Here is a 69,366-nt window from a genome sequence, read left to right as displayed (position 1 = left end):
AAGAAGACGACAGTATGCTAGGAGCACCTTCCCGCTGCTTCCACTGGTGGAGGGGGCCCAGATTCAAGTAGGATTGTCCTGGGGGCTTCTGGGGATTCCCTAAGAAGCTAAGGAAGTGCAGATTTCCCTCCTTTATAATTTATCACTAGACTCCTTTTAGTCTTCAATTCTTGGACTTTGCATCAGAAGCAAGAATCCAAGTTACACCATGGGCTGCTGCAAAGATATTTTTCCCCTCCTACCAGACAGAGTCCTGGAAAACAGAAGGCAGAGGGAGACAGGGAGGTTCCCCTCCTGTCTGAGCCCCACAGGGTGCATTATTAGCAAACTCTTGGCCTTGAAGTTAGGAGTCAAGTCCAGTATATCTAATTCAATTCCAATTTTCTGTTGGCATTGTAGAAATCCTAGACCTCAGCACATCCAGAACTATGAGCTAAACATTTAATTCCTCAGTATATTTAACTCATGTGGTTATGAATCATTGTTAATACGTTCAACAGATATTCCGGTTTCCAAGCTGCATATCCAAAGTAAGGGTTTTAATTGTTTTTCTTAGTGATTTACTCATGTCTGCATACCAGCAGTCAGGCTTGGCTGACCAAAGCCATCTTGAAATATTTAACTTAGAATTCAGTATAGGACTAAAATATGTCAAATATTTCTAAGATCTCTATCCAAAGACACAGATCACTCATCAAAGTTAAGTTCCAAACCAAGTTACAGTAGGAGGTAAAGTCAACTATGTATTTTCTACTTTAATATCATATATGGAATGAATGAAATTTTACATGTCATGTAGAATATTTTTGTGCATGTAGGAGCAAGCATTTTGTGTCTTACAAAATTGAAAAAAAGGAGCCATTTATCTGGTAAGCAATAATTTTGAAAATTCTAGAATAACGTTGAAGATAAAGAGATTCATAAAGCTGCCTATCTTCAATATGATGTATATCTTAAACTGTAATATGTAATATGTAAATTTGACATTTACCTGAAATGTCAAATTAAGTATGTAATAGAAGTTTGCAAAACAGGCTGTTCTTTCTTACCACTTTGAGCAATGACCCCCCACCCACAGTTTTGGAAGTGGATGGGGAATAGCACGTGTTCATTTTGAAATCAAACAGTACAGAAGTATAAATCAGAAAGTGAAAGGTTTCCCTATTATTAACCCTCACCATAATCTCACTCCTTTAAAAGAACTATTGTCCATAATTTGGTACATACGTTAATGGTCCTTGAACACACACACACACAACAGAATTTGAATATAAATTAAATGGAATCATTGTATACATACGTGATATTGTGATATAATAAGAAATATATTATTTAGTCTTTATCCCCATTTCTGGCACAGAGCTCCTAAAATCCTTGGAATTTCTGAATCTTGATATTCATAACAAGCCCCCTTCAACCACACCTGAGTTTATGTTAATAAGGTGAATTTTGGAAAGCACCTAAGGCTGAGGACCAGTGGCCAGGGGAACTGAACACATGATAAAAAGGGTTGGAACTTTTAGTCCCACCCCTCGACCTCTAAGGAGGGGAGAGAGCTTGGAGGTTGAATCAGTTGCCAACGGCCAATGACTACGTAATAAAGCCTCCATAAAACCCCCCAAAAAACAGAGTTTGGAGAGTTTGCAAGTTGGTGAACACGTGGAGATGCTGAAAAGTGCCTGTTCAGGGCGCATAGAAGCTTTTTGCCCTTTCCCCATATTTTCTCCTGTGTACTTCTTCATCTGGCTGTTCATCTGTATCCTTTATACCACCCTTTATAACAAATTGGTAAATGTAAGTAAATGTTTCTCTTACTGTTCTGCGAGCTGCTCTAACAAATTAACGGAACCTGAGGAGGTAGTTGTGGGACGTTCAATCTATAGCAGAGGGTCAGAAGCACTGGTGACAACCTGGACTAGCAATTGGCATCTAAAGTTGGGGGCAGTCGTCTGGGACTGAACCCTTAACCTGTGGGATCTCCAGGTAGTGTCAGAATTGAGTTAACTACTTGGTGGTGTTGAAAAAAACCACATTGGAACATATTATGCTATCACCTGCTTTTTCACTAACGATACGTCTTAGACATCCTTGCCACCCTTGCAGTCAAAGATCCCTGTATAACTTTTGACTTCCCAAAAAGTTAACTACTAATCGCCTACTGTTGACTGGAAGCCTTACCGATAACATAAACAAGTAATTAAAACATATTTCTTATGTTATATAGATTAGATACTGGATTCTTATAATAAAGTAAGCTAGAGAAAAGAAAATGTTATTAAGAAAACAAGGATGTGAAAATACATTCATAGTGCTGTACATATTTCTTTTTAAAAAATCCACAAACAAGTGGACCTGCGCAGTTCAAACTCACGTTATTCAAGGGTCAACTGTACTTGTAGATACTTCAGTTTCTGTTAAATGATGCTTCAGTTAATATAATTGAGTAACATTCTAGTATAATGCTAATCCCTATCTGAAATTATCTTGTTTTTATATGTAGTTACTTTCTCATTGTCTGACCATATGCCCCCACCCACCGGAATATCCTCGTCCCCCGATCCTCGTCCCTTGTTTCCCATTATATCCTTAGCACCTGGGACAGTACCTGACAGATAGTATCATTGGTTGCTATGACTGGGAGCACTTGGATAGTTCTAAATCCTTTCCATGATCCAAGGGCAACTTAGGGTGAGGTGGCTACTTCTGGCCCTCCTTCTGCCGAGTCCCCTCACTTAGCTATTTAGAACTCCCTCCTGCCTAAGATGAGCCCTTTTGGAGAGTCTGCTTCTCTAAAACCTTGAAATCTTCAAAGTTTGAAAATTAGGAACCATTTTGGGTCTCAGGAATTCCACCCCCACCTCAGCTCCTTTCCTCTTTGCAACTTATCTGGTTGTATGGGGTGGGTGGGGAACCAGGACACGTTGGGTCACTCGTATCCCTTGACCCCTTTGCTCATGATAGAATCTGATGGCTAATTTGCCATCTGTGTGTCTTCTTTGGTGAGGTGTCTGTTAAGGTCTTTGGTCCATTTTTTAATTGGTTTCGCTGGTGGTTTTCTTAACGTTGAGTTTTAAGAGTTATTTATATATTTTGGATAACAATTCTTTATCAGATGTATCTTTTGCCATTATTTTCTCCCTGTGACTTATCTTCTCATTTTCTTGACATTGTCTTTCACAGAGCAGAACTTTTTAATTTTAATGAAGTCCAGCTTATAAATTCTTTCCTTCATGGATCATGCCTTTGGTGTTATATCTAAAAAGTCATCATCAAACTCAAAGTCATGTAGTTTTTTTTCTAGAAATTGTATAGTTTTGTATTTTACATTCAGGTCTATGATCCATTTTGAGTTAATTTTTATGGAGGGTATAATGTCTGTGTCTAGATTTTTTTTTTGCATGTGAATGTCCAGTTGTTCCAGCACTGTTTGTTGAACTATGTGAGTATTTTCAATGTTTACTTTGACCCAGATTGTGATTAGTAACACAAGGCTGAGAAGAAAGCACCACCTGTCTTTTACTATTTGATTTACCAAAAATCTCTACAGCATGTGTCATGCAGGGTGTCATGCGGGGTCTCAGCTCCCACTCCCCACATAAGAATGCAGGACATGGCGAGGCCAAAAAGGAACACCCACAGAGCCACAGGCAGGGGAGCCACACCACCATACTCTCGCTGGCGGCCGGGTGGGAGACACAGGAACCAGGAGCAACACAATTCTCAACCCTCACTGCGCCGCTTGCAGGCTCAGCCACCATCTTCTTGCTAGCCCCCACTTTTTGATAGCCTAGCCACGGCAGTTATATTAGTGGCCAATGGCTCACTGGTTACAGCTGACGGCCAGCTAGCCACAGCTGATGGCCATTTGATCACAGTCGATGGCCATTTACTACCTGAGCCAGCACCTTTCTATGTGAGGCTGAGAGCCTGGAAACTGCTTTTTGGGGCTCTGTCCCCACAGCATGTCTGAGTAATTCCTCATTTCATTTTACCTCCCCTAAGTTTTGAGATTGTATTCTAATTTTTTTGTGTTTGAGGGTCCCTAATATATAATACATAAGCCTGAAAGCAATTGAGAGGTTGACACAAGAGTCAGGCAGATGAAGATAAAACTCCTACTTTGCCAATGTTACACCTGCTACCGGAGAGTGTGGCTTCTGGTGAGAGACAAATGGGCTTGCTCACGCTCCTTTCCTCTGAATCCTCCCAAATTTAGACCTTAGAACAGGTCGCAACCCAATGGCAAACTTGATTTTGCTGAACAGAGACAATTACCTGAGTGTGTGTGATGGAGCCTTGATGTGGGGTTTTCTTAGAAGTTCTAAGTGATGTTCCAAAAGCTTACACCCACTACCCTCCCTAAAACACGTTTCATATTTATCAATTTTAAAACCTAGAATTCCAAGTACACCCTTCAGTTAGCCTGAGTAAATAGGCCTTTATAACTAGGAAATGGCCCTATTTCCAAATCCAAAGCAATACAAAAGAGGTATCTAAGTAAAACATTTTAAAAAATCAAGGTCATATTGGTGTCATGGGCCCTTGTTCTTTGTATGAGACACATCATTTTAACTCCTTGGTATGTCTCAAGTTCCATCCCATGAGAACTTTGCCTGCAGCCTGAAGTACAGACAGTAGCTGACTTAATCACCTAACCCCCAAACCCCTGGAAAATCACTAGGAGGAACTGCAGCACATGAATCAGCTCACAGAAGCAACATAATCCAATCCGGACACCAGCCTCTAGTTCTGCAGAAACCATAAAATTGATCCAAAATACAAACAAAATACCTATTGAGAGTCACTGAGTTCAGTGTCTATAGTGTATACGTTATCTTGCTAAAATGTTAGATTTTCTTCTTGGCTGCCTTCTGGAGGTGAATGGCTGATCTGGCAGTAATAAAAGAATTGCTCTGGGACGTTCTGGTAGTCTCCCAGACCACAGCAGGGTCTTATCTTTGGCTGATGTATATAGTACTCTTATTGGAACATTTTGTCCTCTTGGTTAAAAATAATGAAACTTTGGTTTAAATGTCACATGGTTAAGAATGCTATTTTTGCTCTCAGCAAACATGTTAGGAGGAAAAGTAGACTCACCTGGTCTGGAGGGAAAGGACTAGGTTAATTTCTAAAATCAAGACCTAATCTCTTAGTAGTTTAGGCAGCAGGCAGGTACAGACATTCCCTTCAGAGTTCAGGCTAAATTTGAAACTACGTAGACAGTTGGGAGCTGCTGGTTAAAACTAGGTGGTCCCTGAGAACGCCTAGCCATGGATACTAAGACAGAGCCAACTATAAATACTCAACTTCTGCCTCAGATCCATGGGCCCCTATCCCTCGGTCTAGAACTCAGGAGCCTGGGCCAACTGCCCCACTCTAAGGGATGTGGATGAATACACTGGGGGTCTCCAGAGAAGAACAGGGGTCTGCCTTCTGCCCAAAAACCACGAATGCCTTTGTGGGGACAGAGTCCCAGAGAGCAGTTTCCCGGCTCTCGGCCTCACGTGGATAGGTGCTGGCTCGGTATTAGATAGCCATCAGCTGTAATCAGATGTGTAATCACAGTCATCTGCTGTGACTGGGTGGCCATCAGCTGTCACCGATTAGCCATTAGCCACTAATATAACTGCGTGGCTACGATAGTGGGATTGGTTTGTTGATTGGCTGGCTGGCAGGCTGGCAGGCAGGCAGGCAGGCAGGCAGGCAGGCAGGCAGGCAGGCAGGCAGGCAGAGAAACAGACAGCAGATTGCGGATAGCAAGTACAGTTAGCAAGTGGGTTACATTGAGGATCGTGTTGATCCTACTTCCTGTGTCTCACCGGCTGCCAGTGAGACTGGGGTGCAGGAAGACCCCTTGTTGGGGTACTGGAGAATGTTTGCTTTTGTGTCTTGACCAGCCGCCATCGAGAATATAGTGGTATGACTCCCCTATCTATGGTTCCATTGTTGTTCCTTTTTGGCCTCACCATATGCTGCGTTCTTGTTTGGGGAGCGGGAGCTGAGTCCCTGCATTACACCTTAGACCCTCTCTGACCTTCAGACCTCAGATTCTTGACTTCATTTTTGACCAGTTTCTCAACCTGAAGTTGATAAATATGGAAGCAGATTATAGTGATGAATTACCCACTGCTGGTGGCACTTAAGGTGTTGGTGGTCTGTGTGTGTATAGGGGAAGGTGGTTGGGGATGGTGATTAGAAAGAATTGGCCATCATGGGAGTTTTGCTGCCTTTGGTCTACCCAAAGTTTTTAATTTTAATGAAGTCTAGCTTATACGTTATTTCCTTCATGGATTGTACCTGTGGTGTGGTGTCTAAGAAGTCTCCCTTCCCTGTATCTTACCCTGGGGTGCTGGTCCTCTGGCTCCCCCCTCCATCTCTCAGTGCTGGGATCTAGTCAGCAGGTGGAGGTTTTATTTGTGGGGATGGGAGTACAGTCTGGGGAAGGGACCAAAGAGAAAGAAGTAGGCACAGATGTTCTCAGAACACATGTGGTGATTGCCAGCGAAAGATAAAGTGGTTTGGGGGCAGAGAGAAGCACAGTACGGAGGAACCAAAGGGAGTTTGAACTGGATGAACTGGCAGCCTTTCAGGATCTCAGCGGTGTGGGCTGCCCCGACCTGGCCTGCAGGTACGAGGCTCACATCACTGAAGCAGCAAATACATTGAGGCCCAGACCTTCTCAGGCAGATGTGGTTGGACCCACTCTGTCACCATTAGCTGGATACGTGCTTAGTAGATTTCCTTTTTAAAAAAATTAATTCTTAATTATGCCATGTGATATATTAATAGATCCTCCTTATAAAAATTTAAGCATTACAGGTCAGACGAAAGTCTGCTTTGATCATCACCTACAATGCTGATCCCCACCACAGAGATAACCCATGTTACCACATTTTCCAGAGCCTTTAACTGTGCATTTATATGCATATACATGTAATTACAGAAAATATACAGCATGATTCCGTGGAGTGGGGGATTGTTTCCATACATGGTGTTCTTCTGTAAGTATAGTTTTACCAGCTTATCAATGCCTTGGAAGGCTTCCATGTCAGGGCATTTAAATTTCAATCTTTTTAACTGCTAATTCTTTACATGTTCTTGCCTCATGTACATATGGGTTCAGTCCCCTCCATCACTCTGCACAACAGTTGAGTGGAGAGGACAGGTTTTTATATTGTTCTTGGTTTTTCAGGGTGTCCCAGGTAGCCAGACTCTGCCTGCCCTGCCTCTGGAGCCTCCGAGCACCCTTCCGTCTGTTTTCCAGTGTATTGTACGTGTATGCCCCTTTCCTGGCCTTTGCTTCATAAAGAAAATGTCTGGACCTCTCAGGGTCTGTGGGGCAGTCCTGGAAAGCCCTGCCTGGAGTCTGAGGACCAGCGACAAAGAGGCAGTGATGTGTATCAGTCGAGGAAACACAGTCCTCCTGTTTTGTTTTACTGTACTTTTTATTTGCCCACAGCCTGCCAACAAGGTCAGCTCTGGGAACAGTGTGCCATTCTTCTTTCCTTGGAGTCTGCACTAATAGAGGTGGCATTTAAAGGGCTGAAAGTGCCAGCCAGGGTTTTGCCAGTGGTCAGCTTTGTTTATAGGCTCTGGAGGATTATTTATTTATTTTTCATGAACGTTTTCAGGAGGCCATTGAACTGGTCATTCAGAAGGACTAACATCACTAGGGGAGCTCGTACTTCTCTGGTGAGTTTTTCCAGATAAAGTCTAGAGACTACATATTCAGGTTTATATCTTTCCTGACAGTGAAACTACTTAGATGCCAGGATAGGCCCCGAAGGAAATAAACCCACAAATTAGACAGTCTTACTTTAGTTAGCACACTGGAAAATAAGGAGAATATATTAAGATACATTCTTTTCTTTTGAGTTTAGGAAAACGTTTTTCTTAATCTCTATCGATTTTGTGCCTCTCTTCTCAACAGATTCTAAACATAATCGTGTATTTATGAACCTAGGTAGTAAACATAGGGTTTAGTAGAGTTTTTCTACTTAGGTATGTTAAAACCCAGTATAAGTGAAACCAAAGAAGTAGGAAATACTTAAAGTGTGTTCAATACAAATGAAGATGAACGATGGCATGCGTTTGGGAAATGATTTACTTGAAAAACTTTCTCTAAAATGTTTCTATAATAAATAACTTAAGTAGGTTTGCCCTCTTTCATCCCCTCCCTTTGTGATGGAAAATAAGAAAAACCTATTCTTAGAAGTTTTTCCTTATGTTCCTATCTAAAGATGGAAAATAAAAAACCTCAGATTTGGCTGCTAAAATTTGTTCATCTTAGCAATCATTTTTTCATTTATTTTTATTTCTAATTAGTACTTACCACTTCCAGTCCTTCCTTCTTTTCATCATACTTCTTTTCTTATCACCCTTATCTCCCTTGTTTTTGCTCCTCCAGTAATGGCCATAACAAACTTTGTCGTCACTTTGCACTACTGTTTAGCTCTGGGTCCCAATGTCTTTGGATAATTTTGGATTTGCCTTTTAATCTTCTCTTTCCTCTTTGTTGCCATGGTGAGTTAATGAAATCTGATTCTCCTGCACGACAGATTACAGTAGCTTCTGTTAAAAGCTTCAGCATCTGTAATTTTAAGTCTTTGATTTGTGCCATGGTCAGTGAGGCATAAAGATTATGCTTTCCATGCAGAAAAGGAACAGCAGGGCTTCTTGTGGTTATTAAAAATTATATCTTTCATTTCCTGAGAGTACCAGTGGCTGCCTTGGCAATGTTCAAAGTTTCCAGCAGTGGTAACTGGAAACACTCACCAGTGGTACATTTCTGAGCAGATGAGAGTGAGGAAGCACTAAAACTGTGATTTTGATGATGGGTGGCAATTACAAGGTGTTTTTGGTCTAGTTTTTCGAGGAAAGTCTAGGGAAGATTCCTTCAATAGCATGAATAACAGCAGTAATGAATCCCAATTGGGTGGACTTAGTCTTTTTGAAAGATGGCATTCCATAAAATTTTATTGAGGGTTTATGGCTGACTTCCAAAGTGAAATGCTGCTCTATCACACCATTATTGCTATTGAGTTTAGCTGCACTGTGCTCCTGCCAACATTGTTATTGTAAATGTAAATATATTACGTAATTTAGGTCAACTTTCTTGGTTAAAAAATGTGATGAAATTCTCATAGAAATTAATGTTACCACCTCTGAAATAACAGACTCTTTTTACAGCAAAAGCTCTCGTCCCATGAAAAATAAAACCTATTTTCTTTTGAATTAGATGATAATTTTGAATTTTGCTATTAAGAAATGAATACTTTTAAAATTCAAGCTTACTGATTACAAATATTATGCCCAGGGTTGAGAAATCATTTAGAATATAGGTGGCTATAGGTGCAAATTTTTGTCCTAAATATATCACCAGCAAATCAAGTCAAGCAGTATACTAAATGATATACCAGGATCAGTTTGGGTTATTCAAAGAATTAAAGAATGGCGTTAGGAGATTTATTTACTACATTACATTGGTAGATTGCAACATTGCTGGTCTTGCTTACTAAGCCTGTTTTCTTTTCCCTCCCAGGCACTCATCTAGACTACATTTCTCAGCCTACCTTGCAGTTAGGTATGGATCTGTGCCTGAGTTCGGGCAAATGGAATGTTCCTGGAAATGACGTGTGCCACTTTCCTCTCTGACCCATGAAACTTTTCTTGTGCAATTGTTTGCCTTCTCTTCTTCTATCTGCTGGCTGGGTACAGAGAATCCTGCTGAAGAATCTGAATCCTTAACATGGGGCAGTCACAAGATGAAAATGGTGGGTCCTTGAAATAAACACTGGGAAGGCTACCTCAGGAATACTTGCAACTCACTGTCACTTTTTTAAGCTACTAAGGATTTTGAGAATTGTTTGTTATAGCAGTTAGCCTACCTTGACTAATACTGATAGCAAGAGACATTTGATAAAATTCAATGCCTACTGCTAATTTTTAAAAAATTGTTAATTGAAATTAGGATTCTTTATTAATTTGTTAAAAATATCTATCATATCAAATGTCAACATTGTTCTTAATGATAATGTATTATAAGCATTTTCATTTAAATAAAGAAAAAGACAAGGATGTCTGCTGCTACCACTGGCTGGCTCCAAGTTCTAGCTAAAGTTTCATTATTTGAGATGAAAAGAGCATCCACATGGAAAATCCAGGAAAAATAAACTACAAAATTAGAGCAACTAAGGGGCTTGAATAAGTCATCTGTTCAAAAATAAATATTAAAAATTAATGTTCTGCATATGACCTTTAAAAAGTAAATTATCTTCAAATATATATACAAGAATCATAAAAAGGAAGATACTCATAAAAAGTATGGAGATAAAAAAAATGTTCTGTGAAATTAAAAAATTAATAGCCAAAATAAAACTTCAATAGAAATTTATGTTTGAGAAATTTTCTTAGAAAGATAAAAATTCAGATATGGACAAAAAGGAAGATGAGAAAATGAGAGGATCTACCCAGGATGTCCAATATCTGATTATAAGGAATTCCAGTGAAAAAGAGCAAGCAGAGGGAGGGAATTATCACACACTTAATTAAAGAACATCTGACTGAACTGAGTGGCTAAACTAAAGCCCACACTTCATTCAGATTTCCTTCATTTTTATCTAATACTACTTTTTATTTCCTAGACTACCACATTGCATTTAGTCATCATGTCTTCTTAGAATCCTCTTGGCTGTGACAGTTTCTCAGCCTTCATTTTTGATGATCTTGATAGTTTTGAGGAATATTGATCAGGTATTTTGTAAAATGTCTATCTCTTGGGCTTTATCTGAAGTTTCTCATGACTAGATGAGGCTATGGATTTGAGGGAGGAAGATCAAAGAGGTCAAATGCCATTTTCATCACATCGTATGAAGGATACATACTCTTATGACTTACCACTGTTGATGCTGACCTCCCTTACCCGGCTAAAGTAGTTCTTCTCCATTGTGAAATTATTCTCCCCTACCCCCTTTCCCTGCTGTATTCTTTGGAAAGAAGTCACTATGTGCTGCCCAAACTTAAGGAGTGGAGAGTTATACTGCACTTCAAGGGCAGAGAATTTACATAAATCAGTTAAATACATAGGAGTGTGATTGCTGGGTCAAATGGTAAGACCATGTTTAGTTGTGTAGGAAAACTTCTCAGCTGTAGCATTTTATATTCCCATTAGCAATGAATGAGTGTTCCTGTTGCTCTGTACCGCACCAGATAATTGATATTGTCAGTTTTTAAAATTTAACCATTATAATAGGTGTATAGTGGTATCTCGTTTTCCTTGATTTTTTTTTTAAATTAGTTTCAGGTATATAAAATCTTTGGTGATCTTTTTAAGTTACATGAATATAACAAATCTATGCCTGGTAATTCAGGAGTAGCGCTGGATCTTTTTCTCTTGTCTGATGTTTGTGGCAATTCTCGTTCCTGTATTGGGTTTTTGCATGCCTGATTATGTTTCCTTATGTGATGGACATTGTATTTAAAAAGTATTTGTAGAATATGTAGGATGACATTTTGTCCTCCAGGGAAGATTTTCACTTGCTTCTGCCTGGTGCCTGAGGGTACTACTAATACAGAACTACCTTATTCTAGTTCCAGGGTTAGAGATTTTTCTAGTCCACCCAGATAACTTGAAGCAGGGTTGCTCTCCTTACCGTTCATCTCACTCCTAGAATACATCCCTTTGAGGTCACACTCTAAGTGTAGAGTGGTATGCCAGACTCCCTTCCCCTTGTCCTCCAGACTTTGAGGCAGTTAATAGCACTGTGCCACCTCTCAGCCACCTTTTCCAAATCATCAAATGCTCCCTGGGCAAAAAGAGCTCCAAATCTTGGGCTTGCAGTGTGAGTTTCTCTTCTCCTAGATCTTAGCCTGGCTATTTCTCATTATCTTATTAGATTTTTATTTTGATATTTTAAGGATGATATTATTTTATTTCCCACAGTCAAGGGTGAAGGCAGAGTCCTTGGTTCCCTTTGCTTCACCCAATACCCCAGGTTTCCCACTGGCTTTAAAAATTTATGGTAAATATGGCTGTATAATTTATACTTTGGGAAGAAATTGTCACAAATTAAAAAAATAAAGAATCTGACTATATTCTCCTTCTCAAGTTAAAATGAAGCTTCTGGCTTATTAATCATTGAGCCACTGATCTGAAAAATTATACTACTTCCTGGGCCATGACCACTATATATAACAGAGAATACACCACAATCTTTTATATAAAGAAAATTTTATTACTGAAAAGATCACACAAAACAAAGTTTTTGTATACGAAGTTAACAAATGTGGGAAAGTTAATATTTACAACATTTTCCATACAGTACATGATAATTTTCTTTTTATGCCCTAACAGAATGCTAAATAAAGAAAAAAACAAAAGCATCAGAAAAACCTGTTCAAGGAATAATACTTAGTTGGAAACAAAATTTTAATATTTTAAAATATGTTATGTAAAACACATTTTATTTTATCAGGACTACATTTTTAGCACTTGATTGGCACTAACATTGCTAACATACTTTTTAATGTTCATCAAAATCCTATTTAAAAGCAGAAATTAATTCTACATAATGTAATGTCTGAGAAAGCTACTGCACAAATACAAAGCATCTATAGTATTTAAATGTTAAAAAACAAAAGTTAAAACAAAAGTATAAGCAAACGTAAATGGTCATAATAATACAATCTTGGGTGGTCATGAAACATTAAAACAGAAAATCAATTGCACTTGGCTTAATTTATAAAAGAGTAACATTTCATCTACTAATCCTTCAGGACATTTTATTTTAAAATTACAGAAGGACCAGCAAGCAGCATCATACAATCAACATTGGACACTCTTTCAATAAGCACCTTATTTCAGTTGCATAAGAAGGCTGTGAAATTCCTAAAATAATGAGACTTTATAAAATTTACACACTGAAGAAGATAAGGTAGAGTAAGTGGAGTTTTTTAGTGGAATACCCATTATAACATCTTTTGGTGTATCAACTATTTTTTTAAACTACAAAAGAATACTATTTTTCAGTTTTCTTAGAAATTCAGTGTAAAAGCTACCAAAGTAGTGCCAAGATATTAGAATAACATAATAAAAATATTTCAATAGATTTTCCAGGATTTCTAAAAAAAGTTCAAATGAGTTCAAATATAAACTTATTTTCAAATATATAAAAGAGATACAAGGATAAGTTTTAAATATTTCAGCAAAGAAAAATCTTAATATTATATCATAAAAGTGAAATAGCATTGTACACCTTAAAATACTTTTAACAAGAGTAGGATCTTCATAAATAGAGAAGATTCCTCTAATTCCCTCCTCCCACACAATTTAAAAAATATTATTAACCCGCACATTTCTGTTTTTCAGGTATATTGTTGTCATTGACCTCTATGTGAATGAATCATATTCATCTCGGAATCTATTGTTTCCAGTATAACAGCAGGCAATGTAGTTCTAAGTGCAAAAGAAGAATGCAATAGTGAGTCTTATAAGACCATGTATTGGTCACCTCCAGTGTAACACAAATCCACTTCCAAGTAACGGGATAACCTGGTTTTCAAGTATCTGAGTGACTGCCAGTGCCCTGCTCTTTTCTAGCTCCTGAAGCTGAGTGAACGAGCAGTGAGGTGGAGCCTTTCAGGCTGCTTGGCTCTGAAGAACTGGGGACCTGCAAGTTGTTGCTCTGGACCAGGCCAGCTGCAGTAACATCACTTTTTGGAGTTACCCTAAGTGGAAGAAGGAAAGTTGACACACATACATACCAAAGCACGAATGTGACGCCAGATGTCCTTATAACTGCTATCCACTTTTCATGAGTTTTACTCCCAACCAGTGTCCACTTTTATCAAAGGATAATTCACTAAAACTCTTTACGTATACACTAATACCTCGAAACACAAATAATTGATTTTCAAATACATTTTTTGATAATGTTTGTCAAGCACCACCCATGCATAGGCTGAGCATGGTGTCTCATGGGGAATACAATTAATGGACAGGATTCCTGCCCTCAGCTTGGCAAAATTTTTATTGATTTCTCACCGTGGATCAGACACCGTGTAAGCTATTCGGAACACAAAGATAAGTAACACCTCAGCTCTCCCTTTAAGGAATTTATAAATCTCCTTAAAAAAGCATGTATCTAATTACAATCCAGGTATGCAAAAGGTGTGAGAGAAACACAGAGAAGGTGCACTTAGCCTAGTTTGGGAGGGTGAGGTAAGACAAACCTTGGTAACTGAAAGTAGTTAGTTGTCAGCATTCTGGTTAATTTGATGTTTACCTGTGTTTGGATCACCTATGACTATTTGGAAATACTCATTAAAGACAATGTCAACATCCTTTCATGTTCAGAAAGTAAAAACATAATCATCTTTGTGAAAATGGACAAATACCTTTTAGATGCTATTGTAATGCAGTACTAATGAGAACTTAGCCTATATTTCAGATGAATCTTAAACATTTACCTAAATATACATGCAACCATAGAAATAAACACTACTGTTCTAGGGTACTTGAACAGCGTACATGAAGGCGCTTCTCAAAGCTAAGAATTAAATTACGAAACAGCATATTTATAGGTTGAACTTAACTCCTTAAATCCAAACTCCTTTGGATTAAGTGTATAAACCTGTCATCTCATAGAGTGCCTTCGTTCCAATGTGTTACGCTTTAGTAAAAAATGTACAATGCAGTATTCGGGACAGTCTGGATTGAAGATAAAAATCAAAGCTTACCTTCCTTCACTCTGCCCACTTTCAGATACACTGCTCTTGTCGTTCACATTGCCTGCCCGGCCCTTCCGGTCGGCCTGTTCCCCACAGAGTTTGGAGCTGGATACTGCTGGTGTGGCAGGTTCCTCACAGACCTGTTCTCTTGATTTGGGGGTGCTCATTCCATCTTCTCTCACTTCCCTCACTGACGTTTCTGGAGAGGTTTGGATTTCTGGCAAAGTGTCTTGCCCTAAGTAATCGTGGTTAGTGATTGCTACAGCAGATGTGCCATGATTTGCTGAAGCTCCTGTGCTGGTTCCCATGGATTTGGAAATGACCTTCAGCTTATGTGAACTTGGTTTATAGTGCTTCTTTTTGTGTTTAACTTTAGAATTGTGCTTTAAGAAAAACTCACACGACTCCTGTAGTACTCTTCGACTTTCACTGATTGGACTGTAAGAAAATCAAAGAAAAGGACTTACTTGGTAAATATTAAGTATTATAGTAGAAGCCATGAAGCATATCACCTATCTTGGGCTAAAATTCCTTATTCAATAAAGTTAGAAATTCTTTAAGAGTTATGTTATTTATAAAGTCTGGGATTATAACTACTTTGAGATATAAGTAGATTGCCATAAAGTGAAATCTTTTGTGCATACACTGTTAGTTGCTTTTGTCAGCATAATTAGAATGGTAAGGAATTAAATAGGCAAAATCAAAGGATGAGGGCAAGGAAATGAAACCAACATAAAGTAGGGGATTACCCGTATGTGTATCATATATAAGTATACCAGAAAAGAGAGGACACAAAATATAATTAGTGGTCTGCTTAAATTCAATTGTTTTCTTTCTAACATTAAAGTTAGCCAGTTATACTGAAGTTGGTGTGGGTATGTAAATATGAGATAGACATATAATAATAGTGTAAAAAATGTAAAGTCCAGTTAAATGCAATTCTTCAGACTTCAAAAACTTATTTGTGAAAAGGTCTACAGTTCTGAAATTTTTATCACAAAAAAGTTCATTAATCAAACCAATGGGAAACAGTTTAAAAAACTCCATTGTGTACTGTTAGTACATGGCATACAATGTATGTAAATAACTAACGTGAACTATTTATTCATAAATGTAAATCTACTATGTTGTCATAAAACATTCCTTAAGTTTGAATTTTTACCATCTTAGGCAAGGCAAATAAATGAAATTTTGAGTAAACACTTGTGTGTAATAAAATTTAAAAGTAGTGACTAATGATAACACATCACATCTGAATCATACTTTATAGATTTCCTTACATATATTTGATTCCATTTAATCTTTTATCATTGCTAAGACAGAATAAAATGATTAAAAGTACTATACCCAAAATAACGAATCCAATGAAAACAATAATAATAATGGATATATTATAAGCCATGGAAAGAAAATGTACATTTTACAAATCTTCCATTCTTATTTCAACAGAATAGTGTGTGTCAAAGACTATTATAATGCATGTCAAAATAAAGCATCTCTCTCCATGAAAAAGATTTCCAAACTTGAAAAAACAGTCAATATAATAAACGGTATGATTTGAATAGTTTCTTTATGTTTGATCTATTTATTTTAAAACAATGTCAGATAATTCAATAAGTTCTTACTCTCTCTTGCGATTTCGTTTAAAAAACCCAGCCCATTCTGTGCATGTCTTTTTGCTTCCAACCCAGAAGACGGCAGAGATGCCAACAATTAATGTCATCAGATATTTTATCATAAATAAAGCCAATTCTGGTCGACTTTCTGTTTTTACCTATAAAAAACAGTAATAAAATTTCAGTGATACATTCAAAGTGGAGAGAAGTCTACACAGTCAATGTAAAACTTGAACCGAAATATAAATTTTCAGTCTGTTTTATTATAAAATGTTTGGTATAACATAATATAATGAATAGTGCTTTAAGTTTAATACATTCCTTACCTAAGTTCCGAACAAAGAACCTTTATATATGTGTCAAGATATATAGCTAGAAAAGGAAAAACACGTAAATATATTTAGGAAGGATGTCCTTCCTAATCTTGGCTTGATTTCCTGACCTTGTTCCCCTAGAAGTACAGAAGCCTCTCATAATTGCCAAATATTTGCCTCTAAGTATTTATCTATTTTCTTTCACTTTAATCTACCACAAAAAAACACATTTAGACTCATTATTACAACATACTATTTTAGAGTCTTCATACATTGTTGATGTTTATGTTATAAAAACTTGGTTCGTTAGTAAGTATCAGAATAATGTGAAAATGTGGAAATTTCATAAAATTTATTCATACTTTTCTTTCAAGCATAAACTTTCAAATATTATTTTTTAAATGTTACACAAATGTCAAAATACTATACATTCTGTATTATTTCTTGCTTTTTTCACTTACTAATATTACTTGGAGACCATTCTATATCAATAAACATAGAGGTCTTCATTTATTTTTAAAGGCTATTCCACTGTGTAGATGAACATGATTTATTCAACTACCCCTATTAATGGATATTTAGGTTGTTTTCAACCTACTGCCATTGCAAACAATGTTGCAATGAGTATCTTTGTATGTATGTAATCATTCACATTTGAGCATATCCATCAATAAATTCCCATAAGGGCAGGATCAAAGAGTATGTGCATTTTAGAATTATTATTATTATTTTTAAGCTTTTAAATTTATTTGTTAAGTGTGCTCCAAGTCAAGTAGTTGTTTCAATCTAGTTGTGGAGGGCACAGCTCACTGGCCCATGTGGGGATCGAACTGGCAACCTTGTTAAGAGCACCACCTCGCTCTAACCGGCTGCTCCCGAGTAAGTGCATTTTAAATAATGCTGTCAAATTGCTTTCCACAGAAGTTTGAACTAGTTGAATAGCAAAGTCTGAAGTCTGAGAATGCATATTTTGCCAGTTCTACCAACACAGTGGCTATAAAACCTTTAGATATTTGCCATGTCATAAGTAGAACATAATTTTATTACAATTTTAATTTGTATCTCTTACATTTTTTACATTAAGAAAAGCTTTTTGATTTTCATTTTCTGTAAATGCTCTTCACAATTTTTTTTCATTTTTATATCTGTTGGTTTTGCTTCTTATTGATCTATATAAGCTCTTTATAAGTTAAGGAAATTAGCCATTCAACTAGGATATGATGTGTGAATAAATTTTCCCAGTTGGTTTTCTGACTTTGATTATGGTGGGGGTTTTGTGTGTGATTTTGTTTTTGCCATGCAGAATCTTAAAAAACAAAAACAAAATTATTTTACTTAGTCAAATTTAGTAATCTTTTCTTTTATAGTTCCTGAATTTTATATCATTCTTATAAAGTCTGCCTCCACTTTAAGTTTAGAATTTTCGAATTTTATCTTCTAATACTTTATAGTTTCTTTCTTTACATGAAACATAATTTTTAAAAATCATAGACCTTTGACTTTTTGGGCAGTAATAGTTGTTTTTTTCTCCCAGTTTTCCCAAAATACTGAAGAATATAGGAGACATTTAACATATCAGGATCACTTTAAGACACAGCTCCTTTATTAAATATATAGTAAAAACAGCCTATTTGTAAAAACAGATAACTGACTACGGACAGTATGTAAGGTAAGTAAAACTATTATCCACACACATGAGTATACAAACTAGGTTCCACTATGTTAAAATGTAGTCACTTTCTAGAATATAAATTATTATGTAAAATACTTCAGCCCACACATTACTTGATTTGATGCACTCTGATGATAGTACTCACATCAATATAATTAGTTAATATATATATAAATATTCAAAAAATGTATAAAATCTATTAAAAACAAACAAAAATTCTATTAAAAAAACCTCAACTAAAATGCTTTTAAAATGTCCTATTTTTAGGAATTTACTTTTTTAATCTTAAAAACAGTACCTTTATACTAATCATATTAATAAATGTCAAAGACATATGAAACACATTTTGTTTCAATTGTGCTTTTCAGTTAAGAAATGACAGGATGGTTTAGGTAAAAATCAAGTTCTGTTTTTGTAAGCAAATCATCTGCAAAAATTTATGAGATAATACGATCAAATTAAACATACCCAAATAAGGTTTTCATCTACTAACTAAAGAATTTAAAACAACTCCCAATTCAGCAGAAGTTACTTCTCTTTTTCTGCCCACTACAAGACCTACTCTTGTGACTCTTTTCTTCATTACTATCAATCTGCCTTTGCAACCCAATGTAATTTTTAAAAGAATAGCTAACAGAGCCACTTTACTATTGTAACTGAAATTAAAGCACTTTGACAATTCTCTCAGTTTCAACTGATACATAGGGAATCATTCCTATGTCCATTAGATTTCTCACCTGAAATCTAATTTTATGTTCATGACTAATTCAAGTTACTTTCAGGGAGTATTTTCTAAGTTAATATTAAATCATGAAACAATACAAATGATAGCTTATACCTGATAAGGACATGGGATGTGGTACTGACGACAATGGTCAGAGACCCAAGTTATCTCCCAGGTAATCCTATTTACTTGCTCATAGACGTAACACCCAAGAAGTGTCACTAATGGCACGAGATACAGGCCACTGAAGACTCCAATTCGAATCATAAATTTCTTTAGTTTCTCTTGGTTCCGGCCATCATGTTGTATAACTTGTCGAACGTGATTTAAGGAAATAATGCCAGCTAAAAGAAGAGACAGCCCTACAAACACACAAAAGCACAATGGCAAGAGGACAAAGTAACGAGAAGCATCCAGGTCATAAAGGCCGACAAAGCAAACTCCACTAATGTTGTCTCCCTCAACTTTGTTCATAGCAAGAAGCATAACGGTCAGAAAACCTGGTATTCCCCATGCAACAGCATGAAACCACACTGCTTTTTGTTCAATGGCTTCACAACTCCACTTTCTTCCTGCAGCTAAGAACCAAGTAATGGTAAGAATCACCCACCACACAGTGCCAGCCATTGTGAAAAAATACAAAAACATAAACAAAACGGTACAAGCCTTATTTTGAGAGCCTAGAACAACTGTATCACCAATTTCTAGCTTCTCATCGGCCTTATTGCAGGCTGTGCTATTGCCTAGTAAGAATCCAATAAAGTACATGAGAGATACAATGCTGTAACAGACAGAGTAATATATAATTGGTCTCTCTGGGTATCTGAATCTTTTAACATCAATTAAAAAAGTAAGGAATGTGAACAGAGTTGCACAAAGACAAAATATGGAAACTATTCCGATAAAACTTTTTGCAAACTCTAGCTCATCATTTTTAAAATACATGTTGGGGCATGGAGGTGCACACTGGTCAATTCCCAGAAACTTATAGCCTTGTCCCCCTGAAGTCTTAAGATGCCTTGGACACCAAATTCCAATGTCTCTTTGGATTTCTTCTGTTTTCTTCTGAGGACCAAGAAACTGTGTGTGTGGATCAAAAGTTACAGGAACAGTCTCATCACAGTATTGTAATCTGTAAAGATAATAAAAATGAAATATATAAAGTCGACATTTTTATTGAGTCATTATTTTAATGCTATGCTTTCCAACTATAAAATATTTCCTTATGCATTCATAACTAATAGGGAGACATACAAACCTAAATGGATTACAGGTTAGAGTTGGGTAGAAAGTTTTGAAGTTGACTAAAAACTTATGGTTGCTTATAAGGGTTAAAAACACTAAAATATATATTTAATACAAGGCAAGTGAACCTAAAAATTCTCTTACTTAGAAAACAATGAATAATTTTTAAATAATTTCTTCTCTCAAGACTATAAAGAAAAAAAATTATCTTGACTGGTACTCTCCAGACAAAAAAAGTGTTAGCTTGTCTGTTTATAAACATAAGAAATATAAGTCTTGGGGAAATTAATTTTTATTATCTAATGCCCATGAGCAAAGTAGATAAACCACATGGTAAAGTGATGACCAAAATAACATCCTTTCCTGGATTGATAAGGTAAAGTTCAAGTGATATTGAAGTTCTTAAAGAAGGGCAAGAAGATCCTCAAAAGGCAGGCTGAGGACCAGCTTAACTCACATCACCGTTTTGTTTTGGTTTGACTATTAGCCTCTCTTGTTTATGGGTAATCTGAGTGGTACACAGGAGAATTTGTGCAGTGCAGAGTTTTATCACTGAGTTGAGTGTCTACACACCAGTATTATTCTGGAGGATCCACATGGTTTAAAAATTAGTGTGGGTTTTAATGAGAAAGCATTTTAAATATACTTTAGATAAGAATAGAAAATAATAAAACATACACCCATAAAAAACACTCATGTATCTACCAGCTTTTCCAAATTTAATATTATGTCAGTTTTGCTTTATATCTTTTAAAATAAAGCAATATAACATTATAGATATAGCTGGGACCCCTTTCTGGTTCTATTCTCTTTCCTCTCCCCAGAAATATTCATTACTACAAGTTCAGTTTTTATTCTCTTCACATATTTTTAGTATTCTCATTATGTTATTTTCTAACTATAATGGTAAATAGTTGTTTCTCGGGTTTTGAACTTTATGTAAATGACATCATGCTGTATATATCACACTATAACTTCCCTTTTTTACTTAACACTATAATTTTTAGATTTATCCATATTGACAGATGTGGGTCAACTGCATTCTTTTTATCAATTGTATGGTAGTATTCTTGCGCGTAAGTTCATCACAATGTAAGTAATCATTTTTACAATAGACATTTAATCTTTTTCCCATTTAAAAAAATCAGGAATGCTAATTTTTTATTTGTGATTCTTATTTGTGTAGAAGTTTCTATGCAAGGGGATTTCCTAGTATATAGGGTATGAGCATCTTCATCTTTACTATATACAGCTGACCCTTAAACAACCTGGGTTTGAACCGCACGTGTCTACTTACACATGGATTTTTTCCAACAAATACTGTACATATATTTTCTTAATAACATTTTCTTTTCTGTAGCTTATTTTATTGTAAGAATATAGTATGTAATACATATTACAAAATACGTATTAACTGACTGTTTATGTTATTGGTAAGGCTTCTGGTCAACAGTAGGCCATATTCGTATTACGTTTTTGGGGAGTCAAAAGTTATATGCAGATTTTCTGTGACATGGGAGGTGGGGTCAGTGACCCTAACCTTACGCATTGTTCAAAGGTCAACTGTATTACTCAGTTGTTCTTGAAAATGATTATGCATCTACCAGAAATGTATGAGTTCCAAAAAGGTTCTAGTTTCTTCAGTTTACAGATAAACAAAAAGATAGCCAGTTTCCTTCCCAGATTTATTATGTGAGGTCTCATTATATCAGTAGAATATTTCAAATTACAAGCTCCCAATGTCTAGAGAATAGGAGACAAAGTAATTGATCAAGAGTACTGTGCAACAGGCTCAGTGAATTGATAATAAGGTCCCCGGCACCATTACATGTTCTCATTGAAAGACACCCCTCTCCTTTGTTAGAGCTCGCACAGTTGTATATTTGCAGTTACTTGTATAATTATTTGAATATTTTTCATTCCTTCCACCCCATTGTAAGTTCCCTGGGAACTAAGTCTGTTTTTGCTCACCACTGTGTCCACAACACGTATCACCATAGTGCCTGGAGTATATTAAGTGTGCAATAAACATTTGTTGAATTAAATAATGAAAGCCTGTCACTAACATTCTGGAAAGCTAACACCAATATAAAATATCATTAGTAGCTTTCAGTCGGAAACGTCATTTACCTGTCACATTTTAGTTCCTCGGGCCATTGGATCCCAAAAGTGTCAATTAATTTTTTGCAATCAGAATATACTTTTTCACAAAATTTACGACAAGGTGGAACTACATGGATTTGCTCTGTGCAGGTTGGTACAAAAGCTTTGCAAAGGAAAGTTTCGACATTTGGTGAACATTCCAGATTTGCAAGAGGAAGAAAAAGCTATTAAGAAAAACAGCAAGATAAGGTTAGAAAACATTTTAATAACAAACGAGAGAAATTAACTTATTTGCTGTCTAAAGTATATATACATTTTAACTTATATTCCAAAAGAATCTTTAAGTATCACTCTCCATACAATCAAATTTTGTTTAGTCTGTTAGAGATCATTTTGTTAAAGTCTGTTAGACTTAGGTACTTTCATACACAATGTAATATTATTATTTTATTCAATTATGCATTTTTCAAGAAGATAGGCTAAATCAGCAAATCAAAAGCATGAGTCAATTGCTAGGTAAAATAAATTATATAAATGTTCAATTTATAAGTATATGTTGAAATACCTTAACACTATTCTGGGCATTCTGGAGAAGAAGGCAATGTTTGGGGCAGAGGGAACAGACAAAGGTGCGAAAATCATGAGACCATGGTGCATTCAGGGCAAAACGTCCAGTGTGACTAGAATATAGGTCAAAGAGGTGGAGTCAGAGACAGACTAGAGAGAGAGGAGACTGGAGAGGTATGCCGGACCTGATCGTGGGGAACACAAATGGCACACTAAGTTGCTTGGATTTTAAAATAAAGAAATGGGATACTATAGGAGAGTTTTAAGCAGGAAGTGAGACTAGAGTCTGACAGCTGAGTGTGAATCCTAGGTCCACACTTACTGGCTATGTAACTTTGGCAAGCTATTTAACTTCTCTGTCTTAAGTTTCTTCATCTGTAAAATGGCCATAATAATCGTACGTATCTGTCTCGTAAGATTGCTATGAATACTAAGTTAATAAATGTCAGTACTCAATAAATGTTAGTTATTGTGATGATTATACTTTAGAGTACAGGGATGGGTTCTGGATAAACATGGTATACCGTGTTTCCCCGAAAAATAAGACCTGGCCATACCATCAGCTCTACTGCGTCTTTTGGAGCAAAAATTCATGTAAGACCCGGTCCTATTTTAATATAATATAAGACTAGGTAACAATATAATATAATTAATGTAATACAATATAATATAATACTGGATCTAATCTAATCTAATCTAATATTGGGTCTTATATTAATTTTTGCTCTAAAAGACGCATTAGAGCTGATGGTCCGGCTAGGTCTTATTTTCGAGGAAACACGGTATTGACCACATATGTTTTTCATTCCCTTATTTCCTCACTAAAATAACAATGAAGGAAAAAAAGGTATTACTCCATTAGTAAATGAACAGGAAAGACTACATTAGTGTATCTGAGTTTTCCAAAGAACAAAAACGAAACATCTAAAAAGAAAGTCCCAAAACTTCTGAGTGACAGAAAGCTATTAGGGGAGTGAGAGGTGACTTAATTGGACATGGCGGTGGATTACAAAGGAGGAGTGGAGGGAGAATGAGCTCATTTGCCCTAAAGAATCTGAAAGTCTCAGTTCTTTTAGGCACCAAGCAGCATAAAAGGCTAAAACTGGGGGATGTTTACAGATCAGTTCCTCTCTATATTGTCCCTGCACCGGCACCCCGGGCAGCCAGATGACCACCAAATCCTACCAGAGTTGTTTCCAGGAGAAATGAAGCTTGGGATATGAGGCACAGAGGTGGGCAGAGATACAGCGCAGTGAGAAGAGGTTGAGCTGGGTAACAGTCTATCTAGGAAAAGTGAAGCTCTCACTTTCCTTTGCCTGCTCTGTTCCTAAAAGGTTGGAAGACAGGCATATACCACCATCCCCAATCTTTGAAAAAACTCAAGTCTTGGGGGGAAAGACCTCTACATATTTGACAATGAAAAAGCTTGAGTTTACGTTACTATGAAGCGCACCAGTAACAAGCCCCATTTATGCACACGAAGCTTTTCAATGCTCCGCACAGACACAAATAGGCGGCCAAGGATCATCAGGCATTTGAAGGAAGTCTTATGAAAGACAGACACAAAAACAAGCAAGCAGATAAAAGGAAATTTGGAGAAAACAGAGATTATGCAGCAAACAGAAGAAAACAAAACAAAGTAAATCACAAAACAAACAAAAACATTAATATCTTAAATGAGAAGCTATTGCACCCATTAAAAAAGAATAGGATGCTGTGGAAAATTAAAATATTAAGATAGCTGAAATAAAAAAACTCTACAGAAGGATTAGAAGATAAAGCTGAGGGGAGAAATGGACATTCAGAGAGAAAATCCTCCCAATCAGGAGATCAGTCTAAGTGTACGACACCTGACTAAATGGGTTTCAGAAAGAAACAACAGGGAAAATACGGGTGGGGTGATAATCAAATAAAGAACATAAGAACATTTCTCAAAACAGAAGGATACTAGTCTTCAAAATGAAAAGGCTGGCATCACACTTTGCAATCCTACTACTAAAACATTTTTGGGCTAAAACTTCAGTCAATTACTCTTTTACAGGGATCTCTCACGTTCTCCTGTCTTTTCAAACCTCCAATTCCACACCCTACCCTCTCAGCTGATGATTTTGTTCCTAGTTCACTGAGAAAACAGAAACAATCAGATAATTTCCTTATCTTCTAACTAAATATACCAACATACCTACAGCTTGTCTACATTCTCTGCCTTCTCTATTTCAATGGATGAACAACTCGAACTAATCAACCAAGTCCTCCATTTGTACACTGGAACCTCCCCACTTGACTCGTCAAGGACTTTGCTTCTGCCATTGTCTACTTTTCTTGCAATAATTTCCCCACTCTATCTACAGTGATTCCTCCATCAGATAAACTTGCTCTATTATTTCCCACTATCTCTCTCTCTGTCTCTCTCTCTCTGTCTCTCTCTCTCTCTCTCACACACACACACCCCAAATAATATCTTTCCTTGACTCCATATCACAACCCCCATCCAACCATTGTTCCATTTTCCTATTCCTTTATGAAAAAAATCCTCAAAATAGTTGTCTATGCTCACTTTCTCCAATTCCACTCTTCCCATTCTCTCTTGAACACACTCTCCAATCAGGGTTTGTCCCCACACTCCAATGAAAACTGCTTGTCAACGTCACTACAAACTCCACCTTATCAAATTTAATGGTAAATTCTGAATCCCTCATCCTACTCAACTTTTAATGACATTTGACATAGTGGATCCTGCCCTCCTCCCAAGATACATGTATATATATTTTTTACTTGGCTTCTAGGATATCTATTGCCCTGCATTTCTATCTATCTCACTGGCTGTTCATTTTCTGATCTGCTTCCGTTTCCCAATTGTAAATATTGAATTGCCCCAGAGAGCACTTGTCAGACCTCTTCCCAATCTATGCTCACTCCTCAGGAGAAACTCATCCACAACCACGGTATTAAATACCAACCATACATGAATTCCCAAATTTATTTCTGGTTCCCATATCTCCTGTAAACCCTAGACTTTGGAAGTGGGGAATTGGAATGCCAGATTATGTGATACTTTGAGCATCTCGGAAAATTGCTGCTAGGTGTCTGACAAGACCGTTAGGACATCTGAAAAAAGTTACCAATAGGTACATAGAAAACAAAGCAAATGGGGAAAAATGCAACGACTCCATTAACTACGGGAGTGGGTAATGTATTAAAGAAATTAATGCAATCAAAGTGTACTTCTTGACTTTATAGTGTACAATATTTAATACTCCTAGTAATGTTAGCACTGACTATTGATTTAACCAAAAATTGTATTAGGTTGGGAGGAGAAATAAAAGTGGTGAAGTAAGGGAAATGAATTATCAACTACCATAATAGAAAAGAATAAACATATACTATCTGAAGTTCTGAACTGATGAATCAATAAATTAACAGACTAAACATACTAGTTAGAGTACAGTAAGTCCTCACTTAATATCATTGATAGGTTTTGTGACTTTAAGTGAAACAATATAAAACCAATTTTTATCACTGACTAATTGACATAAACAAGACAGGTTCCTGTGGCATCTCATCAACATAACGAAACAACGATGCTGAGACCTGACCCTTTGCCACTTAACAGGAGCTTGTTGGAAAGCAAACAGCAGAGAACTGTCTCAATTTTCTCTCTCCGGAGGGGGAGAAACTACGTAATTCAAGGAATTAATATTTTTTACTGTATAGCCTACATATCAGAAGAACACCTAAAAGCGTTCAAAGTGGCTTCCTTTGGGAAATGGGAGTGGAGAAGGGTAGGCTGCTATTTTTCTCTTAAAAGCCTTTAATATAGAGGGTTTTTCAGCTTTATTCAGGTATAAATGATATACGATAAACTGAACATGTATAAAGTGCACAATTTGATGGGTTTTGAAAGCATTATCACAACCGAGGTAATAAATACATCCATCATCACCAAACGTTTCTTCTCGCCCCTTAAGAATCCCTCCCTTCCCTCTCTCCTCTCTCACCTCGCCCCCAGTAACCCCCCACCCCAGCAACCACTCACTTTTCTGTCGTTATAGAGTGGTATTTTCTGGAATTTTACATAAATAAAATCATGGAGTATGTCCTTTTTTTGTCTGGCTTCCTTCACTCAGCATCATTATTTTGAGATTCATCCCTGTTGTTCCGTGCATCAATAGTTCATTCGTTTTAGTTGCTGAGTTGTATCCCATTGTATGGTTATGCCGTAATTTGTTTATCTATTCACCTACTGATGGACAATTTGAAGTGTCCGTGGGACATTAGAGTGTGGGTTTCTGTCTACTACATAGTAGGCAGTGCAGTAGGGCTATGTAGGTGAAAGACTTTAAGTTAAGGATATATATTTGGAAGTCATCATTATAAAAATGATGAATTACATTACCTAAAGAGGACATGTGGAATAAGAGAAGATGAAAATTCTGATTCAAGGGGAAATGCACTGAACTTACATATTAACATCTCCTTCCTTTCCAAATGCCATTGAAATGAGAGAGAAGGTTTAAAGATAAAAAATAAAATAAAACCTATAGCTACACCAAAAAAAAACAGGGGATGGTCTCATCAGTGAACTACATAAACTTTGAGGAATTTCTGGAAGACAAAAAGAAGGAATGAGGATTTCTGCTTCTAGCAGTATGACCAACTAAGTATCTCCTGCCATAAAACGTTTAGATTCTAGATAAACTGCAACAAATACACTTTAAAATGGATTGCTGAGCACTGTATACACCTAATAAAATAGTATAAAATATGTAAAAAGCAACAAAACTACAAGGAGAATTGGACAATTCCATGATCGTAATGAGAAATTTCAATTCATATTTCTTAAAAAATGTAAGGTTACGCAGACAAAAACATTATATGAGATATGATTACACAAAAATTAACAAGTCTGATTTAAAGGGCACATACAGAACCCACACCCAACAATTAGAGGCAACAGCTTTAGAGGACATTGGAGCAGTGGAGAGTTCACCCTGTCCTGAAGGGGCAAAGTGACTGAGCAAAGACAGGCTGTCACAGTTGGCATTATGTCTCCCTTATTTGAATGATGCTGAGATCTGACCCTTTGCCACTTAACGGGAGCTTGTTGGAAAGCAAACAGCAGAGAACTGTCTCAATTTTCTCTCTCCCGAGGGGGAGAATGCCCAGGCTGTGTGAATATCCTCCTCTGGAACTGAGATGAAACAAGGGGAGGCATGGGCAACGGGGTAGTGTTTACTTCTTTGTTTACTGTCCCAAATAAATCTAGTTCCTAAAATTTTTGAGTGTCTGGTAATTAGATCCCATGGCAGAAAGAATTAAAACACACTGTGTTTAATATCCTTCTAAATCAGAAGCCAGATTGCAGCAGCTATGATAAACTGATGGTGAGCGCTTAAGAACTATTATTGTCCAGTGTAAGGGCAGGGAAAATAAAAGTAACACGTGTAGTTTTGCTATATTAAAATAATTTCCTTACAGGGCAAACATGGCAAGTCACATCCTTTGTGTAAGTCTTCCAGAGTGCCAACAATGGTTAATTTAAAAATGTTGATATTCATGCAATCTGCAGAAGATAAATCAGATGTTGAAAACTCAAATACCTTCAGAGACTAGGCAGGTAAATTTGAGGGGGTATAAAATACTAGGGAATAGTTAGGCTGCTACCCAACTCTACCAGATGTTATTTGGGAATGTGGGCCCAGAACTGTCACATATGTCAATTTTCATAAGAAAACAGAATCTGGATTTTTATATGAAATCTCCAAAGTTTTAAATTGTCACCTTTATTTTTAATTTTTTCCAAATCACAATATCTGTATTTTATTTCACCATTCTCTGAAATCCCAAAACAAGCTTTTGCCAGGGAAAAATCCATGGGTAATGAGACTTATTTTAGTCAATCTTCATCATAAGCAATTGGGATTTTTAAAAGTGATACAGGAAGCTCACAAGATATGTTGTCAAACAGAAATTTTGTCACTTTAATAATAAACATTTAAAATACTATGCAGGACAAACAAAACATGTCTTTAGGTCTGATCCAGTGTGGGCCACGAACTTTCAAATTCTGTTGTGAACCAATAGACATAAAGAATTTCAGACTTGGAACGGACCTGAGATGACTTTTAAGTGTATTATTTTCAAAGTGTGTGTGCGTGCGTGTGCGCGCGCGGCGCTGTGTGTGTGTGTTTTGCCAAGGAACACTTTCTTTAAATAAGAGGTTACAAAGAAGCCTGATATATTAGATAAATAAAAGTACTGCTGCTCTGGCCTGAGAGGAAGCCCTCCCGCTGAGATACCTCTCACGGCTCCCCTTTCCCACCAGTGACCTCAAAGTACCTCCAAAGATCACAGTTTGAAACCACTGACCTAATCCAAAGCCTCAAATTACAAATGAGAAAAGGCCATCCAATTCTTATTGAAATTGTTGTTGAAATCCCAAAATCTGTCTGAATTTAAATTTAAGTACTCTTATTCCTCATCTAATGCTAATTTTACCAGTACTATATAGCTACTGATATTAAATCAGAACTTTGATTTATTCAGCACTTAACCATTAGCTGGGCACTGTGCTTTTCCGTATACCAATTCTTTTTACAACAATCCTGCGAGATAAGTGTTCTTAGGCCCACCTTGCAAATGAAGAAACTAAGGCTCTAAGAGATAAAATAACTTTTATAGAGTCACATGTGTAGTAAGTGGTAACCAGGATATGAACTGGGATCCGTATGAATTCAGACTATATCCTCTTTAGCCCTGACACTATGCTGCCACCCAGTTCTCCCTGAAAATTACCCTTCCCCAAAGCACAAGACAGGCACGAAGGTCAACAAGGATGAAGGAGGTGAAAAAAACCTGTACTCGGAAAATTATAGGACGTTGGAAGAAAGAAACTGAAGAAGATACAAATAAATGAAAGCATATACCATGCTCGTGGATAGGAAGAATTAACATCATTAAAATGTCTATACTACCCAAAGCAATCTATAGATTCAATGCAATCAATACATCAATGGCATTTTTTCACAGAATTAGAACAAGTAACTTAGATTTGTTCTTAAATTTGTATGGAACCACAAAAGACCCCAAATAGCCAAAGCAATGTTGAGAAAGAAGAACAAAACTGGAGGTATTATGCTACCTAATATCAAACTATACATGCTACCTAATATCAAACTATACTACAAGACTATAGTAATTAAAACAGCATGGTACTGGTATAAAAACAGATACACAGATCAATGGAACAGAATAGAGAGCACAGAAATAAACCTATGCCTGTATGGTAAAATAAACTATGACAAAGGAGGCAAGAATATACAACGGGGTAAAGATAGTCTATTCAATAAAACTGGACAGATACATGCAAAAAAATGAAATCAGACCACTTTCTTATACAAGAATACACTCAAAACGTATTAGACTTAAATGTAAGACCTGAAACCATAAAACTTGTAGAAGAAAACATAGGAAAAAGAAAACTCTTAGCAGTAAACTCTCTGACATTGCTTTTAGTAATATTTTTTCTTATATTATCTCCTTGGGCAAGGGAAACAAACAAACAAACAAATAGGACTACATCAAACTAAAGTTTTTGCACAGCAAAGGAAACCATCAACAAAATGAAAAGTCAATCTATTGAATGGGAGAAGATATTCACCGATAATACATCTGATAGGGGGTTAATATCCAAAATTTATGAAGAACTCATACAACTTAACACCAAAAACAACAAACAATCCAAATTAAAAATGAGAAGTGGACCTGAATAGACGTTTCTCCAAAGAGGACGTACAGATTGCCAATAGACATGAAAAGATGCTCAATGTCACTAACCATCAGAGATAGCACATCACACCTGTCAGAATGGCCATCATCAATAAATCAATAAATAACAAGTGTTGACAAGGATGTCGAGAAAATGAAACTTTATTATTATTAGTTTCAGGTGTACAAAAAACCATAATAGACATTTACACACCTGCAAAGTGATAACCCCACCAAGTCTACTACCCATCTGACACTGTACATAGCAATTACAATATCATTGACCATATTCCCTATGCTGTACTTTACATCCTGTGACTATATATTTTTTAAATTATAGTTGACATTCAATGTTATTTTATATGACTTTCAGGTGTACAGTACAGTGGTTAGGCATTTACAGAATTTATGAAGTGATCCCCCCAATAAGTCCAGTACCCATCTGACACCATACATAGCTTTTACAACATTATTAACTATATTCCCTACACTGTACTTTACATCCCCGTGACTATTTTGTGACTACCAATTTGTACTTCCTAATCCCTTCACCTTTCTCACTCATCCTCCGAAGCCCTCTCCCATCTAGCAACCTCAGTTTGTTCTCTGTATCTGAGTCTGTTTCTGTTTTGTTTGTTCGTTTATTCTGTTCTTTAGATTCTACATATAAGTGAGATCATATAGTATCTGTCTTTCTCAGTCTGACTTGTTTCATTCAGCATAATATCCTTTAGGTCCATCCATGTTGTTGCAAATGGCAAGATTTCATTCTTTTTTATGGCCGAGTAATCCTCCATTGTATAAAGGTATCACAGTTTTTTTTATCCAATTGTCTATCGATGGGCATTTCGGTTGTTTCCGTATCTTGTCTCTTGTGAATAGTGCTGCAGTAAACATAGGGGTGTGTATGTTTTTTCAAATTAGTCTTTTGGATTTCTTTGGTTAAATACTCAGGAGTGGAATTGCTGGGTCATAAGGTAGTTCTATTTTTAACTTTTTGAGGAGCCTACATACTCTTTTCCATAGTGGGGAAAAGTATGAAAGTTTTGAAGAGTTCTAAAAAAGTAAATGTTCGTAATACAACATGTAATCAAAGATATAAAACCTCAATCTATGTGTATCATATTCCAGATGATATATATACTCCTGGAGAGGTAATTTGGGAACAAATAATTTTGGAATAAATAGTACTTTAAATAACGGGTAACCAGCCTATTATTGAATTGATCCCAATCAGTTAAAAACATAAATCGAATGAGCATATTTCCCTAATCTTTCGAAGTAAGAAAATCTTAATAGGAATCCTTTATGATCTTCCACAAAATGTCCTATCATTCTCAGAAACCAAACTTTGAGATGAAAAGAACACGTTTGGCTCGTTGTGGTATTTCTTATGTCCTTAATCTTATACTCAGAATTCTACATATTGTTAAACTAGTATTTAGCATGGTAAGTGCTATGTAAACCCATGAATTGAACAAAAAGTCAAACGTCCTAGCCTCTTCAGTGTGTTCCCTTTCTTTCCCTTAGTGACATGACACCTTCTTCAACTCTCTCAATAACCCAGTGCCTTCATGGTCTCCCTCATGAATTTCTCCTTTTCAAATTTCACTCTCAACGAAGGCTCAGAAACTCACCCACTAACTAACAACAACACAAAAATAATGCTTTTGAGATTTTACCATTCAATAATAACTAAAAGTCTTGTTGATTATAGTTTTAAAGCTCAGAGAAATAAAAGGTGGGCTCTTTTAGCAGGGATAAGGAAGAGGAGGACAATTAAGAAGGCACCTTATATCTCCATTCTGAAAAATAGCCAGAGCCAAACTATGATAAATAGACAATGAGAACCAAAATACATGGAGTATTTAATATAATCCTTTACTGGAAATAATGCCAGCATTGTAGTTCTGGTTCTAGCTCTGCCATTAACTACTGGTGTCACCTTTGGCAGATAATTTCCTGTCTTTGTGTCTCAGAGCATCCATTAGGAAAATGAGAGCAATGAACTATTAAATGATCTCTAAGGACACTTGACGGATCAAAAAATTTATGAAAAAGATAACCAAGACTTGAGTAGCAGAATTGGACACAAATTTTGAAATAACTGTAAGTGCTACAATGAAATTTTCTCCTTCGTAGGTAACTGTCTCGTACTGAGCTCTGGAGTGAACAGTCATCACCTCTGTCTGTCTGGCTGTCCTATTCCAAAGCAGGTGGGATGCTACAGAAGCAACCCATGTAGCATCCCATGGGATGCCACAAAGTAGGAGGGATGCAGGGATACAGTCTGACAACAAACCGGGCACATAACCTCCCTCGGCCATTTGGATGCTCCAGGTATTGTGATTCTTGGGGAAACAGTTGCACAAAAGAACAACAAATAGATTATGTGAGGCAACTGCAGTGGGGTTAATAACGGCCAGTGTGAAACTAACTCTCCAGGGACACTGGCACTGGCATTGGGCATAGACTGATCCTTTGACATGATCTTAGTTGTGTTCTGGTTCTGGACCGGGTTCTTCAGCCTCCCCCCACTGATCTGACAAGCTATCCAAAACCCGTCCATTTTCTGCTTAGTCAAAGTTGGTTTCTATTGTTGGCAACCAGGACTGACTGGTTCAAATTATAGAAAGACTTGGTTGTAAGTGATCTCTGTAAAATAAGAGGAATTCTAGAAATGGTTTTCTGGTCTAACTGGGGCTGATGCCGTGACTACTCCGTCAGTATTTAGAGGGGGAAATCTGGCAGCCCATGGTATATACAGTAGAAAAACGGCGAACTGCATTATCCTAGTAATCATTTAGATTCCCAGTGTCTTAAAATGATGTGCCCAGTAAAGGCAAGGCTGAGTGGCTGCTGCCAGAGAAGCTGAAAATAGTATGAAGAGCATGAAGTATTCAAGGACTACGGGCTGAGGTGAGTGCTTCCAGTGGCACGGTTTGGCTTAGCGAGACTGTGACAAATCTTGGCTTGAGGTGTGGAGTGAAACACAGGATTAAAAGGACTTAATGCTTTAAGAAGTTGAAAACCAAATGCACAGTTTGATCCCGCACGTTGTCAAACTATATCACTTAAATTTGTTTCCCTTTCACATAAGGATCTAGTGATACTGTGATTAAGTGAGCAGCGGGACTCTGAGCTCTGAAATGGGTACACATGACAAGGTTCCGAGTTCTCCTACAGTCCTCTGAACTCAAAGCCCTTGAAGCAGACCCTTTCCCCTTGTCTGCTGAGGCAGACACTCCTGAGAGATTTACTTTGTAAGAAGAAAACAAATAGCTTCATACCCCATCCCCACCACTCTTTAATGTCCCAACTTACAAGTACAGTTCTACCCCAGCATGCCCTGGGTCAAGTCAAAATTGAATCTGCAAAAAGGATTAGACATCACTCTAAGATACTGTCCATTTATGCTGTTTCTGAAGGTGCTTGATTAAGGAGGAAAAGAACACAATTTTAGATGGGGCTAAGTTACACTGATACGGGTATATTAATTCTGGATACAATGTGCTAGCTGCAGAAGCTGGGCTTTTGGTGGTCAGATGATAAACAGACTTTTGACAACGGCTTGGTGGAACTCCCAAATCAACCCACTGTAATTTCCCAAGTCCATGAGTGTATATTTTAGTCGTGTTTAGCAATAGCACAATCACTACACTGACATCCTGCATAAAGGTAGAAGAGTCCAAGCAAAGCCATTAGTGGTCTTTCTTTTTATCATGACAGAAAATCGAGAGTAATATTTCTGACCAGGGGGCTTTCAGAGACTAGTGACACCATCAAAAACATATTCAGGGGTAGTAATTCTTAGCAGCTGCCCATTTTCATTCTCCAGTACAACTGGATAGCTTATTAATAGATTGTCTTATGCAACCTTAATCAAATGGCTAAGTCGCTTTTCCAGATGTGGTCTCTTTACTGTAGCAAATCAGTACAGCCCTAGCACTTCAAATGCAGCTCTAATCTGAACGCTTTTTTCTCCAAAAGCAATTTACTTCCACCTAGCAGGGAGAGCAGCACATCTTACTTACTTGCTTTAGAGCAGTGGCCATCAGAGTGAACCAGCAGCATCAGCATTCCCTGGGAACTTGTTAGAAATGCAAACTCTCCACCCCACCCCAGATTCAGGAATTCTAGGCCGGGATTAGTGATTTGTTTGTGTGTTTTGGGCAATGTCACTTTATTTTTTCAATGTTAGGGGAAACAGTAGTTATACTAGATTGTATGTTTTCACAGCCCTAAAATTTACTTTATACAACTAATTAAACTAAAATTGTCCAAAATAATGACAGTAGAAATTATGGCAGTAAATGCAGAGGTTGAAAAGTCAAAATAAATAAAAAGTAAATTCACCACTGAGGTTTTAATGTATATAGTCTATGTATTTGCTTATGAATACTCTTTATGAACACATACATTTTAAAATAGCTGCTGTTTACTTTTTTTGTAACATCATTGTTTGAATTTTATTGCAAGAAAGAAAAGCTAGAAAAAAAATCCCATTATCAGTCTGTGTTTTAACGAGCTCTTCAGACGACTCTGATGCACACCAAAGGCTGAGAAGCGCTGCCTCAGAAAAACATCAGCTCTTCAGCTCTGTGCCTGAATTTCATTGTCGGGCTCTAACCATATCACGGTCGGACAGGACATCATACTGGCCCATCATACTTAGGACAAAAAGCTGATGAGACCATAGACATGTGACACTCAGGAGATTAACCCTACATAAATAAAAGGGACCTTGGTTTTGCTAATACTTCCTGGTACAGACTGGACACAACTATGGGACATGTAGAGTAATCAACACAAGCTACTCTCACGAACGGGGTGTTACCTAATTCACCTACTCCTGACATCAAGTGTACTCAAAAAGCATTCCATCTTCAAGTGGCCTGAGCAGAATTAAAGACATGGGAAAGTAGTGTGAGCATATTACTCACACTCTCAGAATGCCTATTTCTGCCATACTACCTACCACCTTTTCCTTAAAACACACCAGCTAGCTCCCCCATGCTATAATGACATGATAATGAAAGGAATCATAATATGGACCCGGGGTTGGTGACACTGTAAGATCCTGAAGAGAAAGTCTGCGTTAGAATTCTAACAGAAAGTGATCAAAAGAAGAAAGATATTTGATGTTTTAAAAAATACATATAAAGCGAAGCCTAAGCAGCGTGGTCCTGCATCAGTATCTTGGCTGTGCTTTGCCCCTTTAGTATAAAGACACAAGATATATATAAACATTTGTCACTTTTCTGCAGCATGAATCAGAATCCCACTGGTACATGGAAGCAAGCCACTGTCACCAGTGAACAAGGCCAAGTGACTGCAAAGCATCTGATTTTCACCTCAAGATTTGTGTTTTCTACTCATGGTGCCATACTCAGTAATGCTCAAGAAGTAATAAAAGCTTTATTTCTTACTTTATAACGGCATCAAAAAGAATGCCAACTTCTAGTAATGGTAAAGAAAAGAGAGAGTGAAGAAAAAAGTAATGGGCCTCAGCCAGACCACAGACTCATTCAAGACCTAAAGGGGTCCTTAAAGTTTACAATTCACAAAACAAATACTGTCAACTGGTTACAAGGGTCTGGAGTAAATTCTTTGAAAATATTAATGGACTACTGTATATAATAAAGTGGTAAAAACTCTGCCACTTATTTTCATGAATGTGACTAATCTTAGGCAAGTCAGCGTCTTTAAAAAATGCAAAGCAGAGCCTGGAATACAAGAGAAGAATAAAAAACAAAAATTTGCATTATTTCCATAATGGAAAACTTGCTATTTCCGAAATATTTCTTAGCATTACAAATTTTTAATTATTTTTCCAAAACAGCTTTCCTTTGGAAATTAGACAAATACACCCAGTAATTGGTTGACACTACAAAAAAAAAAAAATCTCTCCGGTGATGTGTCAATTAATTTTTTAATTTAGAACTTGTAACTTGAAAAACTGCAATTCTGGGGAAGCTACACATTCAGGCACACATTCAATAACATTAATGAATGAATACATGACAAATATCCACACCAGAGTATAAGGCTTCATTATCTACATGCCACATTCTCAAGGAAAGGAAATAATCACAACACAACAGTCTTCCCATGGTCTGAAAGAACTACATCCTTTGGTGGACAGGCTCTCCTGAGGGCACAACTAATAATATCCTAGACTGCGGGACAGAGGGAATGGCTCTGTGGGAACCTGTGCCTATCAGCAGAGCTTCCCTGAAGAAATACTGTCCTCTGTTCACGCACAGGTCTAACCCTGATTCTGCAGACTTAGAAACAGTCTAGTTATCTTCCCTACTGCCAAAATACAACATCACAAAGCAAAGTAAACTTGTGGTTTCTACATTTTAAACACAATAGTAGCCACTACACACAACTGAGTTGGAACACTTTTCAATGTCTACTTCATTTCAAATGACTCACTAGCTTACTTTCAGAATGGTTACAGCTATTTTCAGAAAGCCTTCCCTGAAAAATAAAGAGGTTAGTCACACTAAACATTTCCTTGCCGGTGTATGGGGGGTATAAGAGTAGAGAATTAAGGAGGAAATAAAGGGGTCTAAAAGCAGGAAAATGAAAATGTTTAAAAACCACTGCCCACGACAAATAAAGTTTTTCTTAGAAGTTTGTTTATAGAGTTTTTCTCCATCTCTTTATTTTTAATTGAATAGAGACTTTTAGTAGTGCATATTAACAGGTGGAAAGGAAAGGGTTTTTGTGTTGTTTTGGCTTACTTCCCTTTAGACTGTTCAAAAGTGGAACGACCACATGCTGTTCCAAACACAATACATGACTTTGCTTTTGCCTAGGCCTCAATGAAGGCAATTCAAAAAGAAAAATAAATATTCCTGTTTCCATTTTCCCTAGATCAGTCTCAGCTCTTTTTTGGATGAAATCAGTCTCTCAAGGGACATCAACCTAACAATTTGAGAAACAATGCTCTAGATATGAAACAAAAAGGGACACAATGGAAAACCAGCAGCCATTTGTTTTTCCACTGGGGAGAATTAGACTGTACAACATCCTTTCATTATGAAGCCAAGTTACTATTCAGAACTGTAAATTAACTCTTTGTAATACAAATGACTTCAGCTTCAGATAATAAAATAAGGAAAAAACTGAAATCCTTGATTTCAAGCAATCTGAAACAAAACTAAAGAACTAGGATATCCCAATCAGATCCTTTTGGTTTGTGATAAATTTGACTTAAAAAAATTTATGTGTAAAGTAAATAACACATAACTCAGCTAACATATTAATAAGAATGTTTATTTTTATGTGTTATACATGTGTAATCCTTAATGACACTTCTAAGTACTTTAAACCAGGGCTCAGCTAACTATAGCCTGTGGGCCAAAAAACAGCCCACTGCCTGTTTTTGTAAATAAAGTTTTACTGAAACACATCTACACTCATTTCTTTACATATTGTCTAGCCGATTTTGTTGCAACTGCAGAGGTGAGTAGCTGTGACAGAGACTGCATAGTTTGCAAAGCCAAAATATTTATTATTAACATTTGGCCCTTTACAGAAAGTTTGAATTCTTTGCTCTAAACCAGTAGTGGGTCTCAGACGTTAACATCATAAGAAACAGCTGCACAGCTTGTTAAAATACAGTGTCTTGGGCTCTGTCTTCACAGGTCATGGCATGATACAGTAGGTTGGGATGGATGGAGTCCATGAACTTGCACTTCTAACAAGCTCAAAAGCCGCTGGTCTATGAACTAAACTTTGAAAATCACTGCTCTAAACCATTTCATATAATCACAAATCAGCAATGACCACAAATGTTATAAATTCTATAAAACAGGATAGACATCACACAAAATGAAAAGTAAGGCATAAAAGAGGACTGAGAAAGATCTCCTGACTTACATGGAAGTTTTAGTGGCTAAGAAAGCACAACTGGTTGCCATAATCATCAGAACATTCCTGAGCCCCTCATCCTAACATTAATTCATAGTGAACACCGAAAATTCAACAGGGACCAGCAGGAACCAAAGGCACTTGGGTTGGAGATGTAAAGTCCAATCTGATCTTTAGAGAAACTATAAAACACTTTTTTAAAAAAGTAAAAGCCAAGGTACATGCAGTTAATAACTTAGTACTTGCTGGACTATAAGCTTACATACTAAAGTACAACGTTTGGAAAAAAATCTGACACAGTTTATATTACAATGGTCCAATCTAAAGATGATTCCTTCACTCCATATAAATAAATACAAATGGTTAAAATTCAAATTCTTTAAATAAATTCTAACAAACGTTATCAAGCTAATATGAGAAAGAACACAGAGGATGTCCACTGACAAATTTTATTAGAACTAAGTTCAGGCAGAAAGAAAGCAGATGATATGTAAACCACCTAAAAATATTAGAATGTCTTTTACTTGGACACTGCAGAACATAGAAATAGAAGGTAAAGATTTAGGGGAGAAATTCTCTTTGCTGATTTATTAGGACCGGAAACACCACCTTTTTCTTATTCAGCCTTTACTGAGCACCTGCCATGCGCAGAGGCACTGCAATGAGCACTGGGGATGGAAGTAAACATGACCCCTACGCTCAACAAACTTGCAATCCAGTGTCAGAGACAGGTAAATAATTGCAGTACAGTAAAATAAGGGTAAGAACAGTCATATGTAGTAAGTACTATCACAGTGTAAAGATTGAGCTGATTAAATAAGCTTGGGACAAAGTGAAAACAAGCTTCACTAAGCAAAGAATTATTACTTTAATTGAGACCTGAAGAAACTGAGCAGGTGAAGGATGGGTCAAGAGCCCAGGAGGCAGTGGATACAATACTATGCGCAAAGGTACAGCAGTGAGCGAGTAACATGGATTGAGTTCTATAAATAGGTTGGTTTGGGTGAAGCAGTGTTTGGAAGGGACAAGATGGGACGCTGGACAGGAAGGCAGGGTCCCACAAGAAGAGCCTTGGGTGCCACACTAGAGTCAGGTCTTTATTTTTCCAGCTTTAGGGAAATAGTGAAGAATTTAACTGCAAAGTGGACTGCGTGGATTTGCATTTTAACAAAATCATTTGGTACCACAGAGAGGAGCAACTGAAGGCTAAAGATTTCATTTTTCATCTAAAAATTCTGGTGAGACTGTATTCAAGGTACAGATGAGAGGGGGAAGAGGTAGAGATGAATAAAGGTTAAAAGAACCAATCTTCAAGTTTAATTTTTATTTAAATGAAGTTTGCAATAAAGTAGCCAGGACTAAATTAACACATCACATTCTGAATCTTAAGAAATAATTTTTTTATCCCATAGGTTAAGGGTAAAAATAAAAATTAAAGATGACATTATGGTCCATGTTGGCAGAAAAGACTGTCAGACCCTGAACAAATCATAACTTCTTTGGGCTTCAGTTTCTTCACCTATATAATGACGGATTCAGGCTTTCTTAACCTGGACTACAAATACAAGTATATTTCAATACAATGGGTTTCCTTTGTAATCCTACTCATTTTATTAAAATTTTAAAATATTCTCTTATTCTGAGAACGGGTCAATGGCACAAAAAAGATGAAGAAGCTCTGCATGATATTTAGGGTCACTTATAACTCTAAAATAATAGGATTTTGGACATTCAGTACAGGAACTAAAAGAGAATACCACCGGCTAACGACAAATAAAGGTGGGGCAAGAGGAAAAGCACAAAACCATGGACCAAAAAAATCATATATTGGAATTTAAAGTCTGACTCAGGTTGATATTTTGCCTTTCCATTTCCCTTTCTTCTTGGAGACTTCAGTTAATATTGCTATTAAACGACTGCTTCATGGCTTTCTTCTTTTATATCCTTAAATCTACTGAAGTATGATTTATAGAATAAATCTTAATAGCAAAGTCTAAGAAAGTTTAGTGTACAAGGAAGGTTATATAACAAAGATGTATCTTCAAATAAATAAGAACAAAAATGCCTTTTTGATAATGTCCAGACACAAAATTACCTGGGAAAGAGCAAGGTAAATAAAAAACTTTTTTTCAGCCAGAAACAATTGGTTTAAAAAAAACAAACAAACATGTATAGAACAAATATTAGTTCTATCATCCTACAATTATATGCATTTAATAGCAGGATGCATCTCTCCCCTAGGAGCTCTAAATGATCTATATGTATAAAGTTGATGCTAGCATTCAAACTTAAAACGTATGCAGCCACTACACAGAAAGGGAACCAGATTTTTAAAAAAAACCACAATTTTAAGAATTCTACGAGTTATGAAACATGTATTAGCATCAGAGAAAATGTGAATAAATTATATAATTATTCCTTGAAGGTATCCCCACCACATACTTTATTTTAATCAGAGTAAACTATCAAGATGGTTCTGATTAATCAATGAAAAGTCTCACTGGATCACTTGTTCAGTGTTCAAAATTACATCTTGCACCGTTTTGAAAATCCACTGAAAGATTACAATAATATAATTTATAATACCCTTTTAAAATACATCAACTTAGTATTTAAAAACCCTCCTATTTGTTCAACATCACTAATCATCAGAGAAATGCAAATAAAAACCACAATGAGATATCACCTCACCCTAGTCAGAATGGCTATCATCAACAAGACAAATAGTAACAAGTGTTGGAGAGGCTGTGGAGAAAAAGGAATCCTCATACACTGTTGGTGGGAATGCAGACTGGTACAGCTGCAATGGAAGGAAGTGTGGCGGTTCCTCAAAAAATTAAGAACAGAATTACCATATGACCCAGCAATCCCTCTCCTTGGTATCTACCCAAAAAATCTGAAAACATTTATCCGTAAAGATATATGTGCTCCAATGTTCACTGCAGCTTTACTTATGGTGGCCAAAACATGGAAACAACCAAAGTGTCCTTAGACAGATGATTAGATAAAGAAGATGCTGTATATATACACAATGGAATACGATTTTGCCATAAGAAAAGATGAAACAGTGCCATTTGAGACAACCTGGGTAGATCCTGAGATTATCATGCTAAGCGAAATAAGTCAGACAGAAAAAGTCAAGAACCCTATGACTTCACTCATGTGGGGTATAAAACTGAAACCAACAAATGAACAAGACAAACAAACAAACAAAAAATCATAGACACAGACAACAGTTTAGTGGTTACCAGAGGGTAAGGAATGGGGGTGGTGGTAGAAGAGGGTAAAGTGGGTCAAATATAGGGTGATGGAAGGAGAACTGACTCTGGGTGGTAAACACACAATGTGATATATAGATAATATATTACGGAATTGTACACTTGAAACCTACATAATTTTACTAACCATTGTCACCCCAATAAACTTTAATTTAAAAAAAAACAGAAGAAGAAAAAAAAAGAAGAGCCCTTCTATTTTAGACATGAGTATACTACAATAAGGTAGTCCGACAACTATCCAACAAAACAATGGAAGACTTTTGAAGCTGCAAAATCAAGTCCAGTCAGTTTTTAAAAGTAGTGTCTGTATTAAAATTATAGGGGTTTCATCTCTTAGCAACAATCTGAGGGAAAAAGAGGCCTTTACCATCGTTGGACAGTTTTTCTGGAGAAAAACGACAAGAACATTTGTCTTCTTTCCTTTAAGATACTTATCAACTCAATAGATATATACGAGAGGGCAGGTCCCTACCTCTGTCGGTAACTCTTTCTTCCCACAGCTCCCTAGAAATCTGCAGATCTCTAAAGCAGAGGCAGGTAACTGAGGCACCTAAGGCAATCTTTAGCGTCACTCTGCTCCTACCCCGACACGTGGTTTCTTTTAACAAATATCTTACAAAGAATATTGAAGTGCTTTAAAAAGTCACTTTTTAGCGAAACACCATCTACAGCCCCCAAATCTTTCAATAATTGATGTGCTTCAGAAAACTGTGCCAAGCGAACATTACAACTACTTACGAAAATATATGTAGCCCAGGCAATATAGACTGCATATTTAGTGAATTAGGAAAAATCCAGAATTCACATTGGAGGAACTACTGTAATTGATTCAGGAAAGCAAAATATTTGCTAGGTGCAAGGTATTTCTAAATCATTTATTACGACATTTCATATAAAATGTACCCTATCTTAAGTAAATACACTAAACAGGACCACAAATATATACAAACACAAGTTAAAAGGGAGATTTAATTTTCAAAAGGATTGTGCTCGCTTCGGCAGCACATATACTAATTTTCAAAAGGATTTATTCCAAATATGACTTGTACATAACTGAAAGAATCCTTTACTGTCTTAAAAAAAAGTCACATTTATAGTTTATTCCAGAACAGAGCATAAACTATTTTGCTATAATGGTATGAAGAGCTACTCACCTCCATTTCTACAGCAGCAGTACTCTGGTCATAATGACCCATCAGATTAGGGAAAAATGTCATGTTGTAGGCCATTTTCATACATCTGGGAACAATAATTGGTTCACACGTGAAAAGACTGTGCCCTCTTATGAGGGGTAGAAAAACACATGTCCACAAAAATGTAAACATTTCCATTTTCTTCAAATTCCTGCTTTTACCACATGGCTTGGATTAATCGCTCTTTTCATTCTCAGATTTCCATCCAAAGATAAAATGTTCAAATTCCTCATTTCATTATTTTACCATTTTGAAAGAAGTTCTTTTCCTAAAAATGAGTTCCACATCAATTACTGTAAAAACAATCAAGAGGGTGTATGAGCAATATTTGTTATAAACTCAAAGGTGGACATCCAAGTGCAGAGTTAAGATTTTCACTGTAGGTAACTAACATTGGCAAAACGATGGAAAATTCCACCTTTGGGAGATACTCTTCCACCTGCCTTGGCCCAGACTGTATCATTTTCATTTGTGAGAAAGTCTCATCTGTAGGGAACCGATGATAGGTTTGTACTGTGTACTGAACACAGAGTAAAAAGGGGGTAGGGAGGGAATTGAACGAGTGGATGGAGAAAAAAGTAAAGCAGAATAAGTTAAAAAGGATTTAATAAGTTAAAGGACTGAGTAAGTTAAAAACAATTGAATAAGTTAAAAAGGCATTGAACGAGCGAAATGGAGAAAAAAGTAATGCAGAATAAGTTAAAAAGGATTTAATAAGTTAAGGATTGAATAAGTTAAAAAGGATTGAATGTTAAAAAGGCATTGAACGAGCGAGATGGAGAAAAAGTAACGCAGAATAAGTTTAAAAGGATTAATAGAACCGTAAAATCTAGTGCCCCTGTTGGATCTTATTATGTACAAGAAAACTGAGTCCCAGGGAAATTCTTTAAGACCTAATGTGTTCTTAAATATTTTCAAGACACTCTAGAGCCAGGTTTTGTGGCAGTCTTCTAGGGATCTACTACTTTTGTTTTTCTTAAGGGGGACTTGCAGGAGGACCGAAACTAGTTTTCACAGGGGCTTGGGGGATTAGTAATTCCACCGAAAGGGAAAATAAGCAGGTCTGTCCCGGGACGGCGACCGAGTCTCTGTGGGAGGCAGGCTGTGGGATCAGAGTCGCGAATGACCGCACCCCTCACCCCCCAAACACAGACCCGTGCCCAGGCTTCCAGCGCCGGGCGCGGTACCTCGTCCCACACCGGGCACCTGTCCGGTCTAGAACCATGCAGCAGCTTCCCTTACCCCGAGGGGACCTGGCATCGCCTTTCAGAAACTAGCCCCAACTTTGGCTGAAACTTCGGCGGAAGCGCGCGGTCCCGCCGCTGCTTTCTCGGCACCTGCGGCTCCAAGCGCGAGCTCCCAGCCCGCCCCGCACCCCGTGAGGCCCGCCCGGATCGCCCCGGGACCCGCCCGGCCGCAGGCGCGGCCGCCCGCCCAGTCGGGGCCTGAGGAGCCTCACCTCGGGCGGCGGGTCGAAGGCAGCTCTCCCTCCCTCCCCGTTCCCTTCCTGCCCACCATACCCCCGCGACCTGAGACCGCTCCGGGGGTGTCGGGGACGCCCGCTGCCTGGGTAGCCGCACGGAGAGCGAGAGCTGAGCGATCCCGCGAGAATGCGCCTCCAGTTCCCGCGGGCAGGTCCGGGCGCGTGGCGGCGGCGGCGGCGCCGGGCCTGGCCCTCCGCCCGAGCTCCGCCCGCGCTGCGCCGGCTGGGTCTGGCCCGGGGAGAGTCCCGGCGGGGCGGGGGTGCACGGTGTCGGCCTCCCGGGGGTACGGCAGAGGGGCCGGGAAGTCCCCTGCACCTTGCCGTCTGTTATAGTAGCAGAAGCGCAGGACCGTGTCCTATTTCGCTGTCCTATCGAGAGGGGTTCAGCCTAGAAAGATTTTTTGGAAGCTCTTGGTGATCACCCCGATAAAGTTTCCTTGAAAAGAACTCACTTCATTTTGGATTTCAAGAGCCAAGAATTTTAAACGAGGCGAATTTGCCCTTTAAAGTAAATTGCCTAAGTGACTTTAGTTGGAAACTGAGTCACTTCCTGGGTAACCGTACAAAAAAAAATGCTTTTGTCGATTCTTGGAGTCTGGTCAGCAACTTGAGACACAGGTGGCAATGGAATTCCAGCCCTCGCAGGCCTTATAGTTTTATTGATTCAAAATCGTAATAGAAAGTTGAACTTTAGACATCAACCTAGTCTTTAGTACCAACTGACACACACATCATCTCACGTGTTCCACCTAGTCATCCTTCCTTCCCTCCTAATGCCTGACAACCACAGATCTTTCTATTGTCTCCATTGTTTTACCTTTTTCCAGAATGTCATATAGTTGGACTCACACAGCATGAAGCCTTTTCAAATTGGCCGCTTTCACTTAGTAATATTCCTCCTTCTCAAGGCTTCTCAAGGCTTCATAGCTCATTTCTTTTTAGTGCTGAAAATGATCTCATTGACTGGCTGCATCACAGTTTATTTACCTCTTCACCTACTGAAGGATACCTTGGTTGATTCCAAGTTTAGGCAATTATGAATAAAACTGCTATAAACACTTGTGTGCAGATTTCCTGGGATCATAAGTTTTCAACTTTTGGGTAAATACTAAGGAGCACAATTATTGGATCATATAGTAAGAGCATGTTTAGTTTTGTAAGAAACTGCCAGACTTTTCCCAAAGTGACTGTACCATTTTGCATTCCCATCAGCAATAAATGAGAGTTCCCATGGCTCCACATCCTTGCCAACATTTGATGCTGTCAGTGTTCTGGATTTTGGCTATTCTAATAAGTGTGTAGTGATAGCTCATTGTTTCCATTTGCATTTCCCTGATGACATATGATGTGAGCATCTTTTCATGTGCTTATTTACTATCTGTATATCTTCTTTGATGAAGTGTCTGTTAAGGTCTTTGGCCTATTTTTTAATTGGGTTGTTTGTTATGGTAGCATTTTAAGATTCATTTGTATATTTTGGGTAACAATCTTTTAACAGATATATCTTTTGAAAATATTTTTCTCTCAGTCTGCAGCTTATCTTCTAATTTTCTTGACATTATCTTTTGTAGAGCAGAAGTTTAAATTTTAATGAAGTTCAGTTTATCAATTATTTCTTTCATGGATTGTGCCTTAGGGATTGTATGTAAAAGGTCATCACCAAACCCAAGGACTTCTAGATTTTCTCCTATTTTACCTTCCAGGAGTTTTATAATTTTGTGTTTTATATTCAGGTCTGTGATCCATTTTGAGTTAATTTTTATGAGGGGCGTATGATTTGTAACCATTTGCATGTAGATGCCCAGTTGTTCCAGCATTGTTTGTTGAAAAGACAGTCTTTGCTCCATTATATTATTGCCTTTGTTCCTTTGTCAAAGATGAGTTGACTTTATTTCTAGGCTCTCTCTTTTGTTCCATTTATTTATTTGTCTATTCTTTTGCCAAAAACACACTGTCTTGATTATTGTAGCTATATAGTGAGAACTGAAATCATGTAGTGTCAGTCTCTAACTTTGTTCTTCTTCAATATAGTATTGGCTATTCTGGGTCTTTTTCTTCTCTATATAAACTTTAGAATCACTTTGTTGATATCCATAAAAGAACTTGCTGGGATTTTGATTGGGATTGCATTGAATCTACATCAAATTGGGAAGCACTGACATGAACAATATTGAGTCTTCCTATCCACGAACATCGAATATCTCTCCATTTATTTAGTTCCTCTGTGATTTCTTTCAACAGAGTTTTGTGGTTTTCCCATATATATGTGTATATATATACCTAAATATTTAGATTTATACCTAAATATTTAGATTTATACCTAATATTTAGATTTATACCTAAATATTTCATTTGGAAGGATGCTAATGTAAATGATACTGTGGGAGTGTTTTTGTTTTTTTTGTTTTTTTCCCAGTTGGTATTGTGTTTTTAATTTCAAATTTCACTTGGTCATTACTGGTATATAGGAAAGTGATTAACTTTCATGTTAACCTTGTATTCTGCAACCTTGCTATAATCACTTACTAGTTCCAGCAGTTTTCTTAGTTGATTCTTTCAGATTTTTCTACACAATAATGTCATCTGCAAACAAAAACAATTTTATTACTTCCTCCCCAATCTATAATACCTTTTATTTCCTTTTCTTATTGCATTAGCTAGGACTTCCAGTATGATGTTGAAAAGGAATGGCGAGAAGGGACATTTTTCCCAGTCTTTCAGGAAGGTGAGCTCCCAAAAGTGTGGGGGTTCCCCTGAAGACTGGGTTTCCCGTGTCTTCTCAGACTTGTCTATACAGTCTCAGCAGTTCATCAGTTACAGTTCAGATTTCCATACCCCCAGTTGGTTCCTCTGGAGATTTCTGCTCATGGGTTTCTACTCCAGCAAGTTGTGATTCTCTATATCTGTCTGTCTCTCCAATTTTGGGAGCAGCAATTTGCTTTGTGGCTTCAAATCTCTGACAGATATAAGAAGAATTGTTGCTTTTCAGTTTCTTGAGCTTTTTGCTTGTTAGGATAGAAAGATGGCTTCTAAGCTCTTTACATGCCAGACCAGAAACCCTAATTCTTCATTTTCTAAAGTAAGTATTGCTTTAAGAATTTGATTGATAATTCCAGTTGCTATTGCCTTAGCAGAACAAAGTTTCTCCGATTTAAAATTCAGTTTAAAAATTCAAGAGCTACAATAACTCAGGAAAGCTATAAAATCTGGCATTATTATTAATAGAACACTGATTATATGAAAATCTTCATTATAACAACATAATTAAGTAATTTTGCTGAAACGAAGGGAAGAAAATAAATTTATGGAGTAAATTTATAATTTGTAAATTGTGTAAGTTTTTGTTTTATTTTATTTTATTACTTATCCAAACATTTTCAACTCATCACCAGGCTATACGACCACATAATTATTATTATATATTAAATTTATTCATCTTTGATAGTTTGCCTATACTCACTAAAATATAACTTTATACATTAAAAAATTTACCTTAAGATAAAGGTAGGAAGACAGAACATATTTTATTTCACAGTTTGTTAGCTTGATTTATGACTTTTAACTATGTTGACATATAGTACGGTGTCCTCTTTTGTACTCTTGCCTGAGGCCTGGAGACATATGTGGGTAAACCTGCTTGCGACCTGATGGCCAGACATTAGGGAATGGATTGGGGAGCAAACAGCAGTAGGGGAACTACAGCTGGAGGAGACTGGGCTGAGCAGAAGAGAACAGGGAAAGAGGAAGTTGGGCTGCATGGACTCCCTCCCTCCCAAAATTTTCTCCCAAACTCTTCTTTGCCTAGCCCTTGAAAACTCTAGTCCCTCCAAGTGATATGTGTGAATTTGATGACTTATTGACTTAATTTAGGGGAGCCTATGAACACACATTGAGGAGAGCCTTTATTTAAAAACTTTCACTTGAAGAACAGTACCTGTCGCTCCCTGCTCTAAAAACTAATTGCTGCAGTATCTGTAGCATAGCAATTAACCTTTTGCTGTGGTTGTATCCATTATGGTTGGCCAGAAATAATAAATCTTTTAATTACTACCTCCAGTATTACTGGGGAAAAAAATTTCAGTAGTAACATGACACTGCAGGAAAGAGCCACATATTTTAATGACAGTTTGATGTATAAGATTGCCTCTTTGGAGCTCTGGAATTGTCATTTACAAATAAAGAGATTCGTAATGCTAAAGAAAAACAGCTTCAGCTCTACTAATGTTTTGGAGTTACATTTTGTGCTTGTGAGTTCACCCTGCTTGGTTTTGTTTTTAGTGGCTTCAATATCTGCCATCTGGTCATCTTTAATATTTAATATCTTATTCTTTCTTCTAGGAAAGCAGCCATATTAAGTCAAATATTAGAAATGGTATTTTCTCTAAAGATAGTAGCAACCAGAAAAAGGCTTCTGCCTCAAATTTAGTGGTTTAGATAATAACTAAATTAATTTCCTCTGATATGCAAAACTAACCTTACACCTAAATTGTGCATCAGGGGCTGCTAATAACTATATGTGATTTTTAAAAATTGCCTTAAAAACAAATGGGATAAATATGTATTATAGGTTCGTAAGTGAAGGGAAATATGGAATTAAATTTTAGAGAAAGTGGAATTAAAGAAATATGCTATTTTTGCAGTTCAATATGAAAGAGTTTTTAGAGGAGGTGGGCTTTTGGGAGCAACATGAATATAAAATTATTGAGAGATTTGGTGTTTCAGACATGGTTTGTGGATTGGAAGACAGTTTAGTGGTGGCAACAGGATAATTTAGTACAATAGACCTTGTGTGTTTTCACTTGAAGGCAGAGGCAGATTTATAGCTAATGAAGCTTAAGCTTCAGGGACCTTTCCAAAGCTCTGTCTAATTTTATTTTTGAAATCTTACAGTCTTTTTCTTAAAAAGAGTCCCTCAAATTGCAGAAGCTTTGAGAACTTCACGATCAGAATTCACTACTCTTGAAAGGAGGAAAATAGTATAATAAAGACCAGGGAAATGGAGTAACTCCGGTGGATTTTGAGGGAGTTAAAAATAGTTTAAAAAGTTGAATTGATTACCTCTAGGAAAGGGGGAATGGTGGAAGGGAAGGCTGTCAACCTATGTTCTTATTAATAATAAACCTTGTAGACCTGGTTAACTTTTGCTCGTATAACTTTGACGAAACTTTAAACATCTATTTATTTATTTAAGGAGAAATGGAGCACTGGGTTATACATGTACATGCAAGTTCTTTACTGCAGAGATCTGCAAACCAGGGTAAGCCCTGCCAGTCTTTGCCCCTCTAATCTAGAGACCTTTACTGGCAAAGGGAGAGTTCATTGGAAGAAGATAGTCTCCCACATTTCTTGTCCTGGCCCTTCACTTCTATTAATAATGAGGAATTTTTTTCTTTTAGAGAGTTTTCTTTGTTATCCTCTGTCCTGCCCTGGATTCCTCCACACACACGCTGCCCTATATGAAAATAGAATTCACCCTCAGCATGGATTCAGCTTCCAAATAAATTTACTAATGAACAACTAAAACCACAATACAAACTTTGGTAATTATGGTCTCTTTTCTAATATAATTTTGAAGGATCACTTTAATTTTTAACTTTATGTCTTTTATTTAAATGACTATACTTTTGTTCAAATTGAGTAGATTATAATCTTGAGTATTTTATTTAAAAAAAGATGATTTCAACAGGGATTGTATGAATCAAATATTTCCATGTTAGTAAAAACTGGACAAAATATTGTATTTTAATTTGATAAACAAATTCATTATAGCAAAAATGACAATAAGAATTATATGGGCAGTTGAACTAGAGACAGCTGAAATTATAAAAGCAATTCTCTGGGCTTGCTATAGTAATAAGACAAATGTGAGAGTCATAGAATATTTTCCTAAAAAATTTTAATTGGTTAAAAACAAAAACACAGTTGGCAAATCTAAGCTTGAGCTGTGTGAGACCAGGATATGTTAGGAGGGACAGAGATGGAAAGGAGAGATAAAAAGATATATTTACAAGGAGATATAAGAAACTGTAACATTAGGTTCCTTGTGGCTGATTGGCATAAGTAGAGTCTAAGGCAGAGGCCGATGTGCAAAGGAGACTCTTATTTTGAGCACATATTACTTTTACTAAAACATTTTCAAAGAAAATGGGAAAATCTTACAATGTAGTGTATGTATAACAACAAAGGACAAAAATGAAATAAAAACACAATGTTAAAAACAACAATGTGATACTATCATAAACCTATTAGAAAGGTCAAAATCCAGAACACGGACAACACCAAATGCTGGTGAGGACGTGGAGCAACAGAAATTCTCATTCACTAATGGTGGGAATGTAAAATGGTACAGCTACTTTAGAAGACCGTACGGCAGTTTCTTACAAAACCAAACGTACTCTACCATACAATCCAACAATCACACTCTTAGATATTTACTGAAATGAGTTGAAAGCCTATGTCTATGCAAAAATCTGCACTCTAATGTTTATAGCAATGTTATTCATAATTGCCAAAACTTGGAAGCAGCTAAGATGTCCTTCCGTAGGTGTTAGGGACTGAATGTTGTGTCCCCCCTCCAAATCAATATGTTGAATACCTAACCACTGACGTGATGGTATTAGGAAGTGGGGTTTTGGGGAGGTAATTAGGTTTAGGTGATGTCATACGAGTGGGGTCCCTTTGATGGGATTAGATGAGATTATAAGAAGAGGAGATACCAGAGTTTTCTTTTTCCACCATGTGAAAATACAGCCAGAAGACAGCCGTCTGCAAGCCAGGAGGAGGGTCCTCACCAAGAACCAAATCCAACAGCGCCTTGGTTTTAGACTTCTCAGCCTCTGGAACTGTGAGAAATCCATGTTTGTTTAAGCCACCCAATCTATGGGATTTTGTTATAGCAGCCCAAGATGACTGAGACAATAGGTAACTGGATAAATAAATTATAGTACATCCAAACAAAGGAATATTACTCAGTACCAAAAAGAGAGGAGCTATCAAGCCATGAAAAAACATGGAGGAAACTTTAATACATACTACTAACTGAAAGAAATACTACATTTGAAAAGATATGATTCTGACAATTGGGAAAAAGCAATATGATGGAGACAGTGAAAAAGGTCAGTGGGTTTGGGGGGAGAGAGGGATGAATAGGTGGAGTACAGAGGATTTTTAGGGCAGTGAAACTATTCTGTATAAACTATAATGGTGTATACATGTCATTGTACATCTGTCAAAACCCATAGAATGTACTACCCCAAGAGTGAACCCTAATGTAAAGTGTGGACTCTGGGTGATTAGTGACGCCAATCTAGGTTCTTCAGTTGTAACAAATACACCACTCTGGTGTGGAATGCTAATAGTGTGGGAGGCTGAGTGTCTGTGAAGGGGGGTATATGGGAACTCTCTGTACTTACCACTTAACTTGTCTGTGAACCTAAAAGTGCTCTGAAATATAAAGGCCACTAAAAAAAGAAAAAGAAAGGGTTCTATGAAAACTTCCCAGAACACGACTGACATTCTGCTTTTGGGAGCCTGATGGTTAATTTAGAAAGGTGGGAGAAGTTAGAGGTCCTTATCAGGACCTTGAAAAGCTATAGGCAAAAAGGAGTTGAGATTATAGGAACACTGTAAAATAATTAGACCAATAAGTGAAATGAAAGGAAGGTCTGTAAGCAGATACATAGGTATTTACACTGCTCTGCCAAGAGGCAGTCGTCAAATACTGAGCAGTGAGAGAGGGGTGGCGGTAATAGGGGATTCCAACTAATTCCTACTCTGTTGGGGGGATGGGGGCAGAAGGTGGGGGGTGCCGCACCAGGGCTCCTGAGAGGTTTCAGGAAAAAAACCCACCCACAATGGTAGGAAAATGAGTGATACTGCCTGCTCTAATGGAAGGCAGGGAAAATTTCTAGAAAAATGCATACGTCTTGGTCATGTTTCATCCAGTTTGGCAACTGGAGTTCCCACTTAAGAGATCTTTTGGCAGAGAGCTACACACTACCAGACTGCAGAAAATGTTGGAATGGATACTTGACTTTTGTCCCACGGGACTGGTTTAACTATGGTTGAAATGTTGGCAGACCATTGTATTCAATAAGAAAAACAGTGATTTTAGACATTTTGTAACTCTTATGAACTGCAGGCTAACTATATCAGGCAGGAAAAAACTCAACACACCTTGAACATTAGGCATGATTATTAGTTCTGCTTTTATCGTTTATTTAGCAGTTGATTCCCTGCTTAAGCCTTCTGCGTAAGGCGACCTCATGTATTTTTCTACACTGAATTTATGCACATTTCCTTTTCTGTGTAGGATGGAAACTCTCATACTGGAAAATTGATTCTATTTTGGAAAAGAAGTTTTTAATTCATTCCATGCTTTTGGGAATGATTATTTTAAAACATTTTTCTTGATCGTGGTTCTAAGCTTCAAGTATAATAGTGAGATTCCTTAGAAACAAGATGTAGGAAAAACAACTTTGAGATGGGAAAAGCCTGGCAAATGAATGAGGTATTTGGTGACATCCCAGGCTTTGTAAAGAGAACCTGGTGAAAAGTACTGGGGGAACACTTACAACTACCAGGTTTTGTGAAGATAAGTGTAGTCCTTACAGATAATCTTCCTCTTTGGTTGGACAGCAAGAGGCAGTGTAGTGTGGCTGACAGCAAGGGCTGTAGCTTCAGACTTCCTGGGTTGGAAACATGGGTTGGACATTTACTAACTCTGTACTTTAGGTAAGTTCCTTCAGTTCTCTGCCATGGTTTCTATATCTGTCATATCAGTTCAATAATAACAACACATTTCCCAGTGGTTGTTGTGAGACTTAAGAACTAATTTACATAAAGCATTAAAACTATTGTCTGGCAAGTAGTAAAATGCTGAATTCATGTTAGCTACTAAGTCCTTTGAGAAAGTCCCTGGAAGCCTTCTGGAATACAGGCAGTTGATGGTGGTATGATCTATTCTGACTGGACATCAGGCATTCTCTAAGTCTTCCCTTTACCTCAGCAGGTATTCTTGAAACCATTTACTATTGCCCATGAATTTACAGGTTAACTGGGTGGTTTTTTTGTCTCTGCTAAGCTCTCTCCTGCATCTGTGGTCAGCTATAGATCAGCTAGTTGGCTGAGCTTCCAGAGGCTGGCTGGCACTTCTCCATATAGTCTGGCATTCTCTAGCAGGCTAGTCTAGCGAGTTTTTGTTTTGTTTTTCCACAAGGGTCTCAGGGTTTCTAGAAGAGTGAAACTATGCAAGGCCTTTTGGGACCTAAACTCAGAACCGGCATATTGTTTCTATTGCATTATTTTGGGTACAGTGAGTCACACGGCCAACCCAGATTCAAGGGGTGGGAAAATGCCATCTTTCAATGGGAGGAACTTCAGTGTAATCTTGCAAAGGGCAATGGATGAAGGGAAGGGAATAACTGCAGCCATTTTTGCAAACAATCTTCTATACTACCCAATTTAATGATTTCTTCTACAGTATTTCCAGCTAATGGTCATGTAGCTGGAGCACCTTCAAAGATGGGCAGGTCACTGTTTTATGAGACAGCTCTCATTACAGGAATGTTCTTCATTACTATGCCTCTAAATGACACTGACCCTCACAGAATCTTTGAATCATAGAATTGAAGGCCATCCAGGCAATGAACTTCTAGAAGCCAGATTCCTGTATAGGAAGCCACAGGAAATCTGCAATTTTCTACTGATTTGTCCCAGTTCTGCCTTTTAGGGCAAAACAAAACATTATGTTTTTAAGAGCTTCTAAACAAGGCCTATTTGGGCATTACATAATAGGTACATACTCCATTCCAGCCTCCACTTATTCATTTTTTTCCATTCATTTATTCATGCATTCTATATCTATTAAGCAGATTCCATGGGCCAAGCTCACATCTAAGATTAGTAAGAACATGGTGTTTCAAGTTACTTAGATTTAACTCTAAGTCTCATTTTACCACTTGCCAGCTGTGTGACTTGGGAAAGTTGTATAATTTCCCTACTTCTCAGCATCTTCATCTTTAAAATGGGTATGTAATTATCATTATCCCTACTTCACAGATGGTTGTCATAATTAAATGAAATAAAAAATATAAAGTGCCTGGCCTTTAGTCGGCACTCAGTTATGGTAGCTATCACTACTATTATTAATATTATTAAAAGATGTTTCCTGCCCTCGATATGTTTCTTGGGATCTCATGGTCTCCTGGGGTCTCGAATTACTCTTTTTTTTTTTTTTCCGAATTACTCTTCATGTTTGGCAATGCTTTTTTCTTTAGCATGAGAAATACTCTACATAGACAATATAACGTAGTGTAGTAGTTTGAATAAATGGGCTTTGCAGTCTGACACAGCTGGGTTTGAATCCTGGTTCAGGAGTTTACTAACTCCGTGATTTAAACTCTCAAAGCCTCAGTTTATAAATCTGCAAAATGAGAATAATAATAATGCATAGGTTTGATATAAGGATTATATGAGAGAGTGTACATAAAACCCCTAATGTGGGTCCTAACGCTGAGTAAGTCCTTCCACTGTCCATTCTCTACCAAATGGAAACTGTGAATTTTATTTAACGCATTTCATGATGTATAGCAATATGTCAAGGAAAGAATCAGGAGAAAACTTGCGTCAAAGTCACTCCAGCTCTTTCATTCTTCATCTCAGTGTGTAAGGATGGATTCTCTGATCCCCAGGATAGCTTACATCTCTAATAGCCTGTGATGTGCTTCTTCCAGGTTGTTCTGTTACTCCTTTCACCAGAAATAAAACTATGGAGGAGTGTTGGTGTGACTGTAGAGAGTTCAAGAAAAATGAAATTCCAAGCCCTTCCAAGATTAAATGATCCCATATTGTGAGAGTCTCGGCTCCCCAAGAATGTGCCAGGCCACCCTCTCCTTGATAATGAAGGATGATGGTCTGGAAAGCCAATGTTAAAGAGAAATTGCCTTCTTTTGTCCTGGCATCATGCCTGGGGTTTCATATAGTGCTAAAAAGAATACGGTGGCGGGGGGTGGGGGGGTCACAGCAGCTGTAACTGAGGGGCTCGTCAGCTAAGTAGAGTCTATTTTGGAAAGCAGTAATAGCACTGTCAAATGTTACAGGTAAATGCTTAAAAAGCTCACATTTCCCTTTCTCTGTCCCCTAAAGCATAGAAAAACAGTTCGACTACCTCTTCATTTGCAACTTCTTATGTCCTTTCTTGTGATTTTCTTCAAGTTAGCCTCACACGTGTAACGAGTGTAGAAATCACTTAAAGTTGAAAGACAGCACTAACTAATGACCAGGGGCTAATTTCCTGTCACTGGCTTAAATATTGTTCAGAGGTAGAAAGGAAGATTGTACCAAATTATTTACTTCTGTGCTCTAGTGCCTTAGATGCATAAAAAAATTAATCTTAGTGTTGGCAAAGGATCTCCTTCAAGAGAACCCTCCCAGACATGAGGAGTAGTATGAGAGGGAGTGGATGGCAGAACTGTGGGCCTTGTGGTCTTTTTGTTTTTGTTTTTGTTTTACTTAATGTAACAAGCTCCCACTAGTGTTAATAGCATGTCCATAGGAAAAATTCATGGCAATACATGACTTTGCCTGGCTTAGGTGAAAGGCCTGCTGTGCCTGTGGACATGTCATCCCATAATACTAATAACAGCCCACTGTAGCTGCATGCAGGCTAATCTTGTTATTGTTGGGTTAGGTTCCATTAAGAACTCAACATTCCTTTCCTCAAAAGGCTCTCTTGTAAGTTATCTACGAAATGTACCATGTTTGACAATGTAGTTGGACAATGAAAAAAAATTTTTTTTAACTCTCATGATAGAATCATTTCACGCCCAGGTGTGTCTCATTAGCACTGTTTCTGATGTGAACCAAGATAAGATGCTCCTTCAGTGCTGTTGCAAGGATAGTTAATGTCTTGTACAATTCTTGTCATTCTCAATTGGAATATTATTCTCTAAGCAGCTCACAATAGGAAGGCCATATCACTGTTATTTATGTAAAGAACTAGAATCCAGATGCTAGTCTGACCTCCTAAACCACCCAAAGAGCAGAAGAAATAGTGGGAGAGAAAACTAGTTTGCACACAAAATAATATATTTCAGAATAAATTAAGCCTTGCAATGAATTAGAACTATTATAAAACATTTACAAACATTTATAAGTCTTTCTTATCTTTAAGAATGTGATAAGGAAAAGTCAGACATTAACATACAGTGTAATGTGTTGTGGTTGAAGCCTTGTAGAATGTCATAGTGGTATTAGAAAAATCACCCCTGGGAACAAAGCAGTAAATGGCAAGAAAACTTATATCAGATTCAACAAACATTAAGTGGCAGTGGGCCACGGCTGCTGCTATACAGTGGCTGGCAGCTGTGGCAGCCGTGGACCGTAGTGGTGGTCAGTGGTTCTGGAAACAATAGTGAGCCTCAGTAGTGACAGTGACCAATGCCTGATGGGCCTGGTGACGTCACTTTCTTCTTTTCTTTTTCTCCGTTTTTTCTCTATCCTTGGAGTAATAGTAATATCCTGTAGTTACTAATCGCTCAGTTTTCTCACTGTTCCCCTTTTGCTCCTTCAGTCTTCCAACACATATTTAACTATCCCCTCTATTGAATCCCCTGTTTGAAATACCTAGAATGTTTCTGACTGGACTCCGGCTCTGAGTTTAAGTTCTTAACTAGTCAGAAAAAAAAAAAGAAAGGAGTTAGAATTTACCCAAAAGTAGAGTGATTATTATCTAGACAAAAAGCAGGGAAAAAAAAAAAGCAGAGTGATTACTATCTAGACCAAAACTGGAGTGATTATTAACTAGAGGAGTGCCTAAACAATCAAAATATGAGGTGTGAGCAAAACTTACGGTGAATGTTTAAATTTAAAAAATATATTACAGGTAAAGACACATTGCCATTAATCCCCATCAAAATACTCCCTCTTGCTTCGAACACACTTATCCCATTGTTCTTGCCACTTTCTGAAGCAGTTCTGGAAGTCCTCTTTCCTGAGTATCTTTCGTTGTGCTGTTGTGGCTGCCTCAATGTTTTGAATCAATTCAAAACACTTTCCTTTCATGGTCATTTTGATTTGGGGGAAGAGCCAGAAGTCGCACGGTGCCAGATCTGGTGAATAAGGTGGATGAGGACACACTGTGATGTTTTTATTTGACAGAAATTGCCATACTAGAAGCAATGTGTGACATGGAGTGTTGTCATGATGGAGGATGAAGTAAAGACACTCACGAAAGAGGACTTCCAGAACTGCTTTAGAAAGTGGCAAGAATGATGGGATAAATGTGTTCGAAACGAGAGGGTGTATTTTGAGAGAGATTAATGGCAATGTGTCTTTTACTATAATAAATTATTTTATTTAAACATTTACCATATTTTTCAATCACACCTCATAACTTGTTTGGAAACAAAAGATATAGTTCTTTTTTCTATGATATACATTATTTCTTACATAATTTAAAAAACATTTAAAATTTTTCTGAAGTTATAGATCTGTCTTTAATCTTTACTCTCACCCTAAATTTTTATTTACCAATCTGAAACCGGATTTCTAGGGAATACTAAAACAATTAATAAGGCTAACTCCATGATTATTTAGTTGATTTGATCCCCCACAACAATGACAACTTAAACCTACTATACTAAACATATTCAAAGTTAGTACTATTCTCTGGTGATTAAAGAGGCTAGGGATACAGAGGATGGGAAGATCCTAGAATGTGAACTCTTCTATTGGCTCAAGAAAACCTTCAAAATGGAAAGACTTTTAATCACCTTCTGCCTGCTTACTCATGCTCCTCCCACCAACTGTTGATCAGGGAAGAAAAAACTAAAGAGCAGTGAGACAGGACTTCCCAAAACAAAAATACAATATTGTATACACAGAATGATTTTAATTATATGCACATGTGTGCACCTACATGTACATATCAAAAGAAATATGGAAGGAAAGCTACTAAATGTTTGTAGTGTTTATTTCTGGGTTTGAAATTTTAAGTGATTTATACTTTCTTCTTTGTAATTATCTCTATTTTTCAGTTCTTTCCAATGTGTTCTGCACTGCTTCTTAAATTACAACAAATCAGTATGTTAATTTTTTTATAAAAACTGATGAATGCTTTGCTTTTATTACTTTTAAGTCTATGTTATCATAGTGTAAAGCGGTGGTTTTCAAAGAGCAGTCCCTGGACCAGCAGCATCAGCATCACCTGGGAAACTTGTTAGAGATGCAAATCATCAAACCCCACCCAAGACCTCCTGAATGAGAAACTCTGGGGATGGGGTCCAGCAAATCTGTATTTTATGAAACCCTCCAGGTCATTTTGATGCATGCTAAAGTTTGAGAACCACTGATCTAAAAACAGCTTTCATTACCCACATCTATAAATGTACCTAACGTTCCATAAGTGGGGTCCAAAAATGTCAGTTATATCAAATGCAGGATTGCATAATTGTGGGATTAATGAACTGATTGGGAGGAGTCTGCCTAAGAGGATGAAAGCTCATCACAATTATCCTATGTCTGAATTCACTGTAGGACAAATTATGCTGATACTTTATGATAAATATATTGGTCTTTAGATTATATACACTGTATATCAAAATCCGTGGTGCATTTTCTAAATGAAAGGCTAGATTAATTTAGCTCTAACTCAATGCTCTTAGAGACCACTTGATACCTGCGATGTTTTAGAAGATTGAAGGAAGTCTTTTTTTTTTTTATTCCTAACTCAAGTTTGATTTTTCTTCTGTAATTCTTCCTTCTCTCCTCCACCCCTGTAAAGATGGTGTATTTCAATATTTTGTGGAAAAGACCACCACTTCCTGGATTGAAGAGGTTCCTTTCTCCGTTTCCTCCATGGAGTACCCCACTAAATGGAGGACTCTGACCCTTTGTGACAGGAACAGTTACTTACACCTCTTTCCATCCCTAGTTCTTATCACAAGGCCTGGCAGACAGCAAGAGCTCAAAACATATTGGTTGAATGAATGAAGGAATGAATGAATGTTACAATACATGAAACACATTCATTTTTTCAGCATCAAAATATTTTACATAGCTAATTTTCACATAAGAAACATTTGTCTAAAACTTTACCTACATTAATTTTAATATATAAAAAACACACGTACTTATGTAAAAAAACACGTAATATGTAAAAAACACACATGGTGTGCTCTTATCATTTTGTTCATTTTAATCTCATCAATTTTTCAGGAACTTCCAGCAGATGGCACCAATAAATACTGTCATGGGGCTGAATTGGGAATTGGTTGATATTTTTCAACATGAAATTTTTTTTAAAACTAAAGTGAATAAAATTTTTTTAGTCCAATTGATGATAATAACTGGCATTTATTTAACATTTTGCCGTTAAAGTACTTCTATGTCTTTGCCTCAATTCTCAATTCTATCTCAAACTCTTGTCAATGTATTGAGAAAATTTTATTATTTTATTTGTTGACATGTCATTTAGTCATGGTAGCAGGATAATTTCTGCCAGTTAATAACAATATTACTAGTTTATAACACACAGTCTTTCAAAGACCAAAATTTTTTATGGAATATTTGTACATGACCCTATACATGAGAACTGAACACTAACTCAGACCACCAATAATTTCGTGAACTATTTCTCTGGCTCAATACACTGTAATGATTTCTTTCATTTTATGGAGTACTGTGTATACAAATCACTTGCAATGACATATCATCCTTTGATCCTTGCAACAGCTCTATGATGTGGGCCAAACAAATATTTCGTGGGTGAAGAGACAACAGTTCTCCTCTTCTCCTTTTTTCCTACTCCTCGTCACTCCTCCTGGGCCCCATTGCTGCCCTTGTGGCTAGATTTGCTCAGGTTTAATATGTCATAAATCTTAACAAAATTCTAGTGATGTATAAATGGCAATTAATCTAGAAAACCACAAGGAAATACTTAGAAAAGTTAAAACTTGTTTGTAAGGGCACAGAGTTATACATGATAATAGTATCCCAGAGAGGAATGTCTCCCTTTCATCTTCCCCCTCCTCCAGCTAAACAGCATCATGAGCCAGGTAAAGGTGGTGTCTCATTCTTTGCTCATTCTCTGGGGTCTGAAAACTCACTCCCATGAAGGAGTTAGAGACTTCATATGGCAATTACCCTTGAAGCAATCAATATATATTTTAAAAGGACACAGGGACATGGCAATATCTAATATGACGAAATAAATTTGTAATTGTGCTACCACTACCTAATTCCCGAACTCAAAAAAGAAACCCTGTACCCATTTGCAGCCATTGCCAATTTCTCCCTCTACACAGAACATAGAAACCACTAATATACTTTCTGTCTCTATGGATTTGCCTATTCTGAATAATTTCTATAAATGGAATCATACAATATTATGTCCCTTTGTTTCTAACATTCTTTAGCATAGTATTTTCACAATCCATCCATGTGTGTTAACTCTGGTTGGTTTATAGTGTTCAACTCTTCTATTTCCTTATTGATTTTCTGCCTAGTTTTTTCCTTATTAAAATTGGAGTTACTGAAGTCTTCAACTATTATTATCAAATTGTCTTCTTTTCCTTCCAATTCTGTCAGGTTTTGTTTCTGTGTTTGGGCTCTATTGTTAGGTGCATATATATTTATTATTATTATATATTTTGCTGGATTCACTCTTTTATCATTATATAATATTATTTGTCTCTAGTAATATTTTTTTTCCTTAAAGTCTATTTTGTCTGATATCAGCATAGCCACTTCAGCTCTCTTTTTGTTACTGTTTGATGGTACAGATGCTCCTCGACTTATGATGGGGTTACATTCCTATAAACCCATTGTAAGTTAAAAATACCATAAGTTGAAAATTCATGTAATACACTTAACCTACCAAACATCATAGCTTAGTCTAGCCTACCTTAAATGTCCTCAGAACACTTACATTTGTCTACAGTTAGACAATTGTTTCTCTCAAGAGTGATTGCCTTCCTCTTCTTCTCATCAGAAGCAGGAGACACAGATGGGTGTGACATGATGAAGTGCAAAAACACAAAACACATATTCAAAAAAAAAAGCAACATAGTACACTGTAGAGTATCTGTTATTTACCCTCATGATTCATATGGCTGACTGGGAGCTGGGGCTCATTGCCACTGCCCAGCATCACAAGAGGGTATTGTACTGCATATTGCTAGCCCTGGAAAAGATCAAAATTCAAAATATGGTTTCTACTGAATGTGCATCACTTTCACACCATCATAATTTCAAAATATCGTTGTCATGGACTGTCTGTACATATTTTTCAATTTTTTTACTTTCAACCGATTTGTGTGTTTGAATCTAAAGTGAATCAATTATAGATAGCATAAATTTAGGCCATTTTAAAAAATCCATTCTAACAAGTCCTGCCTTTTGATTGAAATATTTAATTAATTTAAATTTAATGTAATTATTGATAAGGTGAGATTTACATTTGACATTTTGCTATTTGTTTTCTATGTACCTTTGTATTATTTTGTTCCTTTATTGATCCATTACTGCCTTAACGCCTTCTATAGTGTTAAATAGTTATTTTCTAGCATACCATTTAAATTCCCTTGTTATTTCTTTTACTATACATATCTTTTAATTACTTTTATAGTGGTTGTCCTCATTACACTTAACATCTTAATTTAGAAAAATCTAGTTAGAATTAGTGCCAACTTAATTTCAATACTATACAAAAGTTTGTTCCTGTATAGCTCTGCTCCTTTCCTGCTCTTTTGTGTTATTTTGTCATACAATTGCCTATCTATACATTATATGACTGTCAATATAGACTTATAATTATTGCTTTACATAGTTGTATTTTAAATCAAATAAGAGGCGGGGAATTACAAAACAATACACTTTCCTGTTTTTTATATTAACTTTGTAGTTATCTTTACCAGTGTTCTTTATTTCTTCATGTATATTTGTATTCAATTTACTGTCTAGTTTCTGTACTATTTCAGCCTGAAAGATTCCCTTCATTATTTCTTGTAGGGCAAGTCTGTTAGCAACAAATTCTTTCAGTTTTTGTTTACCTGGACATGTCTTAATTATTTTTTATTTTGAAGAGAAGGTTTTGCTGGATATATAATTCTTAGTTAACCGTTGTTTTTTCCCAGTACTTTAAATACATCATATCTCTACACTCCGAGAAATTAGCTTTTAATTGTACTGAAAATTCATTGTATGTAATGAATCACTTCTCTCTTGTTGCTTTCAAACTCTATGTTTGTCTTCCAACATTTTGATTATAATATGACTAAGTGTGGATCTCTTTTGTGTTTATCTCATTTGGAATTCATTAAGCTTCTTGGATCAATGTTTTTCATCAAATTTGGGGAGTTTTCAGCCATTATTTCTGCAAATACTCTTTCTGCCCCTGTCTCTCTCCTTTTCTTCTGGGATTTCCATTTTGAGTATGTTGGCATGCTTGATAGTGTCCCAAAGGTCTCTGAGGCTCTGTTCATTTTTCTTCATTTTTTTCTCTCTATTCTTCAGACTGAATAGTGTCAGGTGGCTTATCTTCAAGTTCACTGATTATTTTTTCTGCTAGCTCAAATCTGCTGTTGAATCCCTCTAGTGAATTTTTTTTTCTATTGTTAATTTACTTTTCAACTCAAGAATTTATATTTGTTCTTTTTGATGATCTATCTCTTTATTGATATTCCCTGTCTGATGAGAAATAGTCCTCATGTTTGACTTCAGTTCTTTAGATATAATCTTTTAGTTCTTTGGAAATATTTAAAATAGTTTTAAAGTCTTTGTCTAGTAAGTCCAACATCTGGGCTTCTTCCTAGATGTTTGTAATCATTACCTTGCACTTCCTCCCCCATGTATGAGTCATACTTTCTTGTTTCTTTACATGTCTCATTTTTGTTGCTGTTGTTGAAAATTGGACATTTTAAGTAATATAATGTGGCAACTCTGGCAATTTGAGGATCTCTCTTCTCCAGGATTTGTTGTCATTGCTATTATTGTTTGTTTGTTTAATGACTTCTCCAAAATAGTTATGTAAAAATCTGTATTCACTGTCATATGTAGCCACTACAATCTGTGCTTGGTCAACCTAGTTGTCAGCTAATAATTGGACATAGATATCCTTAAACGCTCGAAATGAATAAGTCTCCCAAACTGTGCCATGAGGTTTGGGGTGCTTTGTCAAGAGGTTTTGTATGCATATTGGGGCACACAAAATGCTCAGGCATACAGTTTACAACTCTGACTCAGCCTCCATTTCATGCTTGTTTAGAACCTCAAGATGAACTAGAGGTGAGAACTTAGGGCCTTCTCAGAGCTTTCCTGGGCAGGTGCACAGCTTTATGTACATGCATGGCCTTCTGGATTCCCAAGAATATGTATTGAAACTTTTCAAAGCCCCCTAAGGCTTTGTCATTCCCAGATAGTTCTTTTTGCTTACCCCATGTTTTGTTGCTACCCCAGGAATCTGTGATGTTAAGTAACCACTGCTGATTGTTTTCAATAAACATTCGTGGGGGAAAGTTTGTTCTAACTAGGTGAGGTCCTAATAGGTCAAATAAAGACAAATCCTCAAAGGGAGTTTTCCAGGGAACTGACAGACAGGCTAAATAATGACAACTCTCTGAGAATGGGACTTTGAAGGAGTTGTTCTGCTCCCTCCAGTGGTTGCTGGTTTTAACCATGATTGTGAGACTAATGGTTTTCAAAGCTACCACAGAGATGGGAGAGGGGGATGGGAATAAACAAGTTAAAATGCCACAAAATTCTTATTGTTCTTACTGAGATTCAGCCATTTTTCTTGAATAAATAGATTCCCTGGATTACAGCAAGCCTTTGATTAATTTCTAGGGTTCTGAAAAAGTTGATATTGATAATTTTCCCAGTGTTTTTGTTGCTTTTATAGAAAGGGGGCTTTTCAGTTGTTCTCATTCCACCATTCCCACTGATGTCAACTCCAACACAATTTTTAGCAAGACCATACTGCAAATTACTTAACTTTTCAGTGTCTCAGTTTATTCACTGTTTATTAGGAATAATAATAATGTCTACCTCAAGGGTTGTGTAAGGATAAAATAAATTAACTCATGTAAAGCACTTAGCAAGATTCAATAAATGTTAAATATTATAATTTGCCTTTTGTTTCCTTGGATTTTAATTTCAATTTTATTCAATGCTGTCCTACTTGAGAAATAAAATAGGAGCCAAAGAGCCTTTACTCTCAGGGTAATCACTGTTATAACTTGAGATGTATATTAGTCAGGTCAGATTGCCATAACTAAATACTATAGACTAGGTGGCTTAAGCAACACAAATTTATTTCTCATAGTTCTAGAGTTTGGGAAGTCCAAGATCAAGGTGCTGGCTTATTCAGTTTCTGTTGAGAGTTCTCTTCCTGGCTTACAGACAGTCACATTCTTGCTGTGTGCTCACATGGTTTTTTTTCAGAGTGAGATAGAGGGAACTGTCTCATGTGTCCTCTTATGAGGGCACTAATTCCATCATGACGGCCCCACTGTCATGGCCTCATCTAAGTTTATTTGTCTCCCAAAAGCCCAATCTCCAAATATCATCACATTGAAGTCTAGGGCTTAAACTTCAATGAGGGAGATAGAAACATTTGGTCCATAAAGAAATGTTATTGATTTTAAGAATAAGAGCAGTTGATATGGAGTCAACAGATTTCCCCCTATTATTTCCCTTGGTCCCTTTATACTTGATTACTTTATTCCCAGTGAGCTTGGTCTGCAGAGGGTTCCTCTGGTTGCTTTGGAAAAGGACCACATTTTCATTCACACTAATGGCAAGTCCAGGGCCAAAAATGTACCTGCCATAAAACACAACCATTGGTGGGTGGGCACCGTCTTTTCAGTATTTTGAAGTCACAAAATTAATACATAGTGTTTACCCAAGCCTTAGATTATTGCTGAGTATTTATTGACAAAAGACATAGCACATGCTCAAGGAAAAGCTCATCACATGTTAGCAAAATTATCTCTTTGATGTTTCAAATTCCAGGAGGATAATGAACCATTCACTCAGGAAGACTTTATATGCTATAAATGAGGCAGAACCAGTTTATCGTGTGCCGTAATTTCACTTGTTCTCACGTTACTAGAAGCAACTTGGTGTGGGAGGAAAAGCAAATGATTTGGAGCCAGACAGACTTCAGTTCAAATTCAAACTCTGATACTCATTCCCTGTGTGGCTTATATAAACTCTTTGAATCCCATTTTTTGCAAATGAGAAATGGAGATAATTATCTAGCTCACAGATATTTGAAAAGTTAGATGAGCTAATGCATGCCAAGTATTTAGCAGAATGCCTAGACACACAGCAAATGCTTAATAAATATTTGAAGCTGTTTTTTTTTAATATTTTTTCTTTTCTCCTTCAATATTAATTGAGTTTCCTCTATGTACCAAATGCTGTGTTACATGCTATAAGTAGTGAACAAAACATTTGTCTCCTTCCCTAATAATGTTAAAAGTCTAATGGGAAAGAGAGACACTAAAGATGTAAAACAAATAAGTATCAATTACAAATTGTAATTAGGTCCTTTGGAGAAAAGAACCTGGCTCTGTGGGAGAATAATGGGGAGTGGGGTACAATTTAAATCAAGCAGGATAGAAGTTTTATGAGGAAGAGCCATTAAGGCTTAAAAGTTGAGAAGGAGCCACCTAGAAAAAAGGGAGGGAACAGTCTGAGGGAAGGTTCTGAAACTGAAAAAAGTTTGATGTGCTCAAATATCTGAAAGATGACCAATGTGGATGCAGCATGCTAAAAGGAGGGATAAGGTAACTAAAAGCAAAGAGTGAGGCAAGGGACAGATCAGGAGAACTTTGTCATATAATAGTGAGAAAGAGGAAGAGGGTGAAGAGGGAGGGGAAAGAATAGCTAACTTTTACTAAGAACTTGCTATGTGCCAGCACAGTTCTAAAAGTTTTACATTTATTAATCTGTATAAAACTCTAGACCTGAGGCCTATTATTGTAGGCCATGGAAAGGAGTTTGTTTTTATTCTGAGTATAATGGGAAATAATTGAGGGATTTTAATCAGGGAGAAACATGACTGAATTTAAAATTTGCAAATGCCCTGCTGCTGTGAGAAGATCAGAGATAGGCAAGAGTAGAAAGAAGTTATTACAGTCTCAACCACCCTTTTGCTCTTACCCCATAACTTGAAGAGTTGTTGTAGATAAAATGCCTTCCAATAACTGGATGAAATTATTACATTAAGTTCATTGCAAGAACAGCGGAAGAGAAAAGCAGAAGGAAAAAATTAACAACTGCAATATATGATGATTTTATACCTTATATATGGGTGAAAAGTTTCTGTTGGGATAAGAAGTTTTGAGAGGGGGAAAAAGAATTATATTGATTCTGTGGTCTTATAAGAATGAGATCTTACAGAACAGCAATCAATAAAGAGGGCCAATTGCAATTATTTTGTAAGTCAGAAAAGGATTTTTTTAAGTGAGTTAAATATGGTGGTGTAATGCCTACAATGACGTAAGAGAATCAGGCTCATGCAATGCCCAGTACTTCTGGGATCTAATATACAGTGTGGTGACTATAGTTAACAAGACCGTGTCATATACTTGAAAGTTGCTAAGAGAGTAGATCTTAAGTGTTCTCAGCACACATACAATAAAGGGTAATTATGTGATGTGGTGATGTTAACTAACCTTTTGTGGTAATCATTTCACAATATATACATGTATCAAATCATCACATTGTACACCTTAAACTTACACAATGTTATGTGTTAATTACATATCAATAAAGCTGGAATATTAAAATAAACAAAATGAATAAAGTTAAATTAAATTAAATCAAAACGTGCAGTACAGGGGCAGCCGGATGGCTCAGTTGGTTAGAGCGCGAGCTCTTAAAAACAAAGTTGCTGGTTTGATTCCCACATGGGCCAGTGAACTGGGCCCTCCACAACTAGATTGAAGACAACAGCTTGAGCTTGGAGCTGAGCCCCTCGGGTGGGTGAGCTCAGTGGTTGGAGCGCGGTGCTCATAACACCAAGGTCACCGGTTTGAGTCCCACATGGGCCAGTGAGCTGCGCCCTCCACAATTAGATTGGAAAACGACTTGACATCCTGGAAAAACATACTGTTCCCTAATATTTCCTAATTAAAAAAAAAAAAAAGTGCAGTACTTCCCTGAATGTGTCAATGCCACTACTGACCTATCTGCCGAGTCCTAGCGGAAGTGCTGCTTCATCTGGAGAAATATTAACTTTAATATCTAACACTAGGTCCTTACATATGCATAATCCAATTTCAAGAATTTAATTGGCATGTTTGGGTTAATGTCAAGGACTGTGTACACTGAGATTTCATGCCTTATTTTTTCCTCCTCCATGCTTGATTTAGCAAATCAGCAGCCTTAATAGTTGAGAGTACATCTGCCATCTCTCTTTCCTTTGTACCTTACCTGATGAATTACTGTTTTAAGGATTAAGTAAACATTCAAAAGATATGGCTTTGAAGTTGATTTCTTTGGAGATGTGTGCGAATTTGGAGGACTCTTCTATTTGTGTTTAAACCTCTTAGTATGGTGGACCTGGGTCCCCTGGTTCTAGTAATCTTCACAGGACTCAGGTGATTTGACTGTGTTTAGTGTTCAGATTTGTAATCTTCTAAAGTAAGATGTTGTCCTGGGGGAGGCTAGTTAGACAACAGAAAGGTCACCATGAGCTCAAACCTGTTCATTTCTGTCTGTAAGAGAAACAGATTTTACTTTTGTTGTAAACAGAGTTAGAGCCGGCTTATTGTTCTGAGTGAGAGGAGGCATGATGTCATTTCTCTGCTGACTGTGGTAATGGTTCAGGAATGTATTGATATGGTTTTCTAGAATAGGTTTATAAGTGTTTTGTTCATAAATGGCTGAGGTGTTCAGGGGCATCTTTGTCTAGACAGGCTTTTGCACTCCGGAAGTCTCTGCTTTTCCTTCTGCCCTGGTCCTTTTCTCTTTTCTTTATTCTTTCTCAAACTCTGTATTCAATTGTCCCATGCTTTATCAGTCAGGATTCAGTTACAGATAACAGAACAATCTTTCACTGGTTTTAGCAGAAATGGATTTAATATAAAACATTAAGTGGTTGTAGAACTTATAGAAGGGCTGGAGGGACAGTGTCATGCAGAGTCTCAGCTCCCGCTCCCCGAACAAGAACGCAGGATACGGTGAGGCCAAAAAGGAACAACAGACCCATAGATAAGGGAGTCATACCACTATATTCTCGCTGGCGGCTGAGTTGGAGACAACAGGAAGCAGGCTCCACACAATGCGCAATCCGCCGTCTGCTTCTCTGCCAACCAACCAACCCCACTTGCTAGCTGCCATCCACCATCCGCCATCCGCTTCTCTGCCCACCAACCAACCAACCCCCTAGCATAGCCACAGCAGTTATATTAGTGGCTAATGGCTAACCGGTAACAGATGATGGCCACCCAGCCACAGTGGATGACCATCTGATTACAGCTGATGGCCATCTAATAACTGAGCCAGCACCTATCCATGTGAGGCCGAGAGCCTAGAAACTGCTCACTGGGACTCTGTTCCCACAGACAGGTTCTAGGCTAATGTCACAGAGCTGGCCAGGCCAGGGAATTGCTATTTAAAAAAAATAATAATAAAAAGGAGAAAGACAAGATCTTGGTCAAAGTTTTTGCCATGAATTTGTCATTGATTAAATATATGGATCAACATAATTGCTTTACTATGTTACTGTTGGGGGAAAACCTGTGACCTTAGGCCAGTACAACATGGTTATAGACCAGCAGCATTA

At 37.1% G+C, this 69,366-nt stretch overlaps 1 protein-coding gene across 7 annotated transcripts; it reads right to left on the bottom strand.

The window, feature by feature from the left end:
- Positions 1-13,409: 13,409 nt before the first annotated feature.
- Positions 13,410-44,752, bottom strand: FZD6 (frizzled class receptor 6). 7 transcript variants are annotated; one of them, XM_033126684.1, is made up of 7 exons: positions 44,620-44,752; positions 43,052-43,358; positions 22,429-22,625; positions 19,168-20,185; positions 16,353-16,501; positions 14,737-15,165; positions 13,410-13,725 (listed from the first exon to the last, which is right to left on the bottom strand). In XM_033126684.1, exons 2-7 carry the CDS (start codon positions 43,226-43,228, stop codon positions 13,557-13,559), a joined length of 2,139 nt encoding a protein of 712 aa, XP_032982575.1. In that variant the 5' UTR covers positions 43,229-43,358; positions 44,620-44,752; the 3' UTR covers positions 13,410-13,556. The 7 variants fall into 7 exon arrangements, with proteins under 7 accessions (XP_032982575.1, XP_032982574.1, XP_032982577.1 ...); XM_033126683.1 differs by having other exon boundaries at positions 43,052-43,383; positions 44,620-44,743; XM_033126686.1 differs by having other exon boundaries at positions 44,611-44,734.
- Between the last annotated feature and the right edge of the window lie 24,614 nt (positions 44,753-69,366).

This window comes from Rhinolophus ferrumequinum, chromosome 14 (assembly GCF_004115265.2).
Source record: "Rhinolophus ferrumequinum isolate MPI-CBG mRhiFer1 chromosome 14, mRhiFer1_v1.p, whole genome shotgun sequence".
NCBI classification, from domain to species: Eukaryota; Metazoa; Chordata; class Mammalia; order Chiroptera; family Rhinolophidae; genus Rhinolophus; species Rhinolophus ferrumequinum.
Note: the sequence above shows the minus strand (reverse complement) of the source record. Positions and strands in the feature narration are given on the sequence as shown.

What these genes read in the sequence shown, in the direction of transcription:
- FZD6 (XM_033126684.1), bottom strand. Translation starts at nt 43,228, where the DNA reads ATGGAAATGTTTACATTTTTGTGGACATGTGTTTTTCTACCCCTCATA. An exon ending in CTGCTGCTGTAGAAATGGAG is followed by an intron (nt 22,626 to 43,051) that starts GTGAGTAGCTCT and finishes TTTTCTTAATAG; the next exon opens with CTTTTTCTTCCTCTTGCAAA. An exon ending in AGTGGGCAGAGTGAAGGAAG is followed by an intron (nt 13,726 to 14,736) that starts GTAAGCTTTGAT and finishes TCTTCCACTTAG; the next exon opens with GGTAACTCCAAAAAGTGATG.